Genomic DNA, 72,089 nt, shown 5'->3' on the forward strand with positions numbered 1-72,089 from the left:
TTTCACTTCTGTTCTTGGATTTTCGTCAAAATAAAATACACTGAACATAATCTTCACAAAATGTATTTACAAAAGTTTAAGCTATTGCCATTATAAATTAAAATCACTTTTATTTAAGTATTAATTATTTAAAAAAATTAAAAGCCATTGTAATTTGTAATATCAATACAGCTAAGTCGAGTAAATACAAAACATGTTGCATTACAAATGCTATAGGTGTCACATTTGCGAAAGTTATAACTATTGGCATTGTAAATGACAAAGGTATTAATTTAGCTATTTTCAAAACCAACACATAAATAAAAAAAATTGTCATTTACAAGACCAATCGCTCAAACTTCCCTAATGCGGGACCTATTGCATTGCAAATGCTTGTTTTTATATCAGTCAGTGCTTCCTGTTGAGGTTTAATTTTCGTGACAGGCGCCTCATTGCCTACTTGTAACTATTCTCTGACCCTGCTTCAAGGGTCAGAGCAGGGTCAGAGAGTAGTTGCAAGTAGGCAACGAGGTGCCAGGAAGCACTTACAGGCTTACAGCAGCAGGTGCCCAAGTTGAAGTTAATTTCTTTGTAACCCTTTTGTAAAAGGTTACAAAAAATTAGCGTCAACTTTTGCACCTGCTGCTGTAACCCTGTAAGTGCTTGGCTGAAAATTCGTCCCCGCTGATTTGCGGGAGGAGCGGGCACCGGCAATGTGCCCCGACGCACCCCTCTCTTTCAAGTCACTCACCGGCTTGTAGGCTTCCTCCTGTGAGGGCGGTGGCCTCCTCTTCACCCGGTCCTGCTTCTAGGGGCCGGGTGCAGATAGTGGCGGTGGGCGGGGGTCTCTTCCTCGGGAGAGCCCCGTGGGGGAACCATCACGCTTCCGCTCTGCTCCGGGCTTCCTCTCTCTGTGGAACCCGGGGCACGACCAGGCTCCGCCCACGTCTTCCCGGAGATTGCCTGGCTTCCTGCCTTGGAGGGCCGCCAATGGCAGCGCGGACCTGAGCAGGGAAGTGGGCACTTCCGGGTCGCACTAGGCAGCAGCCCAGCAACGTTTCAAACACTCCTGGGCTGCGGCTATGAACTCGGTGCTATGAGGGGTGGGCTCCCTCTAATTTAAATAAAGAGCGAAGTGCCACGAGCGGCACAAATGTGAGGTGGGCACTCGCGTGGGGGAATAAAAACGGCAAATAAGCGGGGTGGGCACCTGCGCCGTAAATCAGCAATTTGCGGGGCCACACACAGGGTAGGCACCTGCTCTCCCCCCACACAAAAACGAGCAAGGGGCCAGCCACACAGCGCTCCTGGCAAGGGAAACCACGCACTTCCAGGTGCTGTGGGGATAAAGGGGTAAAAGCAAAGTGCTCCCCAGCGCTACTGGCCCAAAAGTCCAGCAAAAGTCCTTCAGTAGGTGGGGGAGGGGAAAGGCTGGGCCCAGAGGCAGCTCACAGGGTCCTCCTAGGCAGGGAGGCAATCCCTAGTGGCGGTCCTCCTGGCGCCAGCAGCATTAGCCCCCCCTCAGCAAAAGGATCCAAGAAGAGAACAACTTGCAAGGGGACACAGCCCCTTTTTATACATTAAAATCCTTTGTCTCAGTGTGCAGGAGAAACCAGTCGCAGCTGGTTTTGGAGTACTTTGTTTTCCCCAGCCACCCTTTCCATTCACCAGGCAGGCTAGGGTCATTAGACGCACCACAGGGGCGGAGCCAGCATTGTGTGGGGAAAGCCCAGCCCTATTCAGGACCCAGGTGCACCACTCCCTCACATCACACATGCTAATCTCAACACTCACCACCAGGCAGACCCATCATGACTCATGGAGCCTGGCACCCCAGCTGGCTCCAGCCAATCACACGCCAGCACCTTTACAGCACACGCACAGCCATGTCTAGAAGTGGCACTTCCACACTAGACACGTACAAGCTGCATACATCGTTGCGCAGCATTCAATCACACAAGTCCGCACATACCTGACTCGAGCCTGCACACCCGACGCATCAGGAACTACGAGGGACACATACATTCCCCATACATTCCTATGGGAGGACAGGCCTATCACACCACATGCACTCAGAGTGCGCACGCACTTTCCACTGGAACACAGTGAAAGTACGCAGAAACCAAAAATCACCATCAGCAGGTCACCATTAAAAGCAAAATGTTTAGGGGTGAACCTGCCAGAAGGGCCAAGTCCAACAGGAATCCTGTCCTTCCTGGTTACGTCACCAAAGATGGCATGCACCAATTCAATTCAAAACATGCAGTGCAATTCTAAGAGCTTCCGTTTCTGATCTGACACCCGAAATTTCAAGAACAACAAAGTTGTCATGGCAAATCAACAGGTATTTTTGAACTGTTTCTAAAATTGAGAAATAATTAACAATTTGCTTTGTTAAGAGTCCTTTCCTTCCAATAGCTCAAAATGTATTTATTCTCAGACATTGGTTATCCTTGGACAGGACAGTGCCATCCGTTGGATGGCACCTAAATGTAATTAAATTTGTAATGCACGCTATCTAACAAGCATACACATTCAAACAACGGACGGACACACTCCCCTTCCCAGTCTGAAAAAAAAATAAAGAAGAAGCTCATAAGTGGTGCGCGCGCGCCACTGCGAGCATATGTTTTGATTTATCGCAGCTGTCAAGCCGCGATAATTCTAAACGTATGGCCTCTGGTGCGCGTAACAGACACCAATAGGCCATAGGCGGAGCTACGCTACAGCCTATGGCCTATCTACGCTACCGCCTATGGCCTATTGCGTGTTCTGTTTAAAAACAGCACGCACGCGAAGGCCTATGAAATTGGACCTTACAAATCCACATGCACGAGCGTTGTGGAACGCAAGGTCCAATTTCAAAATGCCTGGAAAAGGACTCACTGGGCGTCACTGCTGCGCATTGTACGAGCCTGAACCCTAAAAATCAAGATGGGGAGGTAGGGCAGTTTTTGTTGGCCGCATCCAAACTTTGGCATTCTCTTCCTTATTCAATCTCCAGCCTTTAAGCTTGCATTCTGTTTCCTACGGCCTTAAACTTTTTTTTCTCTCTCAAGTGCTTGGGGCCTTTATATCTTCTGCTTTCCTTCCTTCTTAAGACTAACTGCTACTGCGCCTTGACCTCTTTGGGCAATTGTTTGTGCTTTGTTTATTTCATTTCATAGCCTAAAGCTTCACACTTGTAAGATAAGGTAATAAGAGTAAGCATGGGCGAATTTTGCGAATTCGCGATCCGTGAATTTGCGGATTTGCGAATTCGCGATCTGCAAAATTCGCAAATTTGTGCAAATTTGCAGATTTTAGTTTTTTTGCGTGTTCGCAGGGTTTTTTGCGTGTTCGCGGGGTTTTTGCGTGTTTGCTGGGATTGTTGCGTCTTCGCGAGCCGCTTGCATAGCGAAGTTACCCATGCAGTCGTTTATGGGAGAGGGAGATAGATAGATAGATAGATAGATAGATAGATAGATGGAAAGAGAGAGAGGGAGAGAGAGAACGAGAGAAAGAAAGAGAGGCCGGATCTCTGAAGGGCCAGATTCCTGAGTTGCCCCTACAGAATATACAGCTTTTTATTTTTAGCAAAATGCATATGAAAATTGTGCTGTAAAGGTCTCTTTTAGTTTAACCCCTCCTGACAACTCAAAATATGTGTATTTGCCATCATCTCCCTTCTTCCTGTTTTTTATATCTGTAAGTGCTTCCTGATGAGGTTTAATTCCTTGGACAGGTGCCTCGTTGCGTACTTGTAACTATTCTCTGACCCTGCTTCAAGGGTCAGAGCAGGGTCAGAGAATAGTTGCAAGTAGGCAACGAGGCGCCAGGAAGCAATTAGCAGCAGGTGTCCAAGTTGAAGTTAATTTGTTTGTAACCCTTTTGTAAAAGGTTACAAAGAAATTAGGTTCAACTTTTGCACCTGCTGCTGTAACCCTTGCTTGGCTGAAAATTCGTCCCTGCTGATTCGTGGATTTTACCACGATTTCGCGAGATTCGCGGATCGCGAATTCGCGGAAAATCCGCAAATTTGTCCGCGAAACAGATTTTACGCCCACCCTTAAATAAGAGCAATCTTTATCCCTCCAAATATAGAAAGAATCTGACCAACTAACTGGGAACACTAGTTAAAACCACAGTAGCTTTAGAAACCGCCTAATCTCTTATCTCACCACCAGGAACCAACCAAGTCCTTAGTTGAAAGGATGGTCCACACCCTCCCTTAAGTTTCCCAAACCATTGAATTTGTGGCTGTAATCTGTGATCTTGAACATCTTTCCATCCTGGTACACAACTAGCAAAAGACCTCTTTTAGGTTTCCACTGTCACTGTCAAGTTCTTCCCATTAGGCCTTACTATCAGCAGTCTAATACAAACAGTACCTGTTTCCTCTAACAAGAAGCATGATAATGCACCTGCAAAGGGGAGAAAGAACATATTGGCGAGGCTAAATGCATTTTAATTGTGGACTATAGTCCGGCTAAGTTAATTCTGCAGTCAGCTAAAACTTCGAATGTGTTAGAAATGGGATCCCTGGCTGGCCAGGGCTTGCTCCAAAGTCAGTCAGAGACCACCACTTCTAAGTCAGGGCAAGGGAGTTACATGCCAAGATAACCCCTGCTCACCCTCTAGGTAACGTGGCACGAGCAGCAAGGCTATGGAGGTTAAGTGTTTGCACGTGCACCCAGCAACAACACCCAAGGCTCACCACAAAGGAAACTCCACACAAGGTTATATATAAAAATAGCCTTTGTATTATACCAAAACACATTAGATAAGAACACACACTTTACAATGTGCCAACAGGCACGGGAAGAATTTACAGGGGATATGTACAAGACAGGGCCACATGGACCACTGTCAGGAATAGGCACTTTTAGAACTTAGAATATAAATCACTGTAGCACAAAATAGAACATAAAGCACACACCCAGTTAATCACTGGTAACAGGTAAGTAACACCTATGCAACCCTAACCACCTTAGGAACAGGTCACGCAGGGACCCAGGACCTCACTAGCACCACCTGTACTAGGAGAAAAACAACCACCTAAGTATCACAGTACCTGTAGGGGTATAAGCACATTACACATGATGCATCACAACACATTCAGAGGTGTAGGGAAGGAAAACACATGATGCAGAACTTACATTCCGCTGTGTGAGAACAAGTCACATGATGCATCAAAACACATTCAGAGGTGCAGCACAGGAGAAAACATGATGCATAAACAACATTCAGAGGTGTATCAAAGAAAACAATTGCGCAAAAAACACATTAGCCACAACCTGTGGCAGTCCCTAGGCCAACTGGCCTCTCTAGGGCTAAGACGCCCTGTGTCCCAAAGTCAGGGGTGCCTAAACGTGGCAGCTGCCCACGAAGTGCTGGGCAGCTGTGACAGGGAGCCTGGCACCACTGTGCCTCTCTGGGTAGGGCTTTGAACAGCAATGGGGCAAAACCCACGTGTGAGCCTTGCAGGCTCGGTGCCCCAAAAAACAACGGTGGCCTGTGGGAGCCCTCGTGGGCTTAGCAACAACTGTGGTGCCTGGAGCCTCTCTGGGCTCCTCAACAAAGATGCCGGGTCTGAGCCTCGCAGGCTCTGAAGAGCAAATGCCACCAAATCGTCGTAGTCCCTCTCGGGGGACTCGAAGTAAATTCTGCCCCAAGAGCCTTCCGTGGGCTCTACAACAAATGAGCCCCTGAGAATGGAGTCCCCCGGAGTCCACGTTATCACCACTGAGGGCGGTCGGGCGGGCACCGGCAATGTGCCCCGACACCCCCTCTCCTCAAAGCAGCTCTGGGTAACTTACTAAACTACGGGACTCACCGGGTCACTTGCAGGCGGCTGGCAGCGGGGCTCTCTCTTGCGCTGGGGAGCTCTGCTTCTGTTTCCCACACGGCCTCTGCTCCTCTTCGTCTGCAGCTGCGGGCGGACTCTTGAACTCCTCGGCACCTGCTCCCCTCTGGAACCCCGCCCGCTTCTCCAGGCGACCGCTCCCTTTGCAGGCTGCGAGGCGGTAGAGGTGGGTCTCGTCTCCGGTCGCGGGGCTCTCCCTACCCTTGGGGAGCCTTGCAGCTCCAATGGCCAGACCCTTCTTCTGGCTCTGGGGCAGGACTTCCGGTCAGGCCGCGCAGCAATTGGCCCGCCGGCCAACCACTTCCGTGTCGTCGTGGGCAGCGCGGCGGCCCTTTCGAGGCACTTGCAGGCGGGGTGTCACTATCCGAGGGGTAGGCTCCCTCTTTAAGTAAATATAAAAAGGAGTAGGCGTGTGGGCAGCCACGAGAGGGCATAAAAGTGCTACCAAGTGCTTAAGGGACAAATAAGCAGCAAATGAAGGCGGCAATGAGCGGGGTGGCACCCGCGCCGCTCGGCCACCACACGGGGTGGCAAATGCCGGGTGGGCACCGACCAAGGCACATGAAGCGCTCCCAGGCGCTTTAAAGCCAGAATAAAGCGCTCCCAGCGGTTAGCAGCGAAAGTAAAGCGCTCCCAGTGCTAAAGGCACAAATAAAGCGCTCCCAGCGCTAGGGACAAGGTAGAGCGCTCCCAAGCGCTATAGGGAACAAAAAGTCCAGCAAGAGTCTTTAGGCAGACAGGGGGGCAAGGCTGGGCCCAGGGGCCAGCTCGCTGGCCCTCCAGGCAGGGAGGCAGTCCAAGTGGCGGTTCCTCCTGGCGCCCAGCAGCAGCAGCAGCAGCAGCAGCCCCCCTCAGCTAGGATCCTGGAAGAGAACAGTTTGTGTGGGGACACAGCCCCTCCTTTATACACAGCATTCCTTTGTTCTGGCACAGGGTGAGGGGAGAAACCAATCGCACATGGTTGGTGAGCACTCTTGATGTGCTCAGCCCCTCACTCTATTCACTGGCAGGGCTAGGGTCATCAGTCGCACCACAGGGGGCAGAGCCAGCATTGTGTGGGGGAAAGCTCAGCCCTATTCAGAACCCAGGTGCACTCATCCCCAGCCATCAGCATGCTTATCTCGCACTCACCACCGGGGAAGACCCATCCAGACTCCTGGAGCCGGGCTCACCAGCCAGCTCCAACCAATCACATGCCAGACACATTTTACACCAATATGCCCACTTCTAGAAGTGGCACTTCCACACTAGACACATTCCTGCCACATACATCATTGTGCAGTATTCAATCACACGAGCCCAAACTCGAGCCTGCACACCTCACGCATCAGAAACTACCAGGAACACAGACATTCCCCATGCATTCCTATGGGAGGGCAGGCCAACCTTACTCCACGCACTCAGAGTGCGCACGCACTTTCCACTGGGACACAGTGAAAGTGCGCAGAAACCAAAAATCACTACCATCAATTCACAAAGCAAAATGTTTAGGGGTGAACCTTCCAGAAGGGCCAAGTCCAACGCAACCCTTTCCAGCCAAAACGCAGGGTATACCAATCACCACCATGATGGAGTTCCCTGCTTGGGGCAATAGAACATGGACGAGGCCCGCAACTGCAGGGACACCCTCCTGTCCTATGCCACGGTGAACCCCTGGGGTTCCTTCTAAAACTACTGTAGGGACTAACTGGCTACCCCACTGGTACTCCCCAGCTGTCCTCGGCCAGGGCCAGGACCAGGACCAGGCCCTAGGCCACCCAGGTGCCACCGGTCCTCGCCTATTGGCAGAGTGGGGGGTAGTAACCCCTGGTACATAGTAGCCATTCTCCACTCTTCCTGTCTGCAGGACTAGACTGCCACTGGTTCTCCAGCCTAGGGTCTACAACCTCAGGCGGACCAGGAGTCTCAGGGAAGGCTCTCCTCCCCCTACCTCTTCTCCTAGGGTTCCCCCGCCTCCTGCGAGGGGTACCCTTAGAACACCATTCACCCAACCTAGGGTTTAACCCCTCAGGTTGCACCGAGGTCTGGCAGACCCTCCAAGATTTCGCGATTTGCCGCAAAATCGGCACTTTTGTAAAAATGCCACGATTTTTACAAAAGTGCCCACGAAAATCGGCACTTTTGTAAAAATCGCAGCATTTTTACAAAAGTGCCGCCCGCGAAATGCAGATAGTATATAGTTTATTTAATGGCACATGTCTCTGAATCTTAGTGTCTGAAAGGGAGACGCGGTTGATTCAAAACGGATGCTGCTGCCATTATGCCTCGCAGTTCTTGTTCTCTCCCATGACCTTCAAAATTATCAACAGTGCAGTGATAGTATTGTGCGCTGGCTGGCTCAGCATACTGTGCTACATATGAATCAATAAATTATTTTTCATCCACAAAAATGAAAGAGACGTTCCATGTGGGGCTGTATGTGGATATGACGCAAAGGATTGTGGTTGTTGCTCATGGCCGGGGATGCTGCTGAGCTGCCTTCAGACTGGACTCCGGGTCTCAGGCGAGGCCACGTGATTGGACCCCAGGTGCTGCTGCTGGCTTTTACTGCAGGACTACTGCAGGACTGGTCATGCGTGAGAGGGGAGACTGCCTGGGGTACCAGGCGCATGGGTTCCTCTCTCCTGGAGGAGCTGCAGAGCAGTGCTTGTCCCGGTTGCCTCCTATGCTTTCCTCCCCAGTTAAATAGTGAGGAAGAAATTTGTTTAAGGTTTTTACCCTCTTCTTTGCAGGGACAGAATATGCTGTCCCTTCTGCCCGCAGGTTACACTAGCTGGGCCACTGCCTGTCTTTTTAGGTTCCAGCCTCGATGCGGCTCCTGTGATCCTGCATGCTTGTGGTGAAGGATGAGGCTTTCTGAGCATAGCTGCCAATGTTTCAGATTGCGATGTGTGACATATTCATATTTTCAATGTAATTATGAGTGACAATTCAACGACTAGGAGTGACAGTTTCTTGCGATGAAAAAAATCAAGCAATGAAGATCAGGGAAACAAAAATATCAGAAACCAGGCCCATTTGAGTAACGAAAAAACTCTAAAAGACTGATGCAAACGAATGTGGTGATATTACAAAACTGTCACATATATCAATCTGAAAAACCTTGGCAGCTATGCCACTACAGACCGTGTTTCAATAAGTAGCAGGACAAAATACAGCTCACAGTAAAGTTCAGAAATGAAAACAAAAGTGGGGCACGCAGCGAACGAATGCAAGAACCAACAATGAATCAGCGCGGGTACACAGAGGCGAAAGGGCAGACGTGGCCTGCATCCAGCAGCCGAAGTCCATGCTCCGTAGACTCAAGAAAACGTCAACAATAAGCATCCATTCCTGATTTTGGACTATTTCATTTCATTATTAAATTGCATCCATTCCTGATTTTGGACTATTTCATTTCATTATTAAATTGCATCCATTCCTGATTCTGGTGCTTGTTTTTGCTGTGATAAGTTGTGGGATCTGGATGTTGGTTTTAGAACAAGAGAGGGCGGCACTAATCATTTTGACTGACTAGTGAGTATAAAATCGACTTAATAAACAAAAGTGATGTTGCAATGTTGTTCTCTGTTTGTTGATATGCACACAACATTTTTTGTTATTGGCCACCTCTTATCCGTCAGGACCTATTTTAGGTCCTCCTTTAGTAAACTGCATAAACCCACTTTGGTGGATCGGATCACCTGCCAACCAGGTCTCCTGGAAGCAAATTATCTCATTTTCCTAAATCTTTTGCGTGGCAAGCCGCGCCTGAATCTGGTTGGGCCGCATCTGCAACCAGGGACTTTCTCAAATGCTGTGGGGCCTGTCTTCCGCGCCCAGAACTGCAGCCTCGGCAAACTGCCGCCGGACACCCGGCCTTACTGGAACCACTGTCCGCAGGTGTGAGGGCGATGCCAGAATATGCCTGATATGGCGGGCTCCATTGTCGGCTAGACACCTGCTGCATGTCATCTCACGACTCAATGGAGCCTGGAAGGGGTAAGCGTTGAACAGCAATGGATGGGCAGCAAGGCACGGCGTGAGGTTGGCGTTTTCAGTAGCTTCGGCAGCTCCTGCAGCTCTCATGCATGTAGCTCCTCCTCCTAAGCTGTCTTTCCATCCAACTGGTAAGGCTTCGGTTTGCAAATCACATAAGGTACTCATTCCATTCCAATTATTATCAACAGGAGCTAGTTCCTCCTTCTGTAGCACAAAGATAATCCCTGATGCATACTCTCAATTCGATGTATGTTTCTCTTTCTTTACAGTGTGCAATGTTTTAGTTGTTTACTTTCACATTCAGAAGTTGCTTTAATATATGAAAGTATGGGTTGTCTCAACGCATCAAGATATTTTTTTCAAATACAGGCACATTGGACATGGAAGGTGAGGGGGTAACATGGCCAACTAGAGCATGGGCGTTATTTCACTAAAATGCTTGGGGTAGTGGAAGGGACATCACATGAAATAACATCATATCAGGGCCTATTTCAAGGTGGAACACTCTTCTATAACAGTTTCCATTGTTTTAACGCTGAAAATGAATGATTATGAGTAAAATATGGTGCCGCAAAAAAACCGCTAAATTTCCATATTTGTGCCGCTAAATTTCCATATTTGTGCCGCTAAATTTGCTAATCCATGCCGCTATATCCTGGGGGGTCTGAGTCAGAGGTGGGCTCTCCCACCCTCTGCACCCCCTTCCAGAGTCCTGCTCCCTCCTGTGAGAAGTTGGCCCGATATGCAGCGTTCGCTATTCTAGCGACCACTATGCATCGGTCCAAACGACCCTTATGGTGATTGGTTGTAAGTCAACCTTAGACCAGCTATCCTAGTAGCGTGGATACGAGCAGTCTTCGGGCTAAACTCTAGAGGGCATGTTAAGCCAGCTGTAATACCATCACATACCCCTTGAACACCAAGTGAAAGGACACCACACAAGTGTTATGAAAATAAACAGTGTATTTATTAGACTCACAACAACCCTGAACTCTTTATGAGGACAGGGTACTAAGCACAGAACAAAACTCTTAGGAAAATACTTCAAGTGCACAATTAAAACAAGTGCCCGAGGGCACGGAAAGTTCTAGTGGTCTCGGGCGGACCCGATAAGGCAAGTCAGAAGCGAGGGACTCAGGACCCTTAAGTAAGGAGGCTATACAGACACCGTAGTGTCGGAGTTACCTAGCCACAAGGGCTGCGGCTGCACAAGTCTTACAGGCGTCGGGGTCTTCGCTGACGAGCCAGGAGCCGGAAGGAAGGAGTTGCTGGCCGGCGACCAGTGATGAATAGTTCGTAGAGATCCAAGCCTGGATCAGAGATCGATGATACCTGAAAGCATAGGGGACCAAGTTCGTACTACTAGCCAGTAGTCAGAGAGTACCAGGAAGGCACCGGATGGCTGTCACCTCGACTAGGTGAGTGGGCGATGCTAGGCTCTGCAGTCTCACGGACCAGGAGGCGTTGTCGGCGACCAGGATGGATGTTGGACAGGCCACATGAAGGGCCGCTCTCCCCCAGCCCAACCAGGCCCGAGAGCCGCCACGACAGTACCACGCATCATCATTGTACATCTGCTGCCCTCTCAGGGCCCCTGCCTGCGAGGCAAGCTAACCTCGTGGGCCCGATCCCCTGCCGGCCCACGCGGCCAACCTGAACCGCCATCTTGGACACTTCACCACGAGGTCGCCTGGCCCCCGATCGACCCCGACCCTGGGCCTGGCCCGGCCTCAGACATCTCGGCACCACCATCCACCCAGGAGGTGAGCGGGCTACTTGGCAAGTCAATGGGAGAAAGAGGTGTCGATGGCTCCCCCCGCCAAGTGCCGCTCGCCCATCGCCTCCCCGGGCGCTGGCTCCACCCCCCTGCTGGGTGTCTGGAATCCCGCATCCCGGACCCCCGACCTCCAAGTGCGAGGGTCCGGACATCAAAGCACGCCAGCCCTATAACTGGGGCAGCTCCAGAGCAGGAAGGCAGTTGTATCTTGGAGTCGAGAGACGTAAAGAGGAACTCATCCTGAACAGACTACTGGCGCTGCCGTAGCTCTGTCCTGTGCACCATCATCCTGCCTGTTGGCGCTGCCACAGCCGTCGTAACCTTCATCCTTCATCGTCGTCCGGATCTGCTGGCGTGGCCGCGGACCGTTGTAACCGTCATCTTCATCGGGACCTGCAGGCTCCGCCGCGGACCGTCATCTTTCATCCGACCATCTCGGGACCTGCTTGGCTCCTCCACGGCCCGATCATCAAGAACGCCGAGCTCAAGGATTGAGAGCTATTTTTGGACTCACCGGTAACTAAAGACTGTCCCGCTACCCTTTTCCTCAACCAAAGACTAAGCTAGAGGGGACCCCTGAGTCCAGACCTCCTTGTACCATATCATCGTAACCTAAGAATTGCATATAAAGTCTCGTTAACCTTCAGTCTTGTGTGGTGTCCGTCTGTGGGGGGGAAGTTATTCATCTGTACAGTCGTTGGAGACGGCTCTCCCTGGAGACCTCTCCCCGTACCTCGGCCGACCCTCCCGGTCCGTCTAACATTGGTGGCCAGCGGCGCGATTCGAATCACCGCATAACGTACAGAAAATAGCTCACCCCACAACGAACCATAATGACAACTAAAGAAAGCGGATCAACCGAGAAGTTCCAAATGGAAAAACTAGAGGAGTACAGCCACCGTGAACTAAAGCAGTTCTGCATCGAACTAGGTATCGCTACCACCGGACTAAGCACCAAGGACGATTTTAAACATGCCCTACAATCTTGGGCAGAGACCGGGGATACCGAAGCCCCTGAGCAAACCACCACAGCCCCTGAAGGGCAAAGAACCGGTCTCCCGCAAGACGAGATCCAAGAAAGAGAAAAAATCCGACTACACGAGCTAGAAATGGCCCGACTCAAGATGGAAATAGAACTCAAGTTGGCCGAACAAAAAATCAACTTAGAGCACCTACGTCTCCGAGAAGAAAGAGAAGAGAAACAGAGACAAAGGGAGCTCGAGGAAAAGAAACTGGCGTACGAGCACGAACGGAACATAGCCGAGATCAACCTGCACAAACAGAATAAAGAGTTAGGGGTGCCCGAGAGACCACACACCCCGGGGACCGCGGAGAAAAAAGTACACATCCCCAAGGATGTGGTCCGAGAATATTTCCGAGAGGACGACATCCAACAATGGTTTAAGGCCTATGAAATCGCTATGACTGCGCACCGGATCGAGAGAACCGACTGGGGTGCCGGCCTATGGGGCAGGTTCCTCAATGAGGGCCGCGATACCCTGTTACAGCTCCCAGACCACCAGATGACCTCCTACGACCATATGAAAGCGGCCCTCCTCACCCGCTATGGTCTCACGCCCGAGATGTACCGCCAGAGGTTCCGAGACTGCACACGCATCCCGGGTACAACTTGGGTGGACTATGTAACGTACTTTAGCAGAGCTTTCGAAGGCTGGATCAAAGGAAACAACGTCACGACATACGAGCAGCTGTTCAATCTGATGGTATGGGAGCATTTGTCCAACAATTGCTTCATCGAACTACGCCAACACCTCCTCGACAGCAAGTTGACCGATCCCCGGCAGCTCGCAGCCGAAGCTGACCGGTGGGAGATAACCAGAGTGGGCCGGAATGGGTCCTACGAGCAAAACAGGAACAACAATGGACACCACCGACCGAGAGGAGGGGGAGGGGGCCAAGGACGAGGGAGAGACAACACTCCGGCCGCCCCCGCTGCCAGCACCACCCCCCCGGCCAACCGGGGCAGCACCCCGGCGCGACCGGGGTACAGAGCCAATGTCACATGTCACCGATGCCAGCGAGTCGGCCACTATGCAAATGACCCAAGCTGCCCGCAGTATCAGAGTCCAAAACTCCGCCAAATGGCCGCCGCGGCACTAGGGGAAGAACAGATCCCCGAGGAACAAGAAACAGACCAGCAAGAGTATCAAGAGTGGGAGCCAGCCGCCATGACTCTCGCGTGCTTAGGGGGAAGAGACATGGTCCCGCGGGTCCCCCTACCCGCTAACACCCAGAAGTACAGCCAATGGGTAAGCATCAATGGACAACGGGCCGAAGCCCTTCGAGACACCGGGGCCAGTGTGACAGCCGTCCGCTGTCACCTGGTGACCCCAGAACAATATCTACCGAACACCCTCTGCCCTGTGCGATCAGCCGACAACTCGGAAAGTCTGTGTCGGATGGCCTGCGTCCCCTTTGAGTGGGGGGGGTCTCCGGCATGCTGAAGGTGACGGTCCGAGACGACTCCCCCGTGGACTGCCTACTCGGAAATGACCTGGAGAGCTCCCCGTGGGCAGCCGTGGAGCGAAAAGAACACTTGGGGATGTTAGGCGTCCCGGACTGGGCGTGCGTCACCACCCGGTCCATGGCCGCCCGGGCCAACCCTCACCCAGAAGAACCAGAATGGCCGGCGCCGCCGCCTCCGGTCGCCCCAGCCGAGACCACCGACCATGACACCCCCCTCGAACCTGCTCAACCTTCCGACATCGCTAACCTTGACCAGTGGGCCCAAGAGGGGGGACCCACACAAGAACAATTTCGCCGGGAGCAGAAGACCTGTCCCTCCCTAGAGGGACTCCGCCAACAAGCGCTCGCCCAAGGCGCAGGGGATACTTCCGGAACTCATTGGGTCTACTGGGACAATGATCTACTGTACAGCGAGCAAAGAATCGCCGAGCTGGGGGCCAACAGAGTACTAGCGGTACCCCTCCGTTTCAGAGACTTCCTGTTAAACTTGGCCCACGATGTCCCCCTGGCAGGGCACCTCGGACAAGATAAAACTTACAGCCGCCTAGTGACCCACTTCTTCTGGCCCAAAATGAGAAACGATGTGCACCAGCATTGCCGATCTTGCCCCACGTGCCAAGCCAGTGGGAAGAGCGGCCGCAAACTAAAGGCCCCCTTGCAACCCTTTCCAGTAGTCACGACCCCATTTGAGAGGGTCGGAATAGACATTGTGGGACCCCTAGACCCGCGTACAAAACAAGGCCATCGCTTTATTCTGGTGCTGGTGGACCACGCCACCCGCTACCCTGAGGCTATACCTCTCCGGACCGTGACAGCCCCAGTGGTCGGCCGGGCCCTGATGGGGATCTTCTCCCGTGTGGGGTTCCCCCGAGAAGTCGTCAGCGACAGAGGCACGAACTTTATTTCTAAATACATGAAATCACTCTGGCAACAGTGTGGGGTCACCTACCGATTCACGACCCCCTATCACCCCCAAGGGAACGGACTGGTTGAGCGGTTCAACCGCACACTAAAAGGGATGATCGGGGGATTGGAAGAGCCCCTCCGTCGCCAGTGGGATGTACTGCTGCCGTGCCTCCTCTTCGCCTACCGGGAGGTCCCACAAAAATCACTAGGCTTCAGCCCATTTGAACTGCTATACGGGCACCCAGTGCGGGGGCCGCTCAGCCTGATCAAAGAAGGCTGGGAGATGCCTCCGGCCAAGAACCCTCCAGACGTCTTCCGGTACCTCCTCACCCTCCGCAACCAGTCACAGCGGTTCAGAGACCTAGCAAAAGCCAACCTAGAGGCCAGTCAAGAGGATATGAAAAAATGGTATGACCAGAACGCCTCATCCATTGAATTCGAGCCGGGGCAACAAGTATGGGTAATGTCCCCCACAGAACCTTGCGCTCTCCAAGACAAATGGACGGGGCCCTTCAAGGTGATCGAGCGCAAGGGCCCTGCCACCTATCTGATCGATATGGGGTCCTCCCGGAACCCACTCCGGGTCCTCCACACCAACAGGCTGAAACCTCACTTTGCACGAACCGAACTCAGCCTACTGATGGCCACAGACAACGGGGCTGAAGACGACTCCGAGCCTCTCCCTGACCTCCTGCGGACCCAGGAGCAAGACGGCTCCGTAGATGGGGTCCGCCTCTCGGAGACCCTCACCAGAGAACAACGCCAAGAGTGCCAAGCCCTCCTGTCACAGTTCGCCAGCCTGTTCTCCCTCACCCCAGGTGTCACGTCCTGGTGTGTGCACGATGTGGACACCGGAGATAGCCCTCCTATCCGCCACCGGGCCTACCGCGTACCTGATCGGGTACGGGCCTGCATCCAGGCGGAAGTGGCCAAGATGCTCACGCTCGGGGTCATCGAGCCCTCAGACAGTCCATGGGCCAGCCCGGTCGTGCTGGTCCCCAAAGCAGCCGCCCCCGGAACCACCCCAGAACTCCGGTTCTGTGTCGACTACCGGGGCCTGAATGAGGTCACCCGGACGGACGCACATCCCATCCCCCGGGCAGATGAACTGGTCGACCGAATGGGAGCTGCCCGCTACCTCAGCATCTTCGACCTGACAGCAGGTTATTGGCAGATCGGCCTCACACCCCGAGCACAGGAACGTTCTGCCTTCTCCACCCCCGATGGCCACTATCATTTTACGGTCATGCCTTTCGGCATGAAAAATGCACCAGCGACTTTCCAACGGCTCGTCAATAAGGTCCTGGCGGGGCTCGAAGGGTTCAGCGCCGCCTACCTAGACGACATCGCCGTGTACAGCCACCACTGGACCGAACACCTCCACCACCTCCGAGCAGTGCTGCAAGCCCTTCAACGAGCTGGCCTCACGATCAAGGCCAGCAAATGTCAAATTGGACAAGGGTCTGTGACCTACCTCGGGCACCAGGTGGGAAGCGGCCTAGTGGCCCCTCTACAGCTAAAAATTGCTGCCATCCAGGACTGGCAGCCCCCTATCACCCAAACCGAGGTACGAGCATTCCTGGGCCTCACAGGCTATTACCGAAGGTTTGTAAAAGACTATGGAACCATAGTGGGGCCTCTCACGGAACTCACGTCAAAGAATCAACCAAAGAAAGTGAACTGGACCCCAGAGTGTCAAACGGCATTCGAACAATTGAAGGCCGCCATGTGTTCCGCTCCTGTGCTCCAGGCCCCCGACTACAGCCGGGAGTTCCTCGTCCAGACGGACGCCTCCGACCAGGGCATTGGGGCGGTCCTGTCCCAAGTGAACACCGAAGGCCTTGACCAACCCGTGGCCTTCATCAGCCGGAGGCTCCTACCCCGGGAGCAACGCTGGAGCACCATAGAGAGAGAAGCATTCGCAGTGGTATGGGCCCTCAAAAAGCTCCGGCCCTACCTTTTTGGCACCCACTTCCGGGTGCAGACCGACCACCGACCCCTGCAGTGGCTGATGCATATGCGGGGGGAAAACCCAAAATTGCTGCGCTGGTCCATCTCCCTGCAAGGTATGGACTTCACAGTCGAACACCGGCCAGGACCAGACCACGCCAACGCAGACGGCCTGTCCCGGTTTTTCCGCCTCGACGACGAGAGTCCCCAGGAAGATGGGTAACTCTCCCCGCCTTCAGCTGGGGGGGACGAATGTTGGACAGGCCACATGAAGGGCCGCTCTCCCCCAGCCCAACCAGGCCCGAGAGCCGCCACGACAGTACCACGCATCATCATTGTACATCTGCTGCCCTCTCAGGGCCCCTGCCTGCGAGGCAAGCTAACCTCGTGGGCCCGATCCCCTGCCGGCCCACGCGGCCAACCTGAACCGCCATCTTGGACACTTCACCACGAGGTCGCCTGGCCCCCGATCGACCCCGACCCTGGGCCTGGCCCGGCCTCAGACATCTCGGCACCACCATCCACCCAGGAGGTGAGCGGGCTACTTGGCAAGTCAATGGGAGAAAGAGGTGTCGATGGCTCCCCCCGCCAAGTGCCGCTCGCCCATCGCCTCCCCGGGCGCTGGCTCCACCCCCCTGCTGGGTGTCTGGAATCCCGCATCCCGGACCCCCGACCTCCAAGTGCGAGGGTCCGGACATCAAAGCACGCCAGCCCTATAACTGGGGCAGCTCCAGAGCAGGAAGGCAGTTGTATCTTGGAGTCGAGAGACGTAAAGAGGAACTCATCCTGAACAGACTACTGGCGCTGCTGTAGCTCTGTCCTGTGCACCATCATCCTGCCTGTTGGCGCTGCCACAGCCGTCGTAACCTTCATCCTTCATCGTCGTCCGGATCTGCTGGCGTGGCCGCGGACCGTTGTAACCGTCATCTTCATCGGGACCTGCAGGCTCCGCCGCGGACCGTCATCTTTCATCCGACCATCTCGGGACCTGCTTGGCTCCTCCACGGCCCGATCATCAAGAACGCCGAGCTCAAGGATTGAGAGCTATTTTTGGACTCACCGGTAACTAAAGACTGTCCCGCTACCCTTTTCCTCAACCAAAGACTAAGCTAGAGGGGACCCCTGAGTCCAGACCTCCTTGTACCATATCATCGTAACCTAAGAATTGCATATAAAGTCTCGTTAACCTTCAGTCTTGTGTGGTGTCCGTCTGTGGGGGGGAAGTTATTCATCTGTACAGTCGTTGGAGACGGCTCTCCCTGGAGACCTCTCCCCGTACCTCGGCCGACCCTCCCGGTCCGTCTAACAATGGAGGTGTGAGCTGTCCCACGAAGATTGATGCTGTCGGCGTCGCTGGGCCCAGGATTGGGGCAACAAGCCTTGGCAGATTTCAGGGCCTCGTGGTGGGCCTAAAATGGCGTCTTGAGTGGCCCAGGAGGGTCCGTGATGCTCCTCTCGTAAAAAGGAGCAGAAGGCTAGTCTGGAGCAACCAGACCAGCAGCGTTGGTTGTCGTTCGGCATCAAAGGGTCACAAGCCAGCGGCTAGTGATCGGACAACGTGCTGAGCAGCGGCAGAAGGGCCCCACGCAGATCGTGTAGATGCTGGGAGACTGCACTTCGGTGCTGGAGCTGCTCAGGGTCGGGGCTTCTCGGACCCCAGAGCACTCACCAGAGGATTCCTTCGGTGGTCGTGCTGAGTTAAGAAAGCGTGCAGGTTTTGATGATGGCCGGTCCCTCGAGGTCTCGTCGCACCCACAGATCTCAGCTGAGCTGACGATGTGGGTAGAGGTCATAGGTGCCAGGGAAGCCGGTTCTCGTCGAGCTGGGTCGTCGGATTCCTGAGGAAGGACTTGCAGCAAACCGCAGAGTTCTTAGGTGGTGCCTGCTGATGCCGGGTGACTACTCCTTAGCCACAAGGGAGAAATCTTGAGAAGAGTCTCGAATGTCCTTTCGTAGAAAGTAGTTCTTGATTCAAAGATGATCTAATTTGGAAGGGTCCCCGCTCCGGCCTTTATCCTAACGAAAGGAGTGGGTACATGACTAGGTCCTGCCCTAGGGGTGGGACCAGGAAGGGGGGTAGTTACACCCCTCTCCCCTGCCGGACTTTCCCCAGGTCAGGGGCTGCGCGCCCCTGGAACTGGTTCTAACCGGCAGATGCGTAGTGAGCACCGGGGTGCCACTCCGCAGTCACCTTCCTGCAAAGCCCTACCTACCCAGAATACACAAACCCTGTCTGGGACGGTGCGAACACCTTCCTCGACAGGAAACCCTTTGTCCAAGCTCTCCTCGTTGGAAGGACTCCCAGCAGCAGGAGGTCAGACTCGTGTCTGTGGTGGCAGCATCCATTTTGTGGAGCTGAGGCTTCAGTTAACTTTAACCGGGGTTCACAGTTACGTACATGTCGTGTCCCTCTAGAAGGGTGGAATGCTAACCTCGTCGCCAGAATTGGTGAGGGGGCAGCATCCCGATTCATATGACACCTTACTCGACATGTCCTGATAACGCTATACCGAAGTTACCGATATGATACGCGTTATCATGGAACAGCCATTGGGTCTTGGTTCCGCAAGCTGCAACCGGGCTCGGCTCATGCCAGAGCCCAGTTCACACGATTCCACGCACTCTGCCTTCAGGATTGTTAAGGCCTGCCATAGGAGTGACTGATAGGAACTCGGGTGTCCATTTTGAGTTTAGATATATGGATACTATACCTACAGCAACGGGCGAGTACGCCACGTTGGCCCAGCTGTCGTGCAGCCAGTTGTGTCAGATTTAGATGGCCAGCCAGGGGTGGCATAATACATGCTTCAGCCCCTGGTAGGCCCTGGGTTCACCGATGCCCTGAGTTACAGGGTCTGACAGGGTGGCCCAGTTCCAATTGGGTAATGCACCTAAGGCACATGGAATCCATTTTAGAGAGAGAGCAGTAGGCCTTGGGTCCTGATTGGCAGGGCCCCAGGTCAACTAAGTCGGAAAACCCGCAAAACACCAGGCAAAAAGTCGGGGGAAACCATAGTCAGGTATCTACCTTCCTACACCTCCCAACCGGGGCGGTACCTCTGGAAGAAGAACTGGTCAGGACACTGATTACAGTATTCCCACCCTTCAGGTCAGGCTGAGCCTGAACCTGGCCTCCCAACCTCCGGTCTAAAACCTTGGTGGAATCAATGACTGGCACTCCAGGACTTCTGGGGACTCACACACCATCCCCCTGAGGCTAACAAAAGACACATATGTTGTGTGAAGGTCTGTCTGGCGCAGATCTCCCGTCCCCTGTCCACCTGACAGTGCACGGAGATCCCCCAGAACAGAAGTGGTGTCACCATGGTCACTACATGGGAACCTCGCCCAACTGGGTAGTCCCTGACCCACTGGTTCTTCCACTGGGGAACTCATCCCCCAATCACTCCTCATGCTGGACTCCTGTACCCTCCCTTCCGTAGCGGTACTGCCAGACTCTAGAACCACAGGAGCTCTGTTTACAGATGCTCCAGGTCCTCTACACACTAGGAGATCCTCCTCAAATGGAATAACAGGACAGCCTAGGTCTCCAACCTGGTGTTCCCTAAAGAAACCATCCAAGTCCTGAGGCAGGGCTTCGTGTGTCTGGGGACCCTCGGTCCCCCACTCACTCCTGCTCCACTGAGCCAGGCAGTGAACTCCTACACCTTCCTTGCTATCTTGGGACCCAGCTGGGCTACACTGAGCCACCTCCACCACGCTGGGCTGGAGCATACCTGAACCACTACTTTTGGTTTCACTCCCTAATGACTCTAGAGAACCTCTAGTACCTTCCCAGCGCTCTGCTTCCTCTGCAAGGAGCTCTGGATCAGTAAACCCACATTCCAACAGGTGTTGGCGCAACCCTGGTGGACAACAACTGAGCAGGTGTTCTTTGACAATCATTCCAAACAATACGTCAAAATCATCTTCCGTGTGAACCTGTACCCAATCAGCCAGTGCTCCATGACATTCATCCTCAAACTCTTCCAAAGACTGGTGAGACAGTTTCCTACTCCCCCTGAATTTCAACCTTATTTCCTCCTCTCGGGAAAGAGGTACCAGACTTGGGGAACTGGGATTGGGATTTCCTACACTGAAATCTATATAGCTGCCACCACTGGACTCAACCCTCCGTGGGGAGCCCAGAAAATTAAAACTGCGCGAGGGGGTTAGTCTACCCTCCAGAGCTAACTTCTCTCTGGTGAAGGCCCTCTCAGCCTCCTCTATCCTCTTCTGCGCTAAGACCTTCTCAGTCTCTAGCCTTTGTTGCTCAAGAGCAAATGTCCTAAGACTCAACTCATGAGCCCATAACGCCATTTTCTCCTCTAAGGCTAATCTCCTATTTGCCTTTGGGGACAGGGGAAGGGATGAGGCGCTGCCTCCTACGCTGGACCCAGCAAGGGACTCCCTATCTATGGGGTCTTCTCTATGTGCTGGTGGCCATTCATTGTCATCTTCTCCCTCCTCACTGCGATCAAGATCCCATTGACCCTTTTGCCATAGGATCAGGCTGCTCCTAAGTTCGGGTGGGGTGTCTGACTCACCCACCTCTATGTCTCTCTCACCACATAACCTTACCAGCTCTAACATACTGTACCTAAACAGATCACAGAAGCCAAAAGTAGGCTCCATTCTGGAGGATGTTCTTGGGGAAAGTTTAACACAGTAAACCTAGGGGCCTGAGCTAACACAGGAGTACACAATTCACAAAAGGATTCAGTGAGCTCACTGTCCCAGAGAACTCACCTTCACTTGCCTAGTGCCGCACACCATTCATCCACACACAACCCCCCCCTCGGACTGGTAAGGCAGTTTCTACCAACCCTGACTTCTCAACCTGACCACACGTGACACAGGTACCAACTCTGGGCGCAGGGCGGGGAACAAATGTACTGGACACAATTACACAATGGTACCTCTAGGAGAAGGAATATGGAACTTCAAAAAAAAAAAAATCCCCAAAATGTGATTTATCTGAAATGCAGAGTTTTGTAGTGTGGCCAGTTGCCACTGCGGTACAACGCAAACACAAATCAGGATTCTTTCCGCTGCCGCCAATGTTAGAAATGGGTCCCTGGCTGGCCAGGGCTTGCGCCAAAGTCAGTCAGAGACCACCACTCCTAAGTCAGGGCAAGGGGGTTACACGCCAAGATAACCCCTGCTCACCCTCTAGGTAACGTGACGCGAGCAGCAAGGCTAAACTTGGAGGCTATGTAGGTTAAGTGTTTGCGCGCGCACCCAGCATCAACACCCAAGGCCCACCACAAAGGAAACTCCACACAAGGTTATATATAAAAATACACAAGGTGACCCCGCACACTTCAACACTAGCAGTACAATATCAATAACGTTATACATATAGTTCCATTGACTTTCCAATCGTTCTCCCAAGAATTCCAAAATCATATTTCTTCAGTAAGCAGATTCTTTATTCGCAAATGATTCTTAAAACCAATAGCCAACGCGTTTCGTCCGAAACCGGACTTCTTCAGGGCTACATTAAAAAAAATACAAAATATAAAAATATTTACATATGAATAGTAATAATCTATTAGAAAATAATCCATACAAATTTTACTCACATGGGTAAAAACAATGTGAAAACCAGACAGTTTATGATAAGCATTAGTCAGAATCAGACATAGGTGTTGTGCACCTTTTCCAGGAAGAACACATTGAGAGAAAAAATATATATATGACAATCATAGTACAGTAACTGCTTATTGCAGTTACTGTACCTGTATAGATGATCAAAACGAACTAATGTCGAGTAATTTAAAACAAAACCTTTCTTTTCATCTTTTGATGAAGTGATGCATAACAGATTATTTGCATAGACAAAATATACTATGACACCTAATACAAATGTTGATTCATAATTCATTATATGAAATGTAATTATTTAGAGGAATTGGCTACTTATAACATGAACAAAATAGGGTGGGGAAGGGGCCTACAGGGAGTTTAAAGACCTAGCGATGACATGTTAGCTAATAGACTCAAAATACAAATAATGTCACCGGGTCTAAAGAAAATGTGGTACTGTCGTCGATGTATTAGAGAAATTACATCTATGTGTTTGTCAAGTTAGGTGGGCACCTCGTGATCTATAGCAGGGTTCCCATCAGTCACCACTCGGAACCGCCCTTCATCATTTGGGATTCCTGTATAGCCATTCGACAGGAGCCGGCATAGTGGAGGAGATGTTAAACCTCTGTTGTTACCGATGCCGTCCTTGATGGACTGAGTCTCACAGGCTATTTTAAAGCTGGAAACAAAGGTGAGAGTGACTGATTGTGCAGTGCATATGGTGAGTGTAAGAGTGAAACTAAAATTGGGTGAGGGGGCAAACAAATTACTTTATTCCGTGTTTTGCCTACTCCACCAATGTTAAAAAGCAGTGGGGTAAATTAAACAAATATTTACCCAGGAATATTGGTCAACATGTTTCTGCAATTAAAGGACCACCGAGTCCATTGCATTCATCAGGACCTATTTTAACTTAAGCTACTGCAATAGTGAGGGATATTAAAAAGTGACTACAAAAAATAAATCTGCGACCTTAATGGAGATCACCTGGATCCTTTAGGTGTCGTCTGTTTCCGCAGTTTGTTGTATGTCACTACTGGAAAGACAAACATAACAGACAATAGTGACCACATAAATTTACATGCAGTTGAAATGAGTACACTTAAAACTACATATCCTAATCCTTTTTCAAGGGTATACGATTAGGTTTTTCATGTTATCTGGCACATAAAGACTTCTGATAATCTTTCATGGCAGGTTACTTCATCTTACCATTATAGACAAAGTAGTAGGCTGCGCCTCGCCTGGCAACGGCTCAGGACTCGAGGGAAGCACCGCTCTGAAGGGGGAAAGGAAGCAAAGAACAGAGGATGTCACTGCTCCTTTGAATAGTCCAATACTAGTCTCAAGGCAACTATAAGGCTTTGTCAGGTATTTGCAGAAAAAAACGGCCGACCGTTATATCTATCAGCCATATGCAATACTGTTTAGTTGGTTCTGTTCGTTATTTACTGAGTGCTTTGCATCTCGCGCTACTAGTTTACTGTGGGCGAAACAGTTCACGAAATGAAAGTCGCTCGGTAAAGTATTGTAAGCGACAACATCCAAGAAAACTACGCGGTTTAAAGCACCCAAACAATAAACAATAAAGTATCCCTGGGCATGTGTAGCGCTCACCTGTCCGTCGGTACCTCGCCGCCTTCCTCTGAGCCGATGGGGAGGTGGCGAGGTACCGCGGGCGCATTGGTTAAGAGCGCCTCAGTGATTGGGCATGCGGCGGTCACATGGTGTTAACAAACCAATCGGCGTACAGCTATTCTATCAGTATCAGATAGACAGCTATCTGCACCGCGATTCGCTGGCGCCCGGTCACGTGGTCCAGCCCTAGAACGGGTGTTTCAATTGGTTGGAAACCCCGCTTCTATGGGAACGGGGAGTAAATATAAACATGAAATGTATTCAGTCAATTGTTAGGACGAAAGGGGCTTAACTTCGACCGATAGTCACTGTTAAGAGTGTGATAGGGCTAAGGAGACAGAGGGACAATTACCTTAATAAGGTTTAGTTCACATTTTGATGTTCCATGTGGACACATACTCTCGGATCTTGCCCTGTGATGGTGCTGGATGGAGTCACTTAGCTATAGGTCGTGTCTCAGTGGTGACCTTCCATATGGGGTGTGCACTAACGAGATTTACATGAAAAGCTGGCTTGACCATTAGTTCAGGTGGATTGATAATAGTATGTGTTTTTTTTCATCATGAGTCTCTTGCCAGTGTGTAGATGCAGAGATTGGATGTACCAAAGAACCTGTTGATTAAAGAGAGGACCAGGGGATCTCATCGTTTAGACCACTTCTATTGGTGCCCAGCCTAAACACCCATTTTTGTTCTCTCCGTAAGAGAAAAGTGGTGTGATCTGTTACATGCGGTGGTATGTATGGCTGTTCAAGAACGGTCCACACGAATGCAGTGGGATCATGGTTTCTCTCTAGAAAGTGATTGGTCAATTTGGTAGCTTGCCTTTTCCTTCGGATAGTGCTTTTGTGTTCGGAGATTCGAATTTTCACTTTGCGGGTAGTCATACCGACATATTTTAGTCCGCATGGGCATGTGATCAGATAAATTAAGTTGTCACTGTTGCAATTTGTGAATTTTTCTTGTCTCCAAGGTTTATTAGTGCCAATAATAACAAACCTTGGAGACAAGAAAAATTCACAAATTGCAACAGTGACAACTTAATTTATCTGATCACATGCCCATGCGGACTAAAATATGTCGGTATGACTACCCGCAAAGTGAAAATTCGAATCTCCGAACACAAAAGCACTATCCGAAGGAAAAGGCAAGCTACCAAATTGACCAATCACTTTCTAGAGAGAAACCATGATCCCACTGCATTCGTGTGGACCGTTCTTGAACAGCCATACATACCACCGCATGTAACAGATCACACCACTTTTCTCTTACGGAGAGAACAAAAATGGGTGTTTAGGCTGGGCACCAATAGAAGTGGTCTAAACGATGAGATCCCCTGGTCCTCTCTTTAATCAACAGGTTCTTTGGTACATCCAATCTCTGCATCTACACACTGGCAAGAGACTCATGATGAAAAAAAACACATACTATTATCAATCCACCTGAACTAATGGTCAAGCCAGCTTTTCATGTAAATCTCGTTAGTGCACACCCCATATGGAAGGTCACCACTGAGACACGACCTATAGCTAAGTGACTCCATCCAGCACCATCACAGGGCAAGATCCGAGAGTATGTGTCCACATGGAACATCAAAATGTGAACTAAACCTTATTAAGGTAATTGTCCCTCTGTCTCCTTAGCCCTATCACACTCTTAACAGTGACTATCGGTCGAAGTTAAGCCCCTTTCGTCCTAACAATTGACTGAATACATTTCATGTTTATATTTACTCCCCGTTCCCATAGAAGCGGGGTTTCCAACCAATTGAAACACCCGTTCTAGGGCTGGACCACGTGACCGGGCGCCAGCGAATCGCGGTGCAGATAGCTGTCTATCTGATACTGATAGAATAGCTGTACGCCGATTGGTTTGTTAACACCATGTGACCGCCGCATGCCCAATCACTGAGGCGCTCTTAACCAATGCGCCCGCGGTACCTCGCCACCTCCCCATCGGCTCAGAGGAAGGCGGCGAGGTACCGACGGACAGGTGAGCGCTACACATGCCCAGGGATACTTTATTGTTTATTGTTTGGGTGCTTTAAACCGCGTAGTTTTCTTGGATGTTGTCGCTTACAATACTTTACCGAGCGACTTTCATTTCGTGAACTGTTTCGCCCACAGTAAACTAGTAGCGCGAGATGCAAAGCACTCAGTAAATAACGAACAGAACCAACTAAACAGTATTGCATATGGCTGATAGATATAACGGTCGGCCGTTTTTTTCTGCAAATACCTGACAAAGCCTTATAGTTGCCTTGAGACTAGTATTGGACTATTCAAAGGAGCAGTGACATCCTCTGTTCTTTGCTTCCTTTCCCCCTTCAGAGCGGTGCTTCCCTCGAGTCCTGAGCCGTTGCCAGGCGAGGCGCAGCCTACTACTTTGTCTATAATGGTAAGATGAAGTAACCTGCCATGAAAGATTATCAGAAGTCTTTATGTGCCAGATAACATGAAAAACCTAATCGTATACCCTTGAAAAAGGATTAGGATATGTAGTTTTAAGTGTACTCATTTCAACTGCATGTAAATTTATGTGGTCACTATTGTCTGTTATGTTTGTCTTTCCAGTAGTGACATACAACAAACTGCGGAAACAGACGACACCTAAAGGATCCAGGTGATCTCCATTAAGGTCGCAGATTTATTTTTTGTAGTCACTTTTTAATATCCCTCACTATTGCAGTAGCTTAAGTTAAAATAGGTCCTGATGAATGCAATGGACTCGGTGGTCCTTTAATTGCAGAAACATGTTGACCAATATTCCTGGGTAAATATTTGTTTAATTTACCCCACTGCTTTTTAACATTGGTGGAGTAGGCAAAACACGGAATAAAGTAATTTGTTTGCCCCCTCACCCAATTTTAGTTTCACTCTTACACTCACCATATGCACTGCACAATCAGTCACTCTCACCTTTGTTTCCAGCTTTAAAATAGCCTGTGAGACTCAGTCCATCAAGGACGGCATCGGTAACAACAGAGGTTTAACATCTCCTCCACTATGCCGGCTCCTGTCGAATGGCTATACAGGAATCCCAAATGATGAAGGGCGGTTCCGAGTGGTGACTGATGGGAACCCTGCTATAGATCACGAGGTGCCCACCTAACTTGACATACTTATAACATGACCATGAATAAAAGATGAGCTAATTGGGAGTCAATGTCAAAAGCACCGTACCACTTATCATGTGATCATTATATGAAATGTTAAAAATATACTATCCGCTTACAGAATATTCGAACCTCAAGTCTGAAGACCATTGTGAAGCTGTATTATATAGAGGATTCTAAATAAGGTATTTAATGAATATATACCAGGGAATCACACCCCAATGTTTGTGCTCTCATCCTTTCATCAAATTTGACTAGATATCTTTAAAGGATTAGAAAAATTGCATTTGATCTATTTCTGTATAAATTTCCCAATCAAAAGGGTTAAAGAACTGTGTTGTTCCTTCGTGTTTTTGTTAGCTGTAAATACTTTGTACTATGATCGTCATATATATATTTTTTCTCTCAATGTGCTCTCCCTGGAAAAGGTGCACAACACCTATGTCTGATTCTGACTAATGCTTATCATAAACTGTCTGGTTTTCTCATTGTTTTTACCCATGTGAGTAAAATTTGTATGGATTATTTTCTAATAGATTATTACTATTCATATGTAAATATTTTTATATTTTGTATTTTTTTAATGTAGCCCTGAAGAAGTCCGGTTTCGGACGAAACGCGTTGGCTATGGGTTTTAAGCATCATTTGTGAATAAAGAATCTGCTTACTGAAGAAATCTGACTTTGGAATTCTTAGGAGAACGATTGGAAAGTCAATGGAACTATATGTATAACGTTATTGATATTGTACTACTCACTGTTGAAGTGTGGGGGGTCACCTTGTGTAATTTGATTTGTAAAACAAGTCTATTGTTTTCCATAATTGGAATTTAGGAGATTGTGTCCCAGACATCCTGCACCTACACACACGTATATCATAGGGATTTTGTCACCAGTGCGGGCAAAGTAGCCTTAATCCCCTGTTCTGGCTTGAATTTTATATATAAAAATAGCCTTTGTATTATACCAAAACACATTAGATAAGAACACACACTTTACAATGTGCCAACAGGCACGGGCAGAATTTACAGGGGATATGTACAAGACAGGGCCACATGGACCACTGTCAGAAATAGGCACTTTTAGAACTTAGAATATAAATCACTGTAGCACAAAATAGAACATAAAGCACACACCCAGTTAATCACTGGTAACAGGTAAGTAACACCTACGCAACCCTAACCACCTTAGGAACAGGTCACGCCGGGACCCAGGACCTCACTAGCACCACCTGTACTAGGAGAAAAACAACCACATTAGTATCACAGTATCTGTAGGGGTATAAGCACATTACGCATGATGCATCACAACACATTCAGAGGTGTAGGGAAGGAAAACACATGATGCAGTACCTACATTCAGCGGTGTGAGAACAAGTCACATGATGCATCAAAACACGTTCAGAGGTGCAGCACAGGAGAACACATGATGCATAAACAACATTCAGAGGTGTATCAAAGAACACAATTGCGCAAAAAACACATTAGCCACAACCTGTGGCAGTCCCTAGGCCAACTGGCCTCTCTAGGGCTAGGACGCCCTGTGTCCCAAAGTCAGGGGTGCCTAAACGTGGCAGCTGCCCACGAAGTCATGGGCAGCTGTGGCAGGGAGCCTGGCACCACTGTGCCTCCTGGCTCTCTGGGTAGGGCTTTGAACAGCAATGGGGCAAAACCCTCATGTGAGCCTTGCAGGCTCGGTGCCCCAAACACAATGGTGGCCCGTGGGCTTAGCAACAACTGTGGTGCCTGGAGCCTCTCTGGGCTCCTCAACAAAGATGCCGGGTCTGAGCCTCGCAGGCTCTGAAGAGCAAATGCCACTAAATTGTCGGAGTCCCTCTCGGGGGACTCGAAGTAAATTATGCCCCAAGAGCCTTCCGTGGGCTCTACAACAAATGCGCCCCTGAGAATGGAGTCCCCCGGAATCCACGTTATCACCACTGAGGAGGGGGCGGGCACCAGCAATGTGCCCCGACGCTCCCCTCTCGTCAAAGCAGCACTGGGTAACTTAGTAAACTACTGGACTCACTGGGTCACTGCAGGCGGCTGGCAGCGGGGCTCTCCCTCGCGCTGGGGAGCTCTTCTTCCGTTTCCCACACGGCCTCTGCTCCTCTTCGTCTGCAGCTGCGGGCGGACTCCTGAACTCCTCGGCACCTGCTCCCCTCTGGAGCCCCGGCCGCTCCTCTAAGCGGCCGTTCCCTTTGCAGGCAGCGAGGCGGTACTCGTCTCCGGTCGCGGGGCTCTCCCTACCCTTGGGGAGCCTGGTGGTTCCAATTGCTGGTCCTTTCTTCTGGCTCTGGTGCGGGGCGGGACTTCCGGCCAGGCCGCGCAGCAATTGGCCGGCCGGCCAAACACTTCCGGGTCGTCGCGGGCAGCGCAGCGGTCCTTTTCAGGCACTTGCAGGCTAGGTGTCACTATTCAAGGGGTAGGCTCCCTCTTTAAGTAAATATAAAAAAGAGTAGGCGCTGTGGACAGCCGCGAGAGGGCATAAAAGCGCTACAAAGCGCTTAGGGGGCCAATAAGCAGCAAAAGAAGGCGGCAATGAGCGGGGTGGCGCCCGCGCCGCTCAGGCACCACACGGGGTGACAAATGCCGGGTGGGCACCGCCCAAGGCACGCAAAGCGCTCCCTTGCGCTTTAAAGGAGAAATAAAGCGCTCCCAGCCCTTAGCAGTAAAAGGAAAGCGCTCTTAGCACTAAAGGCACAAATAAAGCGCTCCCAGCGCTAGGGACAAGGTAGAGCGCTCCCAAGCGCTATAGGGAACAAAAAGTCCAGCAAGAGTCTTTAGGCAGACAGGGGGCAAGGCTGGGCCCAGGGGCCAGCTCACTGACCCTCGAGGCAGGGAGGCAGTCCAAGTGGCGGTTCCTCCTGGCGCCAAGTAGCAGCAGCAGCCCCCCTCAGCTAGGATCCTGGAAGAGAACAGGCCAACTTTACTCCACGCACTCAGAGTGCGCACACACTTTCCACTGGGACACAGTGAAAGTGCGCAGAAACCAAAAAATCACTACCACCAATTCACATTCACAAAGCAAAAAGTTTAGGGGTGAACCTGCCAGAAGGGCCAAGTCCAACAGAATGCATATGCACTGATAAGTATGAGAATAAATGCAAAACGTTAATAAGCAGGCATGGCTGCATGTTGAATTACACAGTCTCTAAATCTCTTCAATGATTATATTTCATTAGTAGCAAGACAGAACCTAATGAGTATATAATTGCAACAACTAAAGAATGGAGCAGGAATTGTGCTGCTCCACCCTCTAAGGCAGATTTCTTTGCATTGGCTGAAGCTTGTTGAAGCTCTTCAATAGAGGTTAGGTCGGATTATGATGTGTCATGGAGAAAGCTCCATTCAACCCCTAGTACCCCAGCCTGCAGGACTACCTGCTTCATTTCTCATCAGCACCTTGCTGGTCCTATACTATAGTGACTCGCTGCTCAATCGTGCATAACCCTTTGAATCTAGAGTCATCCTACCCCAGCTTGCACCCCATTAGACGTGTGTTGTGTGGGGAGGTCTGGTGTGTTGTGTGGGAGGTCTGGTGTGTTGTCTGGGGGTTGGTGTGCTGTGTGGGAGGTCTGGTGTGTTGTGTGGGGGTTGTGTGTGTGTGTGGGTTGGTGTGTGTGGGGGGTGTGGTGTGGGGGTTGGTGTGTGGGGATGTGTGGTGTGCGGGGGTGTGGTGTGTGGTGTGGGGGGTGTGGTGTGCATGAGGGGTGTGGGGTGGGGGGTGTGTGTGGTGTGGGGGGGTGTGGTGTGGGGGGTGTGGTGTGGGGTTGTGGTGTGTATGGGGTGGTGGTGTGTGTGTGGGGGAGTGGTGTGTGTGTGGGGGTGTGGTGTGGGGGGGTGTGGTGTGTGTGGGGGGTTGGTGTGGTGTGTGTGGGGGGTTGGTGTGGTGTGTGGGGGGTTGGTGTGGTGTGTGGGGGGGTTGGTGTGGGGGTGTGTGGTGTGTGGGGGGTTGGTGTGGTGTGTGTGTGGGGGGGGTTGGTGTGGTGTGTGTGGGTTGGTGTGGTGTGTGTGGGGGGTTGGTGTGGTGTGTGGGGGGGGTTGGTGTGGTGTGTGGGGGGTTGGTGTGGTGTGTGTCGGGGTTGGTGTGTGTGGGGGGGTTGGTGTGGTGTGTGTGGGTGGGTTGGTGTGGTGTGTGTGATGGGGTTGGTGTGGTGTGTGTGCATTGGGGGTTGGTGTATTGTGTGTGCATGGGGGGTTGGTGTGTTGTGTGTGCATGGGGGGGTGGTGTGTTGTATGTGTGGGGGGGTTGGTGTGTTGTGTGTGTGGGGGGTTGGTGTGTTGTGTGTGTGGGGGGGGTTGGTGTGGTGTGTGTGTGGGGGGTCCACCACCCTGATCGACAACCTCACCAACCTCGGCCTCAGACAACTCATCACCACATCCACCCATGCCGCTGGCCACATGCTGGACCCCGTCTTCTCCACAGGCTCCCACGTCACCTTCGACCACACCACTGAACTCCACTGGACCGATCACCGATGCATCCATTATTCATTTCACCTTCAAGAAACTAACGACGCACCACTGCACCCAACAGTTGACTCGCCGCTGCTGGAGCAAAGTCACTGAAGACCAGCTGATCACCACTCTTGCCCAGAACCCACCCTCAGACCCCACCAACCCAGACGCCGCAGCCCGCAAACTCAGACAGTCAATCGATGACTGCGCCAACACCCTTGCCCCACTCAAAAAACTCTCCAACAGCCACGCCAGCAAGAGAGCCATCTGGTTCACCAACAAGCTCCAGACCTCCAAACGTGCATGCCGGAAACTGGAGAAGATATAGCTCCATGAACGCACATCGGACAACCATGCAGCCCACAAGGACGCCACCCGCAGACATCACCACCTCATCAGATGAGCCAAGAGATCCTCCTTCAAAGACCGCTTGGATAACAACGCACACGACAGCAAAGAGCTCTTCACTCTTCAGCATCGTAAAGGAACTCTCCAACGGCAACAACATCCCGCCCTCACAAGAACTGTGCGACTCACTAGCCATCTTCTTCCACCACAAGTTCGCTGACATCCACGACAGCTTCAACACCACGGCCGCCCGACCACACCAGACTCCACCTCCCCTGTCAACACCACCAGCGCCAACCGCCTGACCTCCTGGTCCAACGCCAACGACGACGAGACTCGCAAAGTCATGAACTCCATCCACTCAGGATCTCTGTCAGACCCGTGCCCACACCACATATTCAACAAAGCAGACACAGCCATCGCATCCCAACTATGGAAGGTCATCAACATCTGCTTCGAAACAGCGACTTTCCCGGAAAGCTGAAAGCACGCCAAAATCCACGCCCTCCTCAAGAAGCCCAAAGCGGACCCCAAGGACCTCAAAAACTTCCGGCCCATCTCCCTGCTCCCATTCCCGGCAAAGGTCTTCGAGAAAATCGGCAACATGCAATTGGCCCAACACCTGCAAGACAACAACATCTTAGACCCATCCCAATCCGGATTCAGAGGCAACCACAGCACCGAGACAGCCCTCATCACCGCCACAGACGATATCAGGCATCAACTAGACCACGGCGAAACATCAGCCCTCATCCTCCTGGACCTGTCAGCCACCTTTGACATGGTCTGCCATCTCTACAGACACGCCTCCTAGAAGCCGGAATCCAAGAGAAGGCCCTTGACTGGACCACGTCCTTCCTCTCAGGCAGAACCCAGAGAGTCCCCCTCACACCCTTCCGATCCGAAGCCACTGACATCATCTGCAGGGTCCCCCAGGGCTCATCCCTCAGCCCGACGCTGTTCAACATCTACATAGCCCCCCTCGCACAAGTGGCTTGCCACCACAACCTCAACATCGTCTCCTACGCCGATGACACCCAGCTCATCCTCTCCCTCGCCAAGGACCCACACACCGCCAAAAGCAAACCTCCACGAGGGAATGAAGGCCGTCGCCGACTGGATGAGGAGCACCCGCCTGATGCTGAACTCAGACAAGACGGAGGTCCTCATCCTCTGACCCACCCCCTAAGCCTGGGATGACTCCTGGTGGCAAACCACACTGGGAACAGCACCAACACCCACCGACCATGCACGCAACTTAGGATTCGTCCTCAACTCCTCCCTCACCATGTCCAAGCATGTCAACGCCGTCTCCTCCTCCTGCTACAACACCCTCTGCATGCTTCGCAGGATCTACAAGTGGATCTCGACCGAAACAAGAAGAACTGTGTTGGAACCGGCCTCGTGGCATGGTCCGCCCCCTCCCGCATGGCGGGTCCCGGACTACCGCTACCTCTGTTCCCCGAACGAGAGACGCACCTTCCGCCCCTCCGGGCCGCCCACGGCTCTTCCCCGACAGAACTCAACCTCAGAGCCACCACCTTCTCGGCAGACCCGGGGCCTTTCCCGAACCCCCGTCTCCAGGCCAGCCGCCATCTTGGACACTCCACGACCAGGCCTCGTGGCCTCGGGTCGACCTCAGCCTCGGATCAGCCAAGCCCCGACATCGAGGCACCACCATCCACCCAGGGGATAAAGAGACCACTTGGCAAGTCAATGGGAGAAGGAGTTTCGATGGCCCCCATCCGCCTGGCTTCGATCGCCCCCGGCCTCCCTGGGTGCTGGCTCCACCCCCCTGCTGGGTGTCTGGACTCACTCATCCCGGACCCCCTGACCTCCAAGTGCAAGGGTCCGGACATCAAAGGGTACCAGACCTATAACTGGGGCAGCTCCAGAGCAGGAAGTCAGTTGTATCCTGGAGTCGAGAGACACCGAGACAAACTAATCTTCTTGGGGGGGCGGAGCTAGCCGGCGTCCTATATGCCATAGCGGGCTCTCCTACACCCGCCGACACCCCTAGATTCTTTTGGGGGCCTTTTTGGACATTGGCTGGCGAGCCTCTCCGAGTTGTTTGAAGAGCGGCTCCTTGCGACTCGGCCGCGGAGGACTGGGCCTGAAGCTGCGTGCTATCCTGGAGAGGTGGCCGGGTGACGTCGCCTGACGTGCAGCCTCAGAGTCGGGAGTGGACGGACTGATCTCCGGCCGGACTAACACTTGGATTTTTCCCTTGCCGGAGCGTCCCCCCCCTTTTGTCTGCGATTGCCCCACATCAGAACGACCTGTCCTCCCAAGCGGAGGGCCACCGGCAGAGAGGACACTGAGCACCCGAACCACTAGGTGGAGCGGTCGCCATATCGGTGCGATCACTGGTTCGGATCCCCACTGCGGCGACCTGCTATCCCCGTGCCCCCACGCCACTGTGGTGCGACGTTGACTGGTGCTGGCATTGTAGACCTAATAATACCCTGTGTCTAGCGAGTGTGGGTTTTGCCAAAGTGATTGGAGGCGGTTCGTCCGCCATAACGGACGCCATCTTGGCTGCATCGGGCCTCTGGCACAGACTTAGTATCTAGTGGCAGTGGATCGCTGGCTGGTGTTTCTCCTGTATTGCCCCTGCGGCCTGCTGATTGCGAGGCGCCTCTTTGTTCTGGGTCCCACCGCAACAGGGGCAGAGGATGGGGAAAAACGACGCTGCCCAGGCGAAGCTCTCCTTTGAACAGCGCCGACCGAAAGGACCTGATGCGACGGCCCTGGAGTCATCCCCGAAGGGGGCCACTGCGACCGCCCCAGCATCCACGGAGCTCCGGGACATGCTGGCCGCCATGGAAAAGGGCATCCAGGACAGCATTGCGTCTGTGGGCACTAAGATAGACGCTCTGTCATACCGCATGGACCGCATGGCGGAGCGAGTGGATAAACACGCGGAGCGCCTGGACATGGCGGAACGTCGACTCACCGAAGCCGAGGAAGCCCAGACCGAGTGGGACAAAGATAGAAAGCAGTTTGATAGACTTTTGCAAGTTATTCGTGATAAAACGGAGGACTTGGAGGCGCGCTCACGCAGATCCAACATCCGTATTACAGGTGTGGCGGAAACAACGCAAACTGGGAAGATGGAACTCTTCGTAGAAAAACTGCTGAAGCTGCTACTCGGGGAGGAGGCTTTTTCCCCCATGTTCATAGTGGAACGGGCCCACCTCACGTTGGGCCCACAACCGCAGCCGGGCGCGCTGCCTCGCCCCATCATCACGAAGCTCCTTAATTACCGTGACAGGGACACTGCTTTGCGCTTGGCGAGGGAGAAGGGCAAGCTTCAACATGAGGGTATGGACATCTCCCTCTACCCGGACTTTACGGCCAAAGTGCAGGAGGAGAGACGACAGTTTGCGCCGTATAAAAAACAACTGCGTACTCTGGGCCTTGACTACGCGATGCTGTACCCTGCCAAGCTTCGCATTAAAACAGGAGGGCGATCGTATTTCTTTACGGATCCGAAAGAACTCCAGAAATCCCTAAAGACATGGACACGGGAGCGAAAGGAGGCTAGGCATAGTCAGGAAGACGACGCTGGCTCAGCATCGAACCTGGATGAACAGGACTAGAGGGCTCTGCCGGGATATTTGGAACTTCTCAACGCGTGTGGAACACTGCAACCTGGTACCGCTGCGCCACCCCAAGAGGGGCGGTAAGTCTGGTCTACATGAGCGCTGCCGGTACTATCTGGAGGGGCGGCGGCCACACTGTTCGGACATATGCCTTATGGATTGCTGGTGAGGAGGTCGTTTACCACTGATAGGGGGGGATCTGAACACTGCTGAATCGTTGGGGGGGCTGGTAGGGTTGTGGGGGGGCCGTTATACTTGCTACTCGAAGGGCACTGGCCCACAAGTGGGGCAGGATTGAGGTGCCGATCTGAACTTTTCATTGGGACAGTTTGCGGTGTTGAACTATTTTGGCGCGCTTCGCTCCGGTGCCTTTGGTTGTGCGACTCTCCAGGGAGTTGGTATCGAACTGACGAATACTCTGCTACTTGAGGGTTGATGGGGGGGATTTTTGGGACCTGTCTGACCTGGTTGGGGGTGGTCGGCTGTGGGTGGGTGGGAGAATGGGGGGTGGGGTAGGGGGACTGGACAGTTGGGGGGGGGTTTGGGTTGTTTGGGGGGTTTGTGCGTTTTGAGTGTGGACTGCTTTGTGGAACTGTACCTGTTTGGAAATGCCGGCTGGCGAATATGGGATCGAATGTACTGCTGTGTCCTGTTTTGCCCATCCCTGCTGCTAATACAACTCATGAGCTCATGCAATGTCTAATGCTACGCTGAATGTACCCACAAGTATCCCGAATAAGCTGAAATTGATGACCTGGAATGTTCGGGGCCTGAACGACTTTCGTAAGCTGAGGAAGGTCCTCGGCTATCTCCATAGACATCATGTCGATCTGGCCTTGTTGCAGGAAACGCACTTGCCACTCACCAGCAGGATGTTGCAATCTAGGGGGTTGGCGGGGAATATAGTGGCTGCAGGCTTCACGACACACGCACGGGGGGTGTTAATCTGGGCCAATCCTACATCACAACTGAAATTGATCCCGGTATACGCAGACACTGAGGGCAGGTACGTCCTGGCTAAGTGTGTGGGTAAGGGTCTTGATCTGCTGGTAGTAAATGTTTATGGCCCCAATTATGATCACCCTGAATTCTATGCGACTCTGTCTGCCCTTTGCAGGTCACATGCTCAGCCTGGGATGTTGTGGGGGGGATTTTAATTTTGTGTTCGACCCATCCAGGGACCGCTCCGCGGGCCCTACTCGGCGCCCGGTGGCTTCGGCCGCACATATGAAAGCCGAGATGACTAAATTAGACCTAGTGGATGTCTGGAGAGACAAACACCCCACGAAGGGCGGCTTCACGCACTATTCGGCCTTTCACAATGTGCACACTAGGATAGATTACTGGTTAGCATCTCCCTCGGTCCTGGGTGGTATCAGCGCATGCGAGGTTCTCCCACGCACACTCTCGGACCACTCCCCCATTCTATTACACCTTTCCACTGTCAGAAAGGGGATACCAGCCTTCACTTGGAGGTTCCCTCCTTTCGCTCAGCTAGATGATGCCTTCCGGGGGGAGCTTGCGGAAGATATAGAACAATATTTCGCTACTAACCAAGGCTCGGTCGAAGACTTTTTTACAGTTTGGGAGGCTTTTAAGGTGTACATCAGGGGTATGGCTATGTCTAAGCATTCCAGTGTGCTACGTTCCATCAGGCGGGAACTCGCTGCTCTGGAGACTAGGATAGCGGAGCTGGAGGCTCGACAATTGTCGACACTTAGTACTGCAGAAGGCCCGGCGCTCACCCAACTCCTGTTCGAGTTTCAGGCTCTGGCGGATAGAGAGATTCTTTATATGGGCAAGTACGCCACTGCCCGAGTGTATGGTGAGGGGGATAGGCCAGTTGCCTTGCTGGCTCGCATGGTTCGGGGTGCTCGACGGCCTCTGGTTGTGGAGGAGCTAAGGACCCCGGAGGGTGACACGGTTTCAGACGAGGAGCAGATACTAGGGACCTTTAGACGATATTATGCTGAACTATATCAGTCCAAGACGCAGGGAGTGGAGAGCGAAATGGACGATTATTTGGACCACATTGCCATGCCGTTCCTCAAGAACTCGGATAGGGAATTTTTGATGGCCCCCTTTCACCAGGACGAAATACTAGAGGCTCTTGCGAGCATGAAATCGGGGAGTGCGCCGGGTTCCGACGGACTCACGGTTGGCTTTTATAAAGCCTTCAAAGACATTCTGCTCCCGCACTTGGTTGCCCTCTTTGATGCTATCTGCGAGGATGGCGAGATGCCGCCCACCATGCGTGAGGCGTTGCTGATCACTATACCTAAGCCAGGGAAAACACCGGACCTTTGCGGCTCGTACAGGCCACTCAGCCTGCTGAACGTAGATGCAAAGATCTATGCCAAAGTCCTGGCCAATCGGCTGGCCTTGTTGGTCCCAGAGCTTGTCGCCCCGGAGCAGTCTGGATTTGTCCCATGCAGGAATTTAACTTACAACATACGCACGGTGCTGGACACAATGCAACATGTCAAGCAGGAGAACAGCGCGCTGGCAATCTTCCTTGACATGGAAAAGGCGTTCGACTCTGTTGAGTGGCCTTTCATGGTTAGAGTACTGCGAAAGCTGGGCCTAGGCGAACCGTTCCTGCAGAGGATTGGGGTGCTGTACCATCGGCCTTCTGCCAGACTACGGTTGGGAGACAGAGTGTCGGAGCCGGTATACATTGGTAGGGGCACTCGGCAGGGCTGCCCTCTGTCGCCGTTGCTCTATGCACTGGTCGCGGAGCCCCTCGCTTGCGCAATACGGGTGTACCACAGTCTGGAGGGTATAAGTTTTCCCACTTACAAAATAGGGATTTCGACGTACGCTGATGACACTCTACTGTATGTCCGGAACCCAGAATCTCACCTGTCCGCGGTTCTTCGGGAGGTGGTCCGCTTTGGATCGCTCTCGGGCTTGAGGGTGAACTGGGACAAGTCCATCGCTTTTCCTCTCACCCCGGTGACACAACCCTTTGCTATGGAGTACCCACTACAGTGGTCCACTGACTCAGTCCGTTATTTGGGTATCCGCCTGCATACTGATCCTGAGGTCCTGGTTAGGGACAACTATGGAGTTGCGTACAATAAATTGGTTGATGATGTCGATGCCTGGGTCAGACTCCCGCTCTCCCTTCTGGGCAGGATCGCTATTATGAAAATGATAGTGCTTCCCCGATTCCTGTTCCTTTTCCTTAACTTACCTGTGGTTCTGTCGAGAGCATTTTTTAAACAACTTACCCAAGTCATGATCCGACTGGCCTGGGGCGACAAGCAACCAAGAGTACGGTGGACGATCCTGACTCTCCCCTGTGAGATGGGGGGCTTGGGAGCTCCGGATCTAGAGCGCTACTACCGAGTTGCGCAGGCTTCGCACCTGCACTCGTGGATACATGGTGACGCACGCACGCCGCACCTCATACTGGAGCGGTTGTTTGCGGACCCACTCCCCCTGCCTGCCACTATTTGCCTACCCACGGATCGATCGATCGGCCGGATGGACTCCCTTAAAGCGACCAATCATGCCTGGAACTCCCTGATGCGTTCCCGCGGCTGCGCCCTTTTGTATTCCCCATTGATGCCTGTAGAATGGGCCCTCTGGCTGGACCCGTTGGGCGAGAGAGGAGTGGTCGAGGCCTTGCATGCCCTCGGCATAGTGAGGATGGAGGATTTGTTCTCCGAGGGCACTTTGAAAACCTGGGATCAACTTACTACCACGGAGTCGGGCCCTTCCTTGCTACAGAAATTTCAATTTCACAGACTTCGCTCTGCGTTCCGAGAGGTCCTGGGCTCTATCATGGAGGAGCGTGAGGAGATCCCGGAACTGACCTATATTATTAAATCCACATCACCTGCAAAGCTAATTTCACAGGTCAACAGGTTGGGAGTGGCGCATCAGCGCCCACAACCCTCTAAAGCTAGAGCGGCCTGGCAGGACGATTTGCAAACCCCGATAGACGACGTTATGTGGCGATACTGCTGCTCCAGCACGCGCAAGATTTCCCTGAATGGCAGGCACAGGATGGTGCATTTCAAATTCCTTCAGCGGGTGTACTATACCCCCGAACGACTGCACTGCTATGGCCTTCGCCCCACTGCGGAGTGTGAGCGTTGCCGAACATTGGTGGCAGACTTCTTCCATTTAGCGTGGCTTTGTCCCGGTGTACGAGCATTCTGGGGGGAGGTATTTGCGGAACTTGACCAGATTCTGGGGGAGACCCTGCCGCGCACTCCGGCGCTTGCGCTCCTTGGTTACTCTAAGCCGTTGGCCCCTTCTCTGCGCCGGCTGGTTGATATGGCCCTGCTGTTGGCCAGGAGGGTGGTTGCGGCCTGTTGGATGCGTGGGCCCCTACCTGCCAAAACGAGATGGTTGCGGGACCTACAGTACTGCTGCACTCAAACAGAACTGTACAGCGACCTGTTACCGCCCAGGAGTAGGCCCAAGAATTTCTGGGATCTTTACAAAGAACACCTACATAAGGGGGAGGATGGTGACTCTGACACTTCTGAAGTAGCTGAACTCCAAGACCGGGTGGTGGAATAGTGGTTTGAACGCATGCATTTCTTTCCCCGAGGGGAGTGCGTTGGGGCGAGTTACGGGACGGGAGGGGGCTGCACTGAGGTTCCTGATTCTGGGGTACGATTGGGGGTAGCACTGGGGGGGCATTCATTTACGGTGGGACGACACGGGGCACATGGCAGGTACACCTTGAGGTACACATGACTGGATGGGGTTAGCAGTTCCACAGCCACACTCTGGGGAGAGGGGTAGGGGTTTAGTTGGGGTAGTTCTATTGACCTTATTTCAATACTAGACCTTTTTGCAGCGATCGCAGTTGGGGATTGCCAGTTGACACACTGCTCTAATAAGCTGCCTATGGAGAGACATTGCACTTGGTTATACTAGAATAACAACACTTCACCACGCCGCCGGGCCTCCAGGATGCCGGCAAAAAGGCTGTGTACGGTTCTTCTCGATCATCGCTCGCATGTCTTTTGTGGTGTATGATGCAGTGCAATTTGAAAATGTAAAGACTTGGTGATGTCAATGGCTTTGCTTTCAATAAAGGTCTTTAAAAAAAAAAAACCAAACTCATCTTCTTGAACCTTCTTTGGAGTCCTGCTGGCACTGCCGCGGCTCATCGTCGTGAACCATCCCCGAAGGCCTGCTGGCGCTGCCGCGGCCCATCTTCGTGAACCTTCTTTGGAGTCCTGCTGGCGCTGCCGCGGCTCATCGTCGTGAACCATCTTCGGAGTCCTGTTGGCGCTGCCGCGGCTCATCTTCGTGAACCCTCTTCGAAAGCCTGGTGGCGCTGCCGCGGCCCGTCTTCGTGAACCATCCTGGGAGTCCTGCTGGCGCTGCCGCGGCTCATCTTCGTGAACCATCTTCGAAGGCCTGCTGGCGCTGCCGCGGCCCCTGCCAGAGAAACCACCAGCTCGAGGATTGAGAGCTGTGCGCCAGATACCCTTGTACCCGACTGGTACTGAGACTGTCCCGCTACCCCCTTCCCCCAGAGACTAGAATTGAAGGGATCCCGGTATACTGTTCCTTCTGTAGTGTGAAGATAACCTGCTTACGAATACCGATAAAAGTGTTACGAACCTATCTTTGTGTGGTGTCCATCTGTGGTGGGGGTGTCACTCGTCCGTACGATCTAAGTAGAGGACCCTCGTCAGGAGGTCTCTCCCCCTTGCTCGGCCGACCTTTAGGGGTCCTGTCTAACATTGGTGGCCAGCGGTGCGATTCGAGCCTACGCAAATCGTACGGAGAGTAACTCGCCCCACTACAAACAAAAAACACGCAGCGACCATGTCGACAAACGAAATCGGAACAACAGCAAAATTCCAGATGGAACGGCTGGAAGAATACAGTCACAAGGAATTGAAGCAATTCTGCATAGACTTGGGTATCGCTACCACAGGACTAAGCACCAAAGACGATCTCAAGCACGCTTTACAGACTTGGGTGGAGACAGGAGCGGCCCCACCCCAAAACGAAAGCACCACGACCACGGAAACCATTGCAACCCCTGAGGAGGAGAGAAGCGCGGGCCTCTCCCCCGAGGAGGCCCGAGAACGAGAAAGGAGCCGGCTCCACGAGTTGGAACTGGCTAGACTCCGCTTAGATGGGGAACTGAAACTGGCGGAAAAAAAGATAGCCCTGGAACACTTACGATTACAGGGAGAATGGGAAGAGAAAAAAAGCCAGAGGGAGCTGGAGGAGAAGAAGCTCGCGTACGAACTTGAGCGCGGTTTAAAGAACTCGAAATTAGGAGACAAAACCGGGACCTCGGCGTCTCCGAGAACCAGAGCTCCGCTCCCTCTCCGGACACCAAGGTCCACATTCCCAAAGATGCCGTCCGAGAGTACTACCGGAACGACGACATCCAGCAATGGTTCAAGGCCTACGAAGTAGCCATGACCTCCCACTGTGTCCCGCGAAAAGACTGAGGGGCCGGGTTGTGGGGAAGATTCGTTAATGAAGGAAGAGATGCCCTGCTACAGCTCCCCAACGCTGAGATGACCTCGTACGAGCATATGAAGGCCGCCCTTCTCACTCGCTATGGGCTTAGCCCCGAAATGTACCGGCAGCGATTCCGAGACTGTAGGAGGATACCCGGTACCACCTGGGTGGAATATGTGAACTTTTTTAGCAGAGCCTTAGAGGGGTGGATCAAGGGCAGCCAGGTTACCACCTACGAACAATTGGTCGATCTCATTGTGTGGGAGTACCTCTCCAATAACTGTTTCATTGAACTCAGGCAGCATCTCCTCGACAGCAATCTGACCGAGCCCAGGAAACTCGCCATTGAGGCCGAAAGATGGGAGAGCACCCGGGTCCCCAGAAATTGGGCGGGTGACCAGGGCCGAACCTCCCAAGGGTCCCACCGCCCGTGAGGAGGAGGAGGCCAGAGTAGGGGCAGGGACACTGCCGCGGTGCCCCCTCCAGCACTCCCCGTCCCTGGCCGGAAGAGGAAGCCCTCCGACACGACCGGGATTCCGCTCCAACCTTGTCTGCCACAAGTGCCAGCAACCCGGTCATTACGCCAATGACCCCAACTGTCCCAAGAACCAGCCAGGCCATGCCTTGGGTATGCTGAACCGCCAGATCACTGCCGTCGCCCTGGGAGAAGAACACGGCGAAGAAGAAGCCGAAGATTGTGAACAATACCAGGCAGAGTGGGAACCCGCAGCCATGTCCCTGGTGTGTCTAGGGGAGAGAGACATGGTCCCACGGGCCCCCATCCCGGCCAACACGCAAAAGTACAGCCAGTGGGTCACCATCAATGGACACCGGGCCGAAGCCCTCCGTGACACGGGAGCCAGTGTGACAGCCGTCCGTTGCCATCTGGTGACCCCAGACCAAATCTTGCCCAACGTACTATGCCCAGTACGGTCTGCCGACAACTCTGAAAGCCTGTGCCAGATGGCCCGCGTCCCCTTCGAATGCGGGGGAGTGTTGGGCATGCTAAAAGTGACAGTTCGAGACGATGCCCCCGTGGACTGCCTCCTGGGGAACGACCTGGAAAGCTCCCCCTGGACGGCCGTTGAACGAAGGGAGCACCTGGGGAGGCTTGGCCTTCCCGAATGGGTCTGTGCGACGACTCGATCTATGGCCGCCCGCGCCATCCCCTCCACTGAAGAACCCGAGTGGCCCGAACCTCCACCGCCCGTCACCTCGGAGGACACCACCCCGGAGGCCGGCCCACAGGGGCCCGACGTCGAAGTATCGGAGCCACTCCGCGACCTCCCGGAGCTGGCCCAGTGGCGCAAGGAAGGTGGCCCCACTCAGGAACAGTTCCGCCAAGAGCAGAAAACGTGCCCCTCCCTCGAGGGGATCCGACAGCAGGCCGCAGCCCAGAGCGCAGGGGATGCCTCAGGGGCCCACTGGATCTATTGGGACAATGAGCTCCTTTATAGTGAACAGAAGATTGCCGAGCTAGGGGCCAGCCGGGTGCTGGTAGTCCCCCTCCGATTCAGAGACTTCCTCCTGAACATGGCTCATGATGTCCCTCTCGCTGGGCACCTGGGACAGGACAAAACTTACAGCCGCCTGGTGACCCATTTCTACTGGCCCAAGATGAGGAACGATGTGAGCAACCACTGCCGAGCCTGCCCCACCTGCCAGGCCAGCGGGAAGAGCGGCCGAAAACTGAAGGTCCCCCTGCAACCTTTTCCAATCGTCAACACTCCCTTCGAACGGGTGGGGATTGACATCGTGGGGCCCTTGGAACCCCGGACATCACAAGGTCACCGGTTCATACTTGTCCTGGTGGACCATGCCACCCGCTATCCCGAAGCCATACCTCTCCGGACCGTGACAGCACCCGTGGTGGGCCGAGCCCTGATGGGGATCTTCTCGCGGGTGGGCTTCCCCCGAGAAGTTGTCAGTGATCGGGGCACGAACTTCATCTCCCGATACATGAAGTCCCTATGGCAACAGTGCGGGGTCACCTACAAATTTACGACCCCCTACCACCCACAAGGGAACGGACTGGTAGAACGCTTCAATCGCACCCTCAAGGGTATGATCATGGGCCTGGAGGAGCCCCTACGACGCCAATGGGACGTGTTACTGCCCTGCCTCCTATTTGCCTACCGGGAGGTCCCACAGAAGTCCCTGGGATTCAGCCCCTTCGAACTATTGTATGGGCACCCCGTCCGGGGTCCCCTAAGTCTGGTCAAAGAGGGATGGGAGGTGACCCCCCAGAAGGCTTCTCCGGATGTGTACATATACCTCTTGACCCTCCGGAACCAGACCCGGCGGTTCAGGGAACTTGCCAAAGCCAACCTCGAAGCCAGCCAAGAAGACATGAAACGTTGGTACGATCAAAACGCCTCGTTCATCGAGTTCGAGCCGGGGCAACAAGTCTGGGTCCTGTCCCCGGTCGAACCTTGCGCCCTCTGGGACAAATGGACCGGACCCTTCAAGGTGGTGGAACGCAAGGGCCCCGTCACCTACCTGGTGGACCTGGAGTCCCCCAGGAACCCCCTCCGGGTCCTCCATGCCAACAGACTCAAGCCTCACTTTGTGCGTTCAGAACTTAGCCTCCTGATGGCTACCGACAGTGGGGCTGAAGAGGACTCTGAGCCCCTCCCCGACCTCCTGAAGACCCTCTAAAAGGACGGCTCCGTGGAAGGAGTCAACCTCTCTTCCGCCCTGACCCCAGCACAACGCCAAAGCTGCCAAGACTTGTTACAGCAATTTGCCGATCTGTTCTCCCTCGCCCCTGGGGTCACTCCCTGGTGCCTCCATGATGTCGACACCGGGGATAGCCCCCCTATCCGGCACAGAGCCTACCGAGTGCCTGATCGAGTATGCGCCTGCATCCAGTCGGAAGTATCCAAGATGCTGGCTCTGGGAGGGATCGAGCCCTCCGACAGCCCATGGGCCAGCCCGGTCGTGCTGGTCCCCAAGGCCGCCGCCCCTGGCGTCGCCCCCGAACTCAGATTTTGTGTGGACTACCGGGGCTTGAACGCTGACACCCGAACAGACGCTCACCCCATCGCTCGGGCTGATGAGCTGATCGACCGCCTGGGGGCCGCCCGCTACCTGAGCACCATTGACCTAACTACGGGCTACTGGCAGATCGGCCTCACCCCGGGCGCCCAGGAGCGATCCTCCTTCTCCACTCCGGATGGCCACTATCACTTCAAGGTGATGCCCTTCGGGATGAAAACGCCCCCGCCACGTTCCAGAGGCTCGTGAACAAGGTACTGGCGCGGCTCGTGGAGTTCAGCGCCGCCTACCTGGACGATATTGCCGTGTACAGCCTCCACTGGGCCGAACACCTCCAACACCTCTGGGAGGTATTGGCCGCCCTCTGGCGGGCAGGACTAACAATCAAGGCCAGCAAATGCCAAATCGGCCAAGGGTCCGTGACCTACCTGGGGCACCAGGTGGGAAGTGGCCAGGTGGCCCCCCTTCAACCCAAGATCGCCGCCATCCGGGCCTGGGAACCTCCGGTCACCCAGACAGAAGTCCGAGCCTTCCTGGGGCTCACCGGATACTACCGGTGCTTCATGAAGGACTATGGCAGCATGGTGGGGCACCTCACAGAACTAACATCAAAGAAGCACACCCGAAGGTACACTGGACCCCTGAGTGTCAGGCCGCCTTTGAGACCCTCAAGACAGCAATGTGCACCGCACCAGTGCTCCAAGCCCCCGACTACAGCCGGGAATTCGTAGTACAGACCGATGCCTCCGATCACGGCATCGGAGCCGTTCTCTCCCAGATCAATGCAGAAGGAGTTGACCAGCCTGTAGCCTTCATCAGCCGACGGCTGCTGGCCCGCGAACAGCGCTGGAGCACCATTGAGCGAGAGGCCTTTGCCGTGGTGTGGGCCCTCAAGAAGCTCCGGCCCTACCTCTTCGGCACCCACTTCCGGGTACAAACTGACCACCGGCCTCTACAATGGCTGATGCAGATGCGAGGGGAGAATCCGAAGCTGTTGCGCTGGTCCATCTCCCTGCAAGGGATGGACTTCACTGTGGAGCATCGCCCAGGCAACGACCACGCCAACGCAGACAGCCTGTCCCGCTTCTTCCGCCTCGGTGAGGAGAATACCCAAGAGGATGGGTGACTCTCCCTGCCTTCAGCTGGGGGGGACGCATGTTGGAACCGGCCTAGTGGCGTGGTCCGCCCCCTCCCGCATGGCGGGTCCCGGACTACCGCTACCTCTGTTCCCCGAACGAGAGCCGCACCTTCCGCCCCTCCGGGCCGCCCACGGCTCTTCCCCGACAGAACTCAACCTCAGAGCCACCACCTTCTCGGCAGACCCGGGGCCTTTCCCGAACCCCCGTCTCCAGGCCAGCCGCCATCTTGGACACTCCACGACCAGGCCTCGTGGCCTCGGGTCGACCTCAGCCTCGGACCAGCCAAGCCCCGACATCGAGGCACCACCATCCACCCAGGGGATAAAGAGACCACCTGGCAAGTCAATGGGAGAAGGAGTTTCGATGGCCCCCATCCGCCTGGCTTCGATCGCCCCCGGCCTCCCTGGGCGCTGGCTCCACCCCCCTGCTGGGTGTCTGGACTCACTCATCTCGGACCCTCGGACCTCCAAGTGCGAGGGTCCGGACATCAAAGGGCACCAGACCTATAACTGGGGCAGCTCCAGAGCAGGAAGTCAGTTGTATCCTGGAGTCCTGAGACACCGAGACGAACTCATCTTCTTGAACCTTCTTTGGGGTCCTGCTGAAACTGCCATGGCTCATCGCCCTGAACCATCCTCGAAGGCCTGCTGGCGCTGCCGCGGCCCACCTTCGTGAACCTTCTTCGGAGTCCTGCTGGCGCTGCCGCGGCTCATCGTCGTGAACCATCTTCGGAGTCCTGCTGGCGCTGCCGCGGCTCATCTTCGTGAACCCTCTTCGAAAGCCTGCTGGCGCTGCCACGGCCCGTCTTCGTGAACCATCCTGGGAGTCCTGCTGGTGCTGCCGCGGCTCATCTTCGTGAACCATCTTCGAAGGCCTGCTGGCGCTGCCGCGGCCCCTGCCAGAGAAACCACCAGCTCGAGGATTGAGAGCTGTGCACCAGATACCCTTGTACCCGACTGGTACTGAGACTGTCCCGCTACCCCCTTCCCCCAGAGACTAGAATTGAAGGGATCCCAGTATCCTGTTCCTTCTGTAGTGTGAAGATAACCTGCTTACGAATACCGATAAAAGTGTTACGAACCTATCTTTGTGTGGTGTCCATCTGTGGTGGGGGTGTCACTCGTCCATACGATCTGAGGAGAGGACCCTCGTCAGGAGGTCTCTCCCCCTTGCTCGGCTGACCTTCAGGGGTCCCGTCTAACAAACGGTGACACAGGTCCTCGTTAGCAGCAGACTGGACTACGACAACGCACTCTATGCAGGAATCCCAGCCAAACACCTACGACGACTACAAAGCATCTAGAAGCCTCCGCACGACTTATCGTCAACATCCCCCGCAGCAGCCACGTCACCCCCCACCTGATAGACCTACACTGGCTCCCTGTCAACAAGAGGATCACCTTCCAGCTCCTCACCCATGCACACAAAGCACTCCACAATGCTGGACCAGCCTACCTGAACAGCAGACTCAGCTTCAACACCCCCACCTGCCAGCTCCGCTCCGCCAGCCTCGCTCTCGCCGCTGTCCCCCGCATCCAACGTATGGCAGCAGATCCTTCTCCTACCTCACCTCCAAGACCTGGAACATCCTCCCTACCCACATATGGCACACCCAAGACCTACTCGCCTTCAGAAGTCTCCTCAAGACCTGGCTCTTCGAACAGTAGCAGCACCCCCCCTCCCCTCAGTGCCTTGAGACTCTCACGGGTAAGTAGGGTGCTTTACAAGTATTCTTATTCATTGTGTGGGGTGGGGTTGGTGCGTGGTGTGGTGTGGGGGGTTGGTGTGGTGTGATGGGGGTTGTTGTGGTGTGTGGGGTGGTTGGTGTGGTGTATGGGGGGTTGGTGTGGTGTGTGGGGGGTTGGTGTGGTGTGGGGGGGTTGGTGTGGTGTGTGGGGGGTTGCTGTGGTGTGTGGGGGGGATGGTGTGGTGTGTGGTGTGTGGGGGGGTTGGTGTCTTGTGTGGGGGGGCTGGTTCTTGTGTGTGGGGGGGGTTGGTGTCTTGTGTGTGTGGGGGTTGGTTTCTTGTGTGTGGGGGGGGGGGTTGGTGTGTTCTATGTGTGTGGGGGGTTGGTGTGTGTGGGTGAGGATTGGGTTGGTGTGGGGGGGTTGGTGTGTTGTGTGTGTGGGGGGTTGGTGTGTTGTGGGGTTGGTGGGTTGGTGTGTTGTGGGGTTGGTGTGTTGTGTGTGGGGGGGTTAGTGTGTTGTGTGTGGGGGAGTTGGTGTGTTGTGTGTGGGGTGGTTGGTGTGTTGTGTGTGGGGGGTTGGTGTGTTGTGTGTTGGGGGGTTGGTGTGTTGTGTGTTGGGGGGTTGGTGTGGTGTGTGGGGGGGTTGGTGATTTGTGTGTTGGGGGTTGGTGTGGTGTGTGGGGGGTTGGTGTCTTGTGTGTGTGGGGGGTTGGTATCTTGTGTGTGTGGGGGGGTTGGTGCCTTGTGTGTGTGGGGGGGGGGGTTGGTGTGTTGTGTGTGTGGGGGGGGTTGGTGCCTTGTGTGTGTGTGGGGGGGGTTGGTGTGTATGTGGGGGGTTGGTGTGTGTGTGGGGTAATTGGTATGTGTGGGGTGGTTGGTGTGTGTGTGGGGGGGTTGGTGTGTGTGTGGGGGGGTTGGTGTGTTGTTTGTGGTGGGGGTTTGTGTGTTGTGTGTGGTTGGTGTGTTGTGTGTGTGGGGGTTGGTGTGTGGTGTGTGTGTGTGGGGGTTGGTGTGTTGTGTGTGGGGGGTTGGTGTGTTGTGTGTGGGGGGTTGGTGTGTTGTGTGTGGGGGGGTGGGGTGTTGTGTGTGGTGGGGTTGGTGTGTTGTGTGGAGGGGTTGGTGTGTTGTTTGAGGGGTTGGTGTGTTGTGTATGGGGGGTTGGTGTGTTGTGGGGTTGGTGGGTTGGTGTGTTGTCGGGTTGGTGTGTTGTGGTGTTGGTGTGTTGTGTGTGGGGGGGTTGGTGTGTTGTGTGTGGGGGGTTGGTGTGTTGTGTGGGGGGGGTTGGTGTGTTGTGTGGGGGGGTTGGTGGGTTGTGTGTGGGGATTTGGTGTGCTGTGTGTGGGGATTTGGTGTGTTGTGTGTAAGGGGGTTTGATGTGTTGTGTGTGTGGGGGTTGGTGTGTTGTGTGTGGGGGGTTGGTGTGTTGTGTGTGGGGGTTTTGGTGTGTTGTGTGTGGGGGGGTGGTGTGTTGTGTGTGGGGGGTTTGGTGTGGTGTGTGGGGGGTTGGTGTGTGGGGGGGTTGGTGTGTTGTGTGTGGGGGGGTTGGTGAGTTGTGTGTGGGGGGTTGGTGTGTAGTGTGTGGGGGTTGGTGTGTAGTGTGGGAGGGTTGGTGTGTTGTGTGTGGGGGGGTTGGTGTGTTGTGTGGGGGGGTTGGTATGTTGTGTGTCCGGGGGGTTGGTGTGTTGTGTGTGGGGGGTTGGTGTGTTGTGTGTGGGGGGGTTAGTGTGTTGTGTGTGGGGGTGGGGGGTTGGTGTGTTGTGTGTGGGGGGGGGTTGGTGTGTTGTGTGTGGGGCAGTTGGTTCGGTGTAGGGCTGTGGGGGAGGTGTGGGGGTGTGGGGGTGTGTGGTGTGTGGGGGGTTGGTGTGGTGTGTGGGGTGTTGGTGTGGTGTGTGGGGAGTTGGTGTGTTGTGTGGGGGGGGTTGGTGTGTTGTGTGTGGGGGGTTGGAGTGTTGCATGTGGGGGGGTTGGTGTGCTGCGTGTGGGGGGGGTTGGTGTGTTGTGTGTGGGAAGTTTGTGTGTTGTTTGTGGGGGGTTGGTGTGTTGTGTGGGGGGGTTGGTGTGCTGTGTGGGGGGTTGGTGTGGTGTGTGTGGGGGGGTTGGTGTGGTGTGTGTGGGGGGTTGATGTGGTGTGTGTGTGGGGGTGTTGGTGTGGTGTCTGTGTGGGGAGGTCGGTGTGGTGTGTGTGTGTGGGGGGGTTGGTGTGGTGTATGTGTGGGGGGGTTGGTGTGGTGTGTGTGGGGGGGTTGGTGTGGTGTGTGTGGGGGGGTTGGTGTGGTGTGTTGGGGGGGTTGGTGTGGTGTGTGTGGGGTGGGGGTTGGTGCCTTGCGTGTGTGTGTGGGGGGTGTTGGTGTGTTGTGTGTGTGGGGTGGGGGGTTGGTGCCTTGTGTGTGTGGGGGGGGGTTGGTGTGTGTGTGGGGGGGTTGGTGTGTGTGTGGGGGAATTGGTATGTGTGGGGTGGTTGGTGTGTGTGTGGGCGGGTTGGTGTGTGTGTGGGGGGGTTGGTGTGTTGTGTGTGGTGGGGGTTTGTGTGTTGTGTGTGGTTGGTGTGTTGTGTGTGTGGGGGGTTGGTGTGTGGTGTGTGTGTGGGGGTTGGTGGGTTGTGTATGGGGGGTTGGTGTGTTGTGTGTGGGGGGTTGGTGTGTTGTGTGTGGGGGGTGGTGTGTTGTGTGTGGTGGGGTTGGTGTGTTGTGTGGAGGGGTTGGTGTGTTGTTTGAGGGGTTGGTGTGTTGTGTATGGGAAGTTGGTGTGTTGTGGGGTTGGTGGGTTGGTGTGTTGTCGGGTTGGTGTGTTGTGGTGTTGGTGTGTTGTGTGTGGGGGGGTTGGTGTGTTGTGTGTGGGGGGGTTGGTGTGTTGTGTGGGGGGTTGGTGTGTTGTGTGGGGGGTTGGTGGGTTGTGTGTGGGGATTTGGTGTGCTGTGTGTGGGGATTTGGTGTGTTGTGTGTAAGGGGGTTTGGTGTGTTGTGTGTGGGGGGGTTGGTGTGTTGTGTGTGGGGGGTTGGTGTGTTGTGTGTGGGGGTTTTGGTGTGTTGTGTGTGGGGGGGTGGTGTGTTGTGTGTGGGGGGTTTGGTGTGGTGTGTGGGGGGTTGGTGTGTGGGGGGGTTGGTGTGTTGTGTGTGGGGGGTTGGTGAGTTGTGTGTGGGGGGTTGGTGTGTAGTGTGTGGGGGTTGGTGTGTAGTGTGTGGGAGGGTTGGTGTGTTGTGTGTGGGGGGGTTGGTGTGTTGTGTGGGGGGGTTGGTATGTTGTGTGTCCGGGGGGTTGGTGTGTTGTGTGTGGGGGGTTGGTGTGTTGTGTGTGGGGGGGTTAGTGTGTTGTGTGTGGGGGGGGTTGGTGTGTTGAGTGTGGGGGGGTTGGTGTGTTGTGTGTGGGGCAGTTGGTTCGGTGTAGGGCTGTGGGGGTGGTGTGGGGGTGTGTGTGTGTGTGGTGTGTGGGGGGTTGGTGTGGTGTGTGGGGTGTTGGTGTGGTGTGTGGGGAGTTGGTGTGTTGTGTGTGGGGGGGTTGGTGTGTTGTGTGTGGGGGGGTTGGTGTGTTGCATGTGGGGGGGTTGGTGTGCTGCGTGTGGGGGGGTTGGTGTGTTGTGTGTGGGAAGTTTGTGTGTTGTGTGTGGGGGGTTGGTGTGTTGTGTGGGGAGGGTTGGTGTGCTGTGTGGGGGGTTGGTGTGGTGTGTGTGGGGGGGTTGGTGTGGTGTGTGTGGGGGGTTGGTGTGGTGTGTGTGTGGGGGGGTTGGTGTGGTGTGTGTGTGGGGAGGTCGGTGTGGTGTGTGTGTGTGGGGGGGTTGGTGTGGTGTATGTGTGGGGGGGTTGGTGTGGTGTGTGTGGGGGGGTTGGTGTGTTGGGGGGGTTGGTGTGGTGTGTGTGGGGTGGGGTTTGGTGCGTTTTGTGTGGGGTGGGGTTTGGTGCGTTGCGTGTGGGTATGGGTTTGGTGCGTTGCGTATGGGGTGGGATTTGGTGCGTTGCGTGTGGGGTGGGGTTTGGTGCGTTGCTGATGGGGTGGGGTTTGGTGCATTGCGTGTGGGGTGGGGTTTGGTGCGTTGCGTGTGGGGTTTGGTGCGTTGCGTGTGGGGTAGGTTTTGGTGTGGTGCGTTGCATGTGGGGTGGGGTTTGGTGCGGTGCATTGCTTTGCGTGTGGGGTGGGGTTTTGTGCATTGGATGGGGGGTAGGTTTGGTGCTTTGGATGGGGGGTGGGTTTGGTGTGTTTGGTGCGTTGGATGGGGGTGCATTTGGTGCGTTGGATGGGGGTGGGTTTGGTTCGTTGGATTGGGGGTGCATTTGGTGCATTGGATGGGGGGTGGGTTTGGATGGGGGTGGATTTGGTACGTTGGATGGGGGTGGGTTTGGTGCATTGCGTGTGAAGTGGGGGGTTGGTGTGTGCGTTGGGGGTGGGTTTGGTGCATTGCGTATGGGGTGGGGGGTTGGTGCGTTGGATGGGGGTTGGTGCATTGGATGGGGGGTGGGTTTGGTGCATTAAATGGGGGGTGGGTATGGTGCTTTGGATGGGGGGTGGGTTTGGTGTGTTGGATGGGGTGGGTTTGGTGCGTGTGATGGAGGGTGGGTTTGGTGCGTTGGATGGGTTTGGTGCATTGGAGGGGGGTAGGTTTGGTGCGTTGGATGGGGGTGGATTTGGTGTGTTGGATGGGGGGGTTTGGTGTGTTGGATGGGGGGTTCGGTGCGTTGGATGGGGGGTGGGTTTGGTGCATTGGATGGGGGTGGGTTTGGTGCGTTGGATGGGGGTGGGTTTGGTGCATTGCGTGTGGGGTGGGGGGGTTGGTGCGTGCGTTGGGGAGGGGTTTGGAGCATTGGATGGGTTTGGTGAGTTGCGTGTCAGATGGGGGGTTGGTGCATTGGATGGGGGGGTGGGTTTGATGCATTGGATGGGGGTGGGTTTGGTGCATACGATGGGTGTGGGTTTGGTGCATTGCGTCAGGGGTGGGGGGTTGGTGCGTGCGTTTGGGGGGTGGGTTTGGTGCGTTGGATGGGTTTGGTGCGTTGCGTGGGGGGTGGGGGTTGATGCATTGGATGGGGTTGGGTTTGGTGCGTTGGATGGGTTCGGTGCATTTGGTATGTTAGATGGGGGTGGGTTTGGTGCATTGGATGCGGGGTGGGTTTGGTGCGTTGGATGGGGGTGGGGTTTGGTGCGTTGGATGGGGTGGGGTTTGGTGCATTGGATGGGGGGTGGGTTTGGTGCATTGGATGGGGGTGGGTTTGGTGTGTTGGATGGGGGTGAGTTTGGTGTGTTGGATGGGGGGTGAGTTTGGTGCGTTGCGTGTGGGGTGGGGGGTTGGTGCGTACATTGGGGAGGTGGGTTTTGTGTGTTGGATGGGTTTGGTGTGTTGCATGTGGGGTGGGGCGTGGTGCATTGGATGGGAGTGGGTTTGGTGCGTTGCGTGTGGGGTGGGGGCTGGATGCGTGCGTTGGATGTGGGGTGAGGGGGTTGTTGCATGCGTTGGGGGGTGGGTTTGGTGCATTGGATGGGTTTGGTGCGTTGCGTGTGGGGTGGGGGGTTGGTGTGTTGCATGTGGGGTGGGGGTTTGGTGCGTTGCATGTGGGGTGGGGGTTTGGTGCAGTGCATGTGGGGTGGGTTTGGTGCATTGCGTGTTGTATGGGGGTGGGGTTTGGTGCATTGGATGGGGGTGGGTTTTGGTGCGTTGGATGGGGGTGGGTTTGGTGCGTTGGATCAGAGGGTGGGTTTGGTGCGTTGGATGGAGGGTGGGTTTGGAGCGTTGGATGGGGGGTGGGTTTATTGCGTTGGAAGGGGGGGTGGGTTTGGTGCATTGGAAGGGGGGTGGGTTTGGTGTGTTGGATGGGGGTGGGTTTGGTGTGTTGGGTGGGTGGTTGGTTGGGTGCAGTGGATGAGGGTGGGTTTGGTGCATTGGATGGGGGTGGGTTTTGCTGCATTGGATGGGGGGTGGGTTTGGTGCATTGCGTGTGGGGTTGGTGCATGCATTGGGTGTCGGGGCAGTTGGTGCGTTGGATGGGGGGTGGGTTTGGTGTGTTGGATGGGGGTGGGTTTGGTGCGTTGGATGGGGGGTTTGGTGCGTTGCATGTGGGGTAGGGGGTTGGTGCGTTGCATTGCGTGTGGGGTTGGTGCATTGCATGTGGGGTGGGGTTTGGTGTGTTGGATGGGGGTGGGTTTGGTGCATTGGATGGGGGGTGGGTTTGGTGCATTGGATGGGGGGTGGGTTTGGTGCATTGGATGGGTGGGTGGGTTTGGTGCATTGGATGGGTGGGTTGGTTTGGTGCATTGGATAGGGGGGTGGGTTTGTTGCGGTGCATTGCGTGTGGGGTTTGTTACATTGAACAGGGTGGGTTGGTGCATTGCATTGGGGGTTTGGTGCTTTGACGTGTTGTGTGGGGAGGCCTGGTGTGTTGCGTCGGGGGGAGGGTTTGGTGTGTTGTGTGGGTTGGGTGGTGCACAGCAGGGTGCATGAGTGGGGGGCTGGTGTGGTGCTTGTGTTGCATGGGTGGGGGCTGTTGGCTGGCTGTGTGGTGTTTGTGGGGGGCTGGTGGCTTGCTGTGTGGTGTGGAGGCGGGCTGGTGGCTGAGTGTGTTGAAGTGTATATGTTGCCTAATGTATGTAGGGTGTGGTGGTTGGGTTTGAGGTTGTGGCATGCTGGAGGGTGTTCTAGACAGCTGGTTGACTATCTGTGCTGATTTGCAGGGTACATGTACTGCCACCCAATTTGGCATGCAATTGCATGGGTTGCAGGGATGGAGTGTTGACTGAATTTTGGGCAGATCATCCACCTGCCCTTTGCTATAAACGAAGGCTGTTGAACCTGAGCTCATTTAGTACCTGTTATCTAAAACTACTTTTGTAAATGCACCTGAGGCATTTGACAGCTGCTGAGGCGTCTAATTGTTTAACGCGTAGTAAGTGATAGCCTGACTTGGTTGGTTTGTTGCTACTCTTGTACTTTGGCACAAGCCTTGCTCAAGTTATCTTTATTTCAGGTAATTAAAACCATTACACATAGACCGCAAAACCCTTCTGAGGAACTCATGAGTTCACAGGACCAAGATGGACAAGCTGCAGCAGATGTGTTGCATGGACACCCATAGTGCGTAGGCAGTGTCATTGACACCAGTGTAGCACTAAGAAGGCACACCTTGATGCAGCACACAGGGTATTTGGGGATGTCCAAGCATCCTTTATGGACATTCCCTTTGATTCTAGAATGTTTGGAGAGAAGGCTCTAGAGCTATTCAGAGATTGCCATGCCACAGCTTGGTCCTTGAGGTGGTTGTCCCCAGATAGACAAATTTCCCCGCAGTATGAAAGGTTTTATTGTCTGTTTCACAGTTCGTCAGCATCAACGATCTCAGTTGGTGCAACTGCAAACAAAAACCTTTGGTGCAGAGGATGTGGTGGAGGCCAAGGTTGTTAACACCATCAGGTACAGCTGTTCTCCAGCTCTTCCTCCCCTGATACAGACCAGGCTTCTTTGATTTATTTACCTAGGCCCATCACCAGCCATACGGATTGGCCTTGCCAATTGTTCAAAAGGTCCACGTCCTGCCTCTCACTTCATCCCCACCTCATATTCATCCACAGCATGGTTTTTGAGACACCATGCAGCTATCTTGATGCAAACAGTCTTCTGCTGCCCAAAGGTGCCATTGGGTGGGTGCCAGACTTCGAGAGGGGCGCTGTTTTCACTACTACTTTGTCTCAAAGTAGGATGGATGACTTAGGTCTATTCGGGATCTCAAGGCATTCAATGCCTTTCTAGAGCCAAATCCAGAATGCTCACTCTTGTCCAGATTCTCACTGCTCTGGACCCGGGCACTGGATTGTGTCCTTGGACTTATTTTTACACATGCCAATCCTGTGACTGCACAGGAGTTCTGGTGGGGTTAGAACATCTCACCTTTACTGTACTGCACTTCATCTTTATTGCAGGCTCTTGGGTGTTTGCGATGTGATGGTCATGGCCCATCTTTAAAAGTAGGGGTACTCGCATTCCCGTATCTAGACAACTGGCTGCTCAAGAAGGTTTGCCACTGTCTGTCACAGACCATTTCTGGTCAGCAGCCTGGCGCTTTGCTCAGGGTTTTTCATCAATAGTCCTGGGTCTTAGGATAGTTCTGAGGTTTATTAGGCTCCTGACCTCATGCACCCACGTCCTGTATGTCAAATGGCACACGTATACCCTGCAATGGAATCTGAGGCTTCAACTGGCTCATCACCAGGGCTACCTGTCCAAAGCTGCCTTTATTGCACAAGAGACTCTCAGGACCTCATGTGATGGCAAGAGTGCCAACCTGACCCATGGCAGGCCACTATCCCTTTCCAGCTCACGCTTTGAGGTTGTGCCGATGCATCGCTGCTGGTTGGGTCATCTGGGGAGGTGGAGCTTAGAGACCTCTGGTCTCGAGCAGAGAGCCCGCTCCACATCCATCATTTGGGTGCTCAGTTTGGCCCAACCAACCATCTAGGGAAGGCTGGTACAGGTCTAAATGGAAAACACGAGTGTCGTTTGACCCTGCATTAAGCCGGATGGTGTGTGGGTCTTGTGTCTTGTGCCAGAAGGGACTCTCTCTGGTGGTGCCTGAAGCAGCTGAGGATCCTCTTGTGGTGGCTGGGCCAGCAGAAGATATTCAGGTTGGACAACCATCTAATGGGTCTGTCCCTGAACTCCAGAATTGATGAGCTGTGCAGATGTCTGCTGGTGGACCATGAATAGCATCTCTATCCCGAGAGAGTACAGGGCATCCTTGACCAGTGGGTCGTGCCATTGCTAGATCTTTCACCACCATTGTACTTGCATTGGTAAAGTTTCTTTGCACGGAAGTTTCTTCCAAAGTGGTCCTTGGGGATGCATTCATTTGGATGGGAAACTGTCCTTCTGTATGCGTTCCCACTCCTGCATCCAGTTCTGAGGAAGGTGAGGACAGACTGGGCCTAACTCATCCTAATAGCCTAGACTCTGCTAGGAGAGTAGTGGACAGAGCTTCTGAGCATTTACCCTTCGCTCTGGTTATCTCCACAGGAAAGTCTTGTATATCTGCATCAGGGCAGAATTCTTTACCTGAATCTCTGCAACTTCCACTCCATGCTTGTAGATTCATCTGTGAATGGTGAATTTGTTTGGCTTGCTTCATGAAGTTGTAGATGTCATGCTTGCAGTCAGACACTTGTAGACCAAATCCATCTATGCAGGGTGCTGGGGAAGGTTTGTGGTCTGGCTTTGGGTAAGTCATCTAAACTCCTTGTGAGCCAAACTCTGTTTTATTGTTAGTATTGTCATTAGCCCAGCATTGCCTTGAAGTGGGCACAGTTCATGGGTACGTGTCTGTACTTCTGACATGTTTGTTTGCCTGACAATTCTCTTTCAAGGACTATTTGTGATGATTTTCGTAAAGGGCCTTGTGCATATGCACCCTCAAGCAATTCATCAAGAATCAGTGGGACCTCAAACTACTCCTGTTCCTTGTCTTTAAGTCTTTTGAGCCTAAGCACAGTTGCTCACTTCAGCATCTGATCAAGATGGTCTTGATGCTATAACTTCTGCACACCAAGTGAGTGAACTACATGCCCTCTGTGCATTCTTCCCAAGCCACTTTCCCCCTGGACAAATTGGATCTGTGGCCTCAGGCAGCCTTTTGCTGAAAGGTGGTATTGCTCTACCCTGTCGGTCAATTGATCACATTTTACACTCTGCCCCATTGCTTGATAAAGGACTGTCTCCACTGTCTTGACCCTGAAAGTGGTGAGCTTCAATGCAGATCATATAAGCAGCCATTGTGTAGAGGATGAGGTCTTTGTGGGGTTATCGGGGACCAAAACAAAGCAAGGCAATGTGAAAGGGCTCTGTCCTTGTAGGTAATCCTCTGCTCTAAAATATGCTATGAACTGGTAAAGCAGAAACGCAATGAAGGAATCCTGACTCATTTCACCATGGCCAAGGCAGCCTTGACTGAATCGGTAAGGGGGAGCCAGTTTTGGATAGCTGCCAGGCTGCAAAGTGGTTTTCTGTGCACATGCTCACAAACCACTGCCATGATTGCCAGGTCTCATGGGATGGCCACCTCCTCTTTCAGTGCTGGTAGGGTTCCTTCACAGAGATTCCACCAATTGGTAGTGCTTTGGTATCTATTCCAAAGGAGAATAAACCGAGGATAGAAATATCAATCAGAAGTACAAATAATGTTTAGTGACCATCTTTATGGCAAATACTCCAACATTACTCGGAGCATTGGTCTCCGTCGTGGGATGAACATTGTTATCATTGTAAGGATCAAATAGAGCACATCTCCCATCTGCTGTTTTGCTGCCCATTATATACCAGCCCTAGGCGCAAATGGCTAAAACCAGTTTGCCTAAACATTGGCACCCGCAGCCAATCGACAGCACTTAGAATATTAGAATCTGACTGCTCCACAACCTTTGTAGTTGCTGTAGCAAAATTTCTTGCTTGGGCCTGGGTAATCCGCACTCGCACTTTATTGTTAAATGTAACAAAATGAAATATGCTTGCCATGTCCTAATTGCTTTGCCATTTGAAATGTTTTTATAAAATATTTTTATGAATTTAGGTCAAATTTTTATTATGTAGAGTATTCGACTGTCATTGTTTAATACGTGTTTTTAAAAAAGTATTTTTAGCTATAGTATTTATTGTAATAGGGTTAGGATGGATGCTTTTATGAAGCTTTGAAACACGAACACGCTGCCCTCCCAGCTCCCTGTTCTATGGACCGAATTCTGGTGCATAATATGGTTGAAAGTTAATCTTGGCCCATTGTCACCTGCAATTATGCTATGTATATTCAGAACGATTTAGAAACTGATATCAGCAATATTAAAACTGCACTCTCACTTGTGAGAGTCATATTGGGTCACTGTTGGATCCAATGTGTCACTTGGGACTAATAATGAAGGTGAGGAGTCTGTGATTAGAAGATCCACCAGACTATATAGAAGGTACTTTTTTTTAATAGAACTGGCAAACAAGTTGATTGAGTTGATTTCTGCCCCTGCTAATCACTTTGGCCTGCACTCCAGTGTGTCATTTTATTTTGCCCACTGTGCTACCTAAAACATGAACCCGCCATATGAAAATAAGCTGTGGTCCTGCTGCCATCCTGAAATTGAAAGCTTGGTCCATCTGAGCAGGAACATAAGTAGCCCTAGACCAAATGGACTAAGTTTGCCATCAGTGCTTGCATTTGGAGAATTTTGGAATTCCATACATCGCTATTTTTGTTGCTACTTACTTGTGACCATCTTGCTAATAAAATATAGTCCCTAATAGTAGGCATCCTTGATTTTTACCTTTACTTTCTGAATCTTATGTCCCACGCACCATAAGCACACCCTGACAGCACTGGAAGTTCACCATTAGAGGATTCTTTGGCGAGTGAAGATGGCGATGATGAAGCATGGCACCCAGGGTGGTCTATGAAGCAGTTCCTTACAAAAGCTTGTAATTTTCTGGTTCTATTGCCTTATAGGGATTTGTGGACCCCCTGTAGTTGGGTAATTCCTGAGACGTGGACCCGGTAACATTCTCTTATGTCTCATTTGTCTGTTGGGTCATTTAGAATGTGTCTTTGGAGGGTGCAAACATAGACCACCCATACATTCCTCTTTCCCTGGAGGCCCTTCTGTTTCCTACAGGTTCACAGGTTATATAACTCCTAATGTGTCTGATTCCTGCAGAAACAAGGTACTGCAAAGGGTACTGCTTTTGCCCCAACATACACCAAACTCTTTATGGAATGGTTGGAGAAGGAAGTAGCCTGGACAGAGACGAATCAAGAAATGATGGATCATATTGTTCTCTGGACAAGACTCTTCAATGATCTATTCCTGATTTAGGATGAAGAACAGATTCTACTAGAAGGTTTGATTGAGAAGCTGAATAAAAACAAGTTCACTTCTTGAGAAACATGAAAGGTAGAGCTGACTTTTGGTAGAAAAGAAGGAACCCAACAGAAAATTAAGTCATCCTCAAAATTTCTGAGGAAATGAGGGAGACAGAATAAATCAGAAAGTTTACCAATCCTTTGTGCAGAAGTAATAGCCACCAGAAAAATAATGTCATAGGAGTTAAATTTCAAACAAACTTCCTCTAACAGTTCAAAAAGAGGGGATTGTAAGAACCTGAGAACAGTGGGCAAATCCCAGGAAGGTGCGGACTTCACTATAGGTTTTGAATCTCTCACAGGGTCTGTTAATCAGAGTATTAGTTTCACTTTGAAGTTCAGAAAACTCTCTAAAATCTTTGATAGAGAACCAGTGGGATTTGAGTAGAAGAAGAAAGATTAGATCATGCTGGGAACCCATCTGTGAAAAGTATACCATTGTCTAGAGTCGGCTTTGTGAGTCGAAGGCCATCGAGGATTCTGAATGGTCTTGACCAAAACTTCTGGGAGACCCTTACTTAAAAGGCTTGTCCTTTCAATCTCCGAGCCAATCGAAAGAGACTAAGATGTGGAGGGTAAGGAGTCTCTAAGCAGAAGTCAGGAAATAATAGACGAGCACCCATTCTGCATTCTCCGTACTCTTTAAACCTTAAGCAAAACCTCAGAACATTGGACCAAACACGTCTATAAATGAATGGCTGAATGAGCAGAACTGGTCAAAGATCCTGTGAAACAAAGCCAGAATCATTGACAAAGGAAATTACCTGCTAGGGGTGCTAAGTAAGCCATACCTTAAATGGTACCTGGGAGCGGGGGGAGGGCTTGCTTGAATCCTCCAGTGTTTGTCCAGAGGGTGGAGTCACCCTTGTGATATGATGACTGGGACAAGGATGAGGATTGTAGAGGTAAATAATATCCCTTGGCTTCAACAATAAAACATCCAACATTGCTACCAATCACAACACCCAGCAGGCAGAGGAAATTAAAGTGACGCATGTCCGAGTCGAACGGTATTCGGAGTTTCACGAAAGAAGACGTCTTGAAATATTTGAGACAGCTGCAGAGATCTGTGAAAACTTAGAAATTTCATCTGCTGGGGACAAGAGACTGTAGAACATAAAAATAACACCAACGGAAAGAAGACACCAAATTGAAAAAAGAAGTGATAATTCGCCCCTAGAAAATGCACAATGGGAATGCCATTGGTTGGAGCAGAGGGCAAGTCCACTAAAACCAACCGTTGGCCAAAGTGGAAACCCCACTCATCGCTGACTGCTCCTTCCAGTGTTCCGAGTACATCACTTCCGGTATAATAGGCATGCAGCCATGAGTTGAATGTTACTGCCCCATCACCTATGAGACCAGTGCCACTGACCTTCACTTCTGCCCGTGTGTCCACAGGATGCAGGACCTGTGTCACCCTTGAGTGTGTGAAATCAGAGAAGCATTCCTTAGGCCTTTGATCACAAACCTGGCTTATCCTTCATTGAAATAAATGAAGGCCAACTCTTTTGGTAGCTGTTTGGCTACATCGTTCAATCAATCAATCAAAGAACAATTGTACAGCGCACTGCTGCTCACCAGCTTCAACTTCTTTGAGGTCATATATTAGCTGTCGTAGATATTTCTAGTAAGAAAAAAACAAATATGCTGCATAGTTCGGAGGGTGCAAGTCAGGCAGTGATATATAACTGAAAGAAACATGGGAAAAGCCAGTAGGTCTGTCTTATACTGAAAGTACCTATTCATGGGCTGGGGACTGTAGGCACTCCTCATGCATACACTCCATCACCATGGATCCATTCATCCACCCAATCACTGTTTCTTGACTCTACCTGACCATTCAGAATATTGTAAAAACACTTATTACCTACTGGCATTCGCCAGTAGGTAGTTATAGTTAGGACCTAGTTTCAATAGGAAAAACGTTTTTTGATTTGCCAATATCTTTGATGCCATTTGAAGAATCTTCACAAAATTTTCAAAACTAATAGGGTGCTCCAGTCAGCTCCTGTCTTGAAGGTTTCGGGGTGATTCGTCAAGCGGGGACTGAGAAAAAAGGGGGTCACAAAAGTTTTTTTCTCCATGTTAATTTCCAAAGGGACTTTTGTCGCGGCTACAGCCCAAACTGCTGAACGGAGTTACACCAAATTTGGTAGAGAGGTAGCTCTTGGTCCAGAGTGCACTCTTTGCTTTAAATGGTGTAAAACCATTCAGTAGTTCCTGAGAAATTTCTAAATAAGAAATATCGATATGTAAGGGCCGAGGAGGATTCGTGAAACCTTACTCATCACGAGCTTCCATCTTGTGACTCGGTACAACCAAGTAACCAGAAGAAAGGGAAAGAATTTTTTTTTTTTAAAGAAAAGTGGGCACGGTAGAAACATCCTGACCTCCTAGGCCTGCTCAGGGGATCTCACGGGCCAAAAAAAGCATTTTTTTTTTAAATCGGCATAATTCGTGCTGGGTTCACGAATCCCGACGTTTTGTTTTTAAAATTCTAGAATACCCTGGGTGGGCCAGGTCCCGGGTCGGCAGCCTTTGACACCATCTCTCATCGCATCCTACTGGATAAACTACGAGAGATTGGTGTCAGAGGCATGGCTTTTGAATGGATACAAAGTTATTTGACCAACAGAACACAATGTGTTCAGCTGGATTCCTTTGTGTCACAGACCACTCGGTGGATAATGGTGTCCCGCAGGGATCCATCTTAAGTCCCACCTTGTTTAATATATATGTGGCCCCTCTGGCCTCAATTATTAGAAGCTGTGGGTTCGAGACTATCTCGTATGCAGACGACACTTAGGTGATAGTCCCTATAGAGGCGGACCCTGCAGTGACCAAAGCTACGTTTAAAAACTGTATGTCAAATATAGCCATATGGAAGACGAATAACTTTCTTCAGCCTAATTCCATCAAAACAGAGATACTGCTGTTTGTTAAAGCGGAGGAACTGTGGACCTCAGAATGGTGGCCATCAGAACTAGGAGAGGCGCCCTCAACAAAAAATGGGCTAAGAATTTAGGCATTAGAGTTGACAATAAACTCTCTATGGAGGAACAGGTGAAGACATTGTCAGGTACCTGCTTTAGAATAATAAGGATGCTAAGAAAAATCTTCTCCTGGATCCCTCTCAGGGCAAGGAAAACCCTCATCCAGTCGCTCTTGGTTAGTTGACTGGATTATGGTAACTCTCTACTAGTCGAAATAAGGGAAGACCTATTATCAAAATTGCAGATGGTGCAAAACACAGCAGCCCGCCTTGTTCTTAATAAACCGGCACGCACCCCATTTCTACCTCTCCTACGTCAACTGCACTGGCTTCCTATTAGAAAACATGCAGTCTTCAAGCTTCTATGCACTATTTTTAAGTCCCTTCAGGGGATGGGCCCTTCTTATCTTAAGAAGAAACTTGAATTGTATCTATCCGTGTGTCAGTTGAGATCTAGCAATCGCAATTTGCTCTGCACGCCGAGAATCAGGAAAGCCAAAATGGGCGATAAGGCCTTTTCTCATCTAGCCCCCGTCCATTTGAACAGTCTCCCTGATGAAATCCGTGCCTGCCCCAACTTGCCTAGATTTGAGAAACTGCTAAGCATGGGCGAATTTTGCGAATTCGCATTACGCGAATTTGCGGATTTGCAAACTTGCAATTCGCAAAATTCGCGAATTCGTGTGAGTTTGCGAATTTGCTGTTTTTGCCAGTTCGCAAGGGTTTTGTACAAGTTCGGGAACGCAAACTTACTTGTGTGGTCGCAACGGTCGCGACCATGTTGTTTCTGCGTGTCCAGCCTGTTAGCGACCCTGTGGTTCATCGCGGCCACCCTCCGGTTCATCACTGCCACCCTCTGGTTCTCCAATGCCACCCTCTGGATCATCACTGCCACCCTCTGGTTTATCACAGCACCCTCTGGTTGATCACTGCCACCCTCTGGTTCATCACTGCCATCCTCTGGTTCATCCCTGCCACCCTCTGGTTCATCACTGCCACCCTCTCGCTTGCCACTGCCACCCTCTGGATCATCACTGTCCCCCTCTGGTTTATCACACCACCCTTTGGTTCATCCCTGCCACGCTCTGGTTCATCGCTTCCATCCTCTGGTTTGCCACTGCCACCCTCTGGATCATCACTGACCCCTCTGGTTCAAGGCTGCCACCCTCTGGCTCATCACTGCCATCCTCTGGTTCATCCCTGCCATCCTCTGGTTCATCCCTGCCACCCTCTGGTTTATCCCTGCCACCCTCTGGTTCATCACTGCCACCGTCTCGTTCGTTTGCCACTACCACCCTCTGGATCATCACTGTCCCCCTCTGGTTCATCCCTGCCACCCTCTGGTTTACCACTGCCACCCTCTGGATCATCACTGTCCCCCTCTGGTTCAAGGCTGCCACCCTCTGGTTCATCACTGCCATCCTCTGGTTCATCCCTGCCACCCTCTGGTTCATCACTGCCACCCTCTGGTTTGCCACTGCCACCCTCTGGTTCATCCCTGCCACCCTCTGGTTCAAGGCTGCCACCCTCTGGTTTATCACAGCACCCTCTGGTTCGTCCCTGCCACCCTCTGGTTCATCACTGCCACCCTCTGGTTTGCCACTGCCACCCTCTGGATCATCACTGTCCCCCTCTGGTTTATCACAGCACCCTCTCGTTCATCACTGCCACCCTCTGGTTGATCACTGCCACCCTCTGGTCCATCACTGCCACCCTCTAGTTTGCCACTGCCATCCTCTGGTTCATCCCTGCCACCCTCTGGTTCAAGGCTGCCACCCTCTGGTTTATCACAGCACCCTCTGGTTCATCACTGCCACCCTCTGGTTCATCACTGCCACCCTCTAGTTCATCAATGCCACCCTCTTGTTGATCGCTGCCATCCTCTGGTTCCTCCCTGCCACCCTTTGGTTCATCACTGCCACCCTCTGGTTTGCCACTGCCACCCTCTGGATCATCACTGTCCCCCGCTGGTTCAAGGCTGCCACCCTCTGGTTCATCACTGCCATCCTCTGGTTCATCCCTGCCACCCTCTAGTTCATCACTGCCACCCTCTGGTTTGCCACTGCCTGTCGTGCTTGCGTACGGGGACGTGGTTGGCAAGCTTCAGCTCCTGTTGGTTGGCAAACTCACGGCGCATGCGTGAAGAGCCAAGCATGCGCAGATAGAACATACCCGTCTTTACACCACCCCCCTTCCCTGCATTGAAAGCTTCGTGTTCCGTTCCGGTTCTGAGGTCGCTTGTTGCTCGTTTCCGGGTCACGGTGGTGGCGAGTAGCGGGATCCGGCGGGTCTTCGGCGGGCGTCGGTTCTTCACCGGGCAGGTACCATCGTCTGAAAGGAGATCCTTGTTGTGCGCATCTGTTATTTGAGTTTGAAGTGTGTTTGTGTTTACAAACTCGCGAGTACGTTTATATTGTTTATTTAGCCTCGGCGTTTCCCTGAGTTTAAGGGATTGGTCAAGATACTACCTGCAGTTTATTTGGAATTTAGTTTTCCACGCGCTGCGTGGTGGATTGAAGGTGATATTGGAAGACAGTATACTTCCCTGGATACAGACCGGGACTAGTGGAGCATTGATACTAGTCCCGGCGCTGAATTATAGTTTACCTGGAACTAGAGGAGTGTTGATTCTAGTTCCAGGAGTTAAAGCTTCTTTAAAACCTATGCACAGGTAGGCAGTAAGTTGTCATTTACTTTTTTACCTGCATAGCACAGAGATAGGTCACTCACTCTGCACTATATTACAGGATACAGAGACTACCATTCCTGGCTGCCATCTCTTCCATATTTACACCTTGCCAGCTTTCTCATCTTACCCCCGTAGGTAACTTTCTCACCATGAGTACCTTTTCTAGTACGCTTAGTAATTACTACACTAACCATTTGTTCTTTGCATTTACATAGGACTCCTGTATTCAGAAATTCCGTGGTTCCAGGAATAACAGTTACTCCTCCGGTGCATGAAGACACCTGTATTTTCTTTTCCCCCCACTTTCCTTGTTTTGTCTCCCTGTGTTCCCTTGACGGTCATCACTATTCCTGCGCAGTGATATAATTCTGGCAGGTGGTGAACCAGTTAGGGGAGGCAGTGGAAAGAGCATCACCTTCCTGGTACTTCTGAGGCAACATTTGTGTCAAGTATCACAGAACGCGAAGCCTTATCTATTTGCCGCCCAAGTACCATGGAGGTGACTTTAGGCGACCTGGCAAACATGATGGGTAATCTCCAGAGGGAAACCCAATCATTGGCTGATAGATTAGATGGAATGGACATAGATGGTGGGGCGGGAGCTGCAGGATCACAGACACTTGTAATACAAGTGGTCACTCCACCTCCCCCTATAACCCTGGCTCCTCCAGAAAGATTCAATGGAGACCTTGCCAAATGTGCGGCATTCATTAGTCAGTGCCAATTACATTTTATGTGTAAAGCTACTTGCTTCCCTACAGATCAAGCTACGGTGGCTTTCGGCCTTTCATATTTAGGAGGCCCTGCAGCAAATTGGGCCATACCCTTAATCGAGAGAGATGATCCCCTACTTCTAGACTATAACGCGCTCAAGAGAGAATTGCGGAAATTATTCGACAAACACACATTCACCCATGCAGCTGATACTGAGCTTTTGACACTCAAACAGGGTTCTAAGGATCTAGCTACATATATATCCACTTTTCACCGTTTAGTGGCAGAGGCTGAATGGCCTCGAGAGAAGCGCAGCGCCTTGTTTTATAAGGGGCTGCGTGATGAATTAAAAGACGCATTAGCTCATGTGGTCGACCCCCCAGATACATGTCCCGAACTAATCGATCTAGTTGTAAAGCTGGATCATCGCTTAGGAGAAAGAAGGAAGGATAAGACTAGGAGTGATTTCAATAGGATACCTTTCAAAGACAGTAAGACAGAGACTGAAGGGAGTGTAGAAGCCACAGAACCTATGCAGATTGGGAGTATTAAGGGACCCCTTAGTGAAGCAGAAAAGCAACGCAGAAGGAATCTTAAATTGTGTTTGTATTGTGGCAAAGCTGGGCATTTCTTGAGGGAATGTCCCGTTAAACCCAAACAAAAAAGACAGTCTGAAAACTAGAGGACCCGAAGCCCAGAGAGACTAAGGCATCGGGTCATTCAGGATCAATAGTCTCCTCATTAGCACATTCACAGAGTCACTTTTTTGTACCTTCTTTGTTGCAAAGTAATACTCATCGATTAGAAGTCGCAATAATAATTGATTCCGGAGCTTCCGGTAACTTTATGGATGGTGATTGGGCACGAGAGAATCATTTTTCCTACATACCTAAGGCAATCTTGGAAGAGGTATATACCATTGATGGGAGTTCTTTGAAATCTGGCCCCATAACACATACGGAAAATCAGGAACCCACTTTGAAGGGTTCAGAGACCTAGTTGGTGTGTATGGTTACTGCCAATTTTGTCAGTGTGTACCAAAATGAGAAAGAAAAATTTCTTTCTAGAGTCCCCTCACTCACCGGGGTTTCCCCACGGTGACATGCTTCATCATTAGGGCCATCCCAGTTCTCTACGAAAAGGGGCGTGCTGCGACTAGCGGACTACGCAGGAGCACTATTTTGTGAAACGGCTATGTGTGGTGTAAAGTGTTGTGGTGGTGGAGTGGGTGTGTGATTAAAAATACCGTGCTAGTGGGCCTCAACAATTTATTCTGCTCCTAGTTTGGTATGTTAAAATGGGGTGACACTGTATTCTAACCTTAACCTGGGATGGGCCCAATGATGAAGCATGTCACCGTGGGGAAACCCCGGTGAGTGAGGGGACTCTAGAAAGAAATTTTTCTTTCTCATTTTGGTACACACTGACAAAATTGGCAGTAACCATACACACCAACTAGGTCTCTGAACCCTTCAAAGTGGGTTCCTGATTTTCTGATACTGACTGGAGGCCGACCTAGTCTGGCTTAACCTCCTTCTCCCCCCTATTCCTTGTTTGCATCAGGCAGCCACGGGCTGCGGGAGTGTCTTTCTAATTTTTACACAATAGGTCATCTGAACGGTGCACACCCAAGTGACCTAGTGACTAGACACCACACGCCAAACATCACTAAATCGTCATGGCACAAAACACAGGTCTATCTTTTTCAGAAGATGAAGTAGACAGGGCTATTGCCTCTATGCTACCACACGCAGGGGCACCTACCGGAGAAAATAGTGATGCAAGCCAATGTTGGGATGAACTCACAGAATTAAAAAGGACACAGATTAAAACATTGATACATGGCATCATGATGGCAGAGTACCTACAAGCAAATGCAGCACCAAGAGGCCTCATAGTCAGGAACGAACCATTCATATTTCAACATGACAAACAGTTCAAGCTAGATTGGTCACAAATATCATGGCACTGTACTAGAGACTGGCTAGTTCTGATTATAAAAACAGCAACCAGACTAGTAGATTCCCTAAAAGAGGAGATCCAATCCATGGAGATTCGCCTCAAATCCTTCCAGAGTCCAGCAGAACTTAAAAAAAGATTGGACGAGCTCAACAAAACCTTGTCTGACTTTGAGATCAGTCTTAAGGACTCAAAATATATCAAATTATCTAAGGACAAGAAAATATTCTCACATGAGAAAGTATACCCATATGTCAGGGATGACTGCAGAACCAGCAGCAGGAATCCAGGCTACAACACTGATAGCGATGGATCTGACACAGGATCAGACAGCTCAGGGGGAACAAGTAATTACAATACCACCCCTAACAGAAGACCAAAACGAGGAAGAGGAAACATGAGGAACTATAGAGGAAACCCGGCACCTATGTGGCCAATGTATCAAGATCCATACAATTTCGGTCCTCCACCCCCACCATTCTTCTATGGCCCACCCATGTACCATCAACCCAACTACCAAAACTGGGGAAATAACCAAGGCAATCAAGGTAACCAGGGAAAACCTTTTTTAGGGAGAGGCCGCTCAGCTCAACGAGCAAAGAACAAACCCCACCAGGGAGTACAATGGGCAGAACCAGTAGCGACAACAGGACGCCACACACGGAGCAAAGGACCACCAGAGCCAACCACGAGCAACAACCCGATCTAGTGGTCAATTTGTCTTCCATAACCCTGACAGATACACAGATTCAAGTATTGAACAAGGGTTTAGGTTTCGTACCAACCCCAATCACAGACAAATTCAAACTTTGCTGTGAACTGAAAGAATTCCTCAGAAAAATAAAATTACAGGTATTCTTTAAAGACAAAAAACCTGAAGAACGACCAAAGAGCGACACAGGACTACAAAAAAAGTCAAATTTTGTTCCACCGGCCCACAGCTTACCAGTTGAAATATTAGCTTTCGAGAAAGCAGTTATGAAGGAGGTGCAAGAATTGGACCCACGCACAGTAAAAGTCTTTCACAATACCAGCAAGGCAGAGCTAACAGCAATACAAGAACTATCAAAAAATTACCTCATCACCATCAAGCCAGCCGACAAAGGCGGGGCAATAGTCCTACAGGACACTACTGATTACAGAAGGGAATGCCTTCGCCTTTTAGGAGACACGAGAAATTATGTCATACTCAATGAGGACCCTACAGAACGACTACGAATTTCAATTGCCTACCTAACTGAGGAATGTCAGGCCAATGATTGGTTAAGTAAAAAAGAAATAGAGTTTCTGACAAACAAGAAATCTATTATACCATACTTCTAAACTATCCCCAAAATTCACAAGAGACTAGAAAATCCACCAGGGAGACCGATATTCTCTGGGATAGGTTCAATTTTGGAACCCCTATCACAATTCGCTGACGCTTTCCTAAGACCTTTGGTCCAGAATACTGACACTTACCTTAGGGACACCAAGGATGTACTCTGCCTCCTCAAAGATCTAGCCTTTGACTCCACATCCAGTATCCTCATCAGCCTGGATGTGGAAAGTTTATATACTAGTTTGCCACACACAGAGACCTTACAAATACTGGAAGAAGTACTGTTTGAGAGTGAATGGGAATTCCACACCCCACGACATGTAGTGATGGAATGTTGTCAACTAGCACTGTCTGAGAATTTGTTTCCGTTTCGAAACCACACTGTACAAACAACAACACGGGACCAGCATGGGCAGCACTTTTGCGCCGAGCATAGCGGGCCTGTATGTTCATCAATTGGAGAAGAACAAAATTCTGAATGAGAGAAACCCCTACAGACACCATATTTTGGAATGGAAACGCTACATCGATGACATTTTCTTAATCTGGCAAGGTACAGAGGAAGAAGCTAAAACCTTTTTGACATGGCTTAACACACAAGATCCCTTCCTGAATTTCACATGCTCAATGAGTAAGACCAATTTAGTGTTCTTGGATTTGAACATACATGCTGAATCAGGTAAACTTGTCACAACAACCCACTTCAAAGAGACATCACGCAACTGTCTCTTAGCATATGACAGTTTTCATCCTCGCCACCTGTACCGTCTGGATTTTTGGACCAGATGGGATCAGCCCCTAGGGGCCCCTCTAACCCAGCCGGAACGTAACCATCTCCCTCCTCAGGACCATCTATCCAGGCACCTGGGTACCTACCTGAGGATGGGGAACTCGCAATATACAAGCTCATATTATCAGAAACACCACTAAATCTATAGGGATACTAAGAATACTCACTGATTACTAAGGATATCCATGCCCTACACCACACTCATACCTTATAGTCTCGCGTCCACATGGGTCCAGACTAATCTACCCTGGGGCAGTTCTGATTATCTACCATTATACACTGCATTACACGCCAGTGTCCTCCCTGGCGCTCTCATTAACATGCCACAATCCTGTGGGTATACACACATGGGGCTGCAGCCCCAGTGCTCTCATTTACACACGGTCCGCAATCTGGCAGACCTACACACCCCTCTGTCTTAGGTGCTCTCATTTACACACGGTCCGCAATCTGGCAGACCTCCACGCTGGTCTCCTCCCCAGCGCTCTCATTAACGCCACTTACCAATGACGACCACTTTCCTATGAATACCTTCAGTTTTCTCTCTATATGTTGGGAAGTCTCTCTCCCTATTCACTAAGGGTTTGCTACTACAATAATAGAAATTGGTATAAAGCTTTATCCCTTAGTTGCAGGTCTCCCATCTCCCTAATTATTCACTATTACTTACCTGATCAGGGGTAACATCTGTTCAAACAGTAATACCTGACTAGGAAATGAGATTACCTTCACTGTATGGGGACAAAAGTTATACACCACACTATTTCACTAAGCACGGGGATATCTTTTATTATACAATATAGACACATACACAGATCTGTATTATAATGGACACATCCACATGTAACTGACAAAGACTATAGATAGAACACACCGCTGCAAGGAAAAGGATTAGCAATACAATAGCCTAGGGAATAAAGACAAGATTAAGATGTAAGTGTACAGGGGACTAGTTCAGACTACCTCACCTATTAGAAGGAAGATTTCTCTCTGACTCTGGTGGGATCAGGGCTCTCTCTGTCTCTCCCTCCGTCACCACATCACCACGCCTCTGGTTCAATTGCTCCAGCTGACAGCCTTCTTTGATGCTCTCTGTCACTGCTCTCTCTCTCTTCATCTTCAGCAATCATCTGCCTTCTTTCTCCATTCCAGAACTGCACTCTATTCTGCAGCTCCAGCAGACATCCTGTTCTCTCCTCTGCAAGAACCACACTGCTCTGACTCCAAGCTGAACTGAACTCCAAGCTGAGCTGCACACAAGCTGGACTGAACACTCCTCCTCTCCTGTAGCTCGCTAATATGGAAGCGTGTCCTTTCATGGAAAGTTACGGCCAGTAACCTGCCGCCCACCAAATTCTTGTACCTCCCCGTACCAAGGACACGTTCCCAGCTGGCCAGCCTGATGTTGTGTCTTCGGAATGGAGAAAAATACAGTCTTTCGATAAGGGCCAGCCTGAGCCGGTTCTCTCCAAGCGAACAACAGCTTTAACTATAAACTTTACCTTTACTCTGCAAGCCTCTCAGCTCCATCAAGATGGAGTCTCTCTAGTTCTGAGCCTTATAGGCCTAAGAAGGATGAAATAACCCTTAGCTCTGTCAGAGTACCTACATAAACCATACCAATGTTTAATATAAAGTCAGGACCACAGGATCCACCCTCTACTATAGGTAAGTATGTCAAAGCCAATAGGCAATAGACAGATTAGAGTCAAGGATAAGGGATCTATCATCATATTAAGCAGCTATCCTCTTCTAGGTCTGGAAAAAAAAGCTTAAAAGGGCCAACACAAGCTAGGAATA

The sequence above is a fragment of the Lissotriton vulgaris genome, unplaced genomic scaffold (genome assembly GCF_964263255.1).
Source record: "Lissotriton vulgaris unplaced genomic scaffold, aLisVul1.2 SCAFFOLD_1989, whole genome shotgun sequence".
Taxonomy (NCBI): domain Eukaryota; kingdom Metazoa; phylum Chordata; class Amphibia; order Caudata; family Salamandridae; genus Lissotriton; species Lissotriton vulgaris.